We start from the raw sequence: 57,425 nt of genomic DNA, 5'->3' as shown, positions 1-57,425 counted from the left end.
GTGAATAGTTGAGCCATACGCAACATTGTCAGAAGTTGGCACATGATCTCGTGGAATAGCTGACCCATAACAAATATTGTCAGCAGTAGCAACGTTGCTTGAAGTGGCTACTTGGTCTGTTTTATTCTCATCTTGATAGACAATTGGATTTCTTGCTAGAATGCGTATATCTTCTCGATCAATGTAAGTATATTCAATGCTCTTCCTCATAGTTGATGGATGCATCTGTGTTGGGCATGTACGATAGATTCTTGAACATACTGTCCGTCGGTTGTCGTATAGAGTCGAGCTCAATAACTTCATAATCTACTATGTGTGTGCATGGGAGTAGGATATGACTGCATGGTTAAAATAAACGACTTCATACAATCACAAATTTCCCTATAATGGCTGTATATTGAGAGAATAAAGGTAAAAATATCTGCAAGCAAGCACACATCAAACACACACATGCACTCACCGGTCTCAGCGCTGTGGATACCATTACTGATCACCCCTCTCTGACTGCCCTCTGCAAAATGTCGTTCAGATACAATCTCAGGTTTCCATTTATTAGTGAATCTCCTCCTCGTAAGAATATACACAACCAAACCCACCACCAGTGCAACAATCAGCACCAACAGTAGCACACCAACCACCAGTGCAACAATCAGCACCAACAGTAGCACACCAACCACACCACCAACCAACGGACCAACTATCTCTGTACCTCTAGCCGTCGGTTGCCCAATATCTACTGCAGTAGTGTGTGTTGTGGACTGAGTAGTCGGCTCAGTAGTTGGGGCCTGTGTTGTCAGCTGATCAGTAGTTGGGGCCTGTGTTGTCAGCTGATCAGTAGTTGGGACCTGTGTTGTCAGCTGATCAGTAGTTGAGGCCTGTGTTGTCGGCTCAGTACTTGCCTGTGTTGTCAGCTGATCAGTAGTTGAGGCCTGTGTCGTTAGCTCAGTAGTTGGGGCCTGTGTTGTCAGCTCAGTAGTTGGGGCCTGTGTCGTCAGCTCAGTACTTGGGGCCTGTGTTGTGAACTGATCAGTACTTGGGGCCTGTGTTGTCAGCTGATCAGTAGTTGGGACCTGTGTCGTCAGCTCAGTAGTTGGGGCCTGTGTCGTCAGCTCAGTAGTTGGGGTGTGTGTCGTCAGCTCAGTAGTTGGGACCTGTGTTGTCAGCTGATCAGTAGTTGAGGCCAGTGTCGTCAGCTCAGTAGTTGGGACCTGTGTTGTCAGCTCAGTAGTTGAGGCCTGTGTCGTCAGCTCAGTAGTTGGGGCCTGTGTCGTGAGCTCAGTAGTTGGGGCCTGTGTCGTGAGCTCAGTAGTTGGGGCCTGTGTTGTCAGCTGATCAGTAGTTGGGGCCTGTGTTGTCAGCTGATCAGTAGTTGGGGCCTGTGTTGGTAGCTGATCAGTAGGTGGGGCCTGTGTTGTCGGCTCAGTAGTTGGGGCCTGTGTTGTCGGCTGATCAGTAGTTGGGGCGGCCTGTGTTGTCGGCTGATCAGTAGTTGGGGCCTGTGTTGTCGGCTGATCAGTAGTTGGGGCGGCCTGTGTTGTCGGCTGATCAGTAGTTGGGACCTGTGTTGTCGGCTGAGTAGTTGGGACCTGTGTCGTCAGCTCAGTAGTTGGGGCCTGTGTCGTCAGCTCAGTAGTTGGGACCTGTGTTGTCAGCTGATCAGTAGTTGGGGCCTGTGTTGTCAGCTCAGTAGTTGGGACCTGTGTTGTCGGCTCAGTAGTTGGGACCTGTGTTGTCAGCTCAGTAGTTGAGGCCTGTGTCGTCAGCTGATCAGTAGTTGGGGCCTGTGTCGTCAGCTCAGTAGTTGGGGTCTCAGTAACTGTATGCATGAACACCATAGGATCTTAATTTTAATGAATGTTGCAAGCTGCGCTGTGCTAATGCCTCTCAGTATATGTTTTACTTTGCTCAAGATTATGCTATAAAAGATTCTAAAGAGAAGTACTGCAACAGCCTTCACTGTGAGTCAAATTAGCCTAACTTGTGAAAGAAGCTCATTTTGCATATCCACGAATCAAAATCCATGAGAACGTGGCTAGAAGCCTCTTAGTTCGTGGCATTGCAATCATTGGGCCAGTGGCGTATCCAGCTATAGGCTCAAGCACCCCTAAAGCTAAACTATATAGCTATTCATAAACGGTGAGCAGCACTATATTCAGATAAAGCTTTTTGCACGTCTAATGATAGACTGCACCTTAAAAACGTTGTTATGCACAGGGGAAATGGGTGTGGCTTCTGGTGCACGGGTGTATTACTCATTTCCTAGAAACGCCACTGTTGGGCAGTTATACATGCAGCTGGAATAGACACACACATGCACACACACACACCGTATCCCTCGTGCGACTACAGTGCATCCATTACCACAAAGTTGTACGTAAATGTAAATATCTTATGATTGTATAAGAAATGTGCTGATACCAATGTGTAGGTGAATGAATAAGCTACTCCATGCCAACACAAAGTGGTGGGTTTGTGCATGTGATTAATAAAACAGCAAACAATTGTTATAGTGGGTTCGGTTAGGGAGATGGTTTCCATAAACTTTGTCACAACATCTAGATAGTTTGGCTATCTTATGAAAGGTTTGATAGCCTCGGTTCCAGGCCAATTTTTTTCTAATAGACAGGAAGGGGGAAAATACAGCCTGATATATATCTATTGCTTGTATTGATAGTGCGCCAGAACTTAGTCATGCATAGAGATAAAGTATTACGGAACATTATTATTCTTAGTAAACGGACTAGTTTATATAAGGTATAATTCACTAAGTTACGTTCGTAGTACGATTACCCATATTCTGGGTAATTATGAAGCGCATGCGCACTATCACCCCTGCAATAATATATATATACCAGGCCCTCTTTTTTCGACCTAGCGTTCAATTATAGAACGGGAATGCGATGTTGCTTACATATCTAGACATTCTTCGCAGTGCTAGTTTTAGTACCATTTCGGTTAGGGTGATTACACAGAGTAAGCTGTCTAACTTTTGAAGAAAAAACTTGTCCGGAAACACATTTACATTTTTTATGATGACCCCATTTTCACCTTAAAGAACTTGGGGAAATATATTTGAAGCTTTCATTCACCTACACAATGGTATCAACAAATAATAACAACTCATAATTTTGTGGTAATCTAGCACTGTACAACTCGAGGCATAATTTATATATACCTTGTTCCTGAATGTTCAGAGTAAGCACAGGTTGAGCACTGGCAGCAGTAGATCCAGGTACTGAAAATGTTGAGACTGATGTATTGCTTAGTATGTAGCTGGTAGAAGATGACGGGGACGTGAAGAACATCTCAAATGCTGCAGCGGTCCTTCTGTTACGAGGAAGATTGATTCCAATGATGTCTCCCACCTCAACATGAATTGATGGACTGATGACTGTACACCGCCAGACATTGTTAGGTAGCTGAAAGCATCCAATTGGGAATGTGTATTCACTGATTCTCTCATAGTCATTGGACGTGGGGCCAGTGGGTCTCCAGATCTGCAGAATATGATAATCTACTCCACTTCGAGTCTGTCCTGCTACAGACAATCCCACTAGCATCCCATTACAGGTAATCCTCATGGAAGGGAAGAGTCGTAGTTGCCGGGAGCTACTTATCCCCTGAAAGGGGCATGATGATGATGTACAGGTGTTGTCAGTGATTGAAGGAAACCCATCAAGGCAGCTCTGACCTGCAGACCACAAGGATTTGATGCATGCTAAAACAGAGCTATATATAGATAGTTTTACAAGAGTTCCTACTGAACTCTTGATATAGAACTAGTTGCATACCTTGCCCATTGGTAATACACAGCACAGACAGTGAGAGCAAAATGTAGACTTTAATGGTGGACATCTCTCTTTGTTAAACTTAGCCCAAGTCTTAGGTCTGCGACAGGAGGGAGGCACGACAAGGTCAGATGACCCAGTATGAATCTCATTAACTCAAGTTGTGCGTGAATATCGACCTCCTTGTAATTATTCTATGTACCGTATATAGTGGGTATAATTATTTCTAGGGTATAAATGTTCGTGGTTTTCACTGATCAAGCTGCAGAAAGGCTGCTATTCCGCGAAAATTAAATCCGCAAAAACCTTTCTAACGGTCAATCTGCGAAAGTTTATACCCTTGAAATGTACCTGCTATATATACGGTATATACAGGTACTAATTTAAGCGAGCCTAAATTAACACCCATGCATAATGCAAACTATACTTTAATCGTGATAATAATTATCCCCTATCTAAAATAAAGATACACTTATAGTCGAGTAAGCGTTAATAATCCAATTTCTACGGTATTGAAATACATGCAGCTAGTGGCTGTGCATGCATGATGAGCACAGGTACACAGTCCATGTTGTTATTGTTGTAACGGATTGGAATTATGCTCTCGCCGGATTTCGTTTTTTGGTGTTTCCCCCGGCCAATCCTGTAGCAACTTTTCACATTGCAAATGTTTTGTGGTGCTTGTGGTATATAAGAGTCTATATATACACTCATATAGTGGCAGGAATTAGGTTTACATCCTTCACCATCATGCTTTAATTTCAGCCGCCCACACAATTAATTTTGACAACATTGTATGACAACAACTACCTATATCTATAATTATAGCTATAGCTTATAACAAGACATTTAAACTTAATCATGCGTATAAAGTTGTTATGCATATAAAGTTGTCTGATATTGGCTAAAAAGAGTTTTTATTAGTGAGTAGTTAAGCTATATGCAACATTGTCTGCATCTTCACCAACACCAACAATTGGATTTCTTGCTAGAATGCGTATATCTTTTTGATCAATGTAAGTATATTCAGGCTCTCCCTCATACTTGATGGATGCATCTGTGTTGGGCATGTACAATGGATTGCTGGACATACTGTCCGTCGATTGTCTTCGAGAGCCGAGCTCAATAACTTCATGTGTGTGTGCGTGTGTGTGTGTGGGTGTGTGTGTGTGTGTGCGTGGAGTAGGAGAGTTTATATGAATGCATGGTTAAAATTAAACGACTTCATACAATCACAACTTTCACTATAATTATGCTATAGCAAAGGATTGTATATTGAGAGAATAAAGGTAAACAATATCTGCGAGCACACAAACACACACATGCACTCACCGGTCTCAGCGCTGTGGATACCATTACTGATCACCCCTCTCTGACTGCCCTCTGCAAGCTGATGTTCAGATACCACCTCAGGTTTCCATTTATTAGTGAATCTCCTCCTCGTAAGAATATATACAACCAAACCCACCACCAGTGCAACAATCAGCACCAACAGTAGCACACCAACCACACCACCAACCAACGGACCAACTATCTCTGTACCTCTAGCCGTCGGTTGCCCAATATCTTCTGCAGTAGTGTGATCTTCTAGCTGAGTAGTTGGGGCCTGTGTTGTCAGCTGAGTAGTTGGGGCCTGTGTTGTCCGCTGAGTAGTTGAGCCCTGTGTTGTTCACTGAGTATATATAGTTGGGGCCTGTGTTGTCGGCTGAGCCTGTGTTGTCTGCTGAGTAGTTGGGGTCTGTGTTGTCAGCTCAGTAGTAGGGGTCTGTGTTGTCAGCTCAGTAGTTGGGGTCTCAATGACTGTATGAACACCATAGAATCTGAATGTTGTTAGCCTCGGTCCCAGGCCAATTTCTTCGTATACGGCCTGGTACCTTATGCATGTGTGATAGTGCGCATGCACTAATTTACTCACCAGAATTTGGGAATCCCCTTTCTATATATGTTTCTATTTATGTAAAGCAGCTTAGTTCTCGGTTGCATTGGTTCAGAAGGCTTTCACACTAGTCTGAAGACAGAAGAGGCTCTCTATCATAATGATGGTTGTATGGTCGTGATGTATTAGCTTGGATCTGTACAGGCTGTGGCAAGTCTGTATATGGTGCTGCTACAGCTATACGACCATCGTAGACATAATTATATATAGACAATGAACTTAATAAGCGCACATCAACTAATAGGCGTATATACTGGTTATAGCAGACCAAGAGCCTTGATAGAAGGAGCGCATGGTTTTCTGCACAGTTCTCTGCCCAACAACTGGTCTCCACACTTCTTTATAGATGTTAAGTCTCTTTCACTATTACGCTGAACATTATTAATTGCGGAGATACTGAGCCTCTCCTGTCTTCTGCAGACTATATAGTGTTCAAGCCTTCTATACCAGCGCAATAGATGGCATAATTAAGCCACAGCTTCACGGAACTCAGTCATAGAGATAAAGTATTACGTAACATAGTAAACGGACTAATTTACGGCACTATCACCCATGCAATAGGTACCAGGCCCTCTTTTTGACTTAGCATTCAATTCTGGCCGGGAACGAGGCTATAGGTTCGATATTTTTTACACATGCAAGTCATCCTCCGCAGTGCTAGTTTTTAGTGCCATTTCAGTTAGGGAGAGATTTGAAGAAGATCTATCGGCTAAGGTCTCAAAATTACACTGAGTAGCTGTCTAACGTTTGATAAGAAAAACTTGTCCAGAAACATTTATTTCCAGAAATCAATCGACATTTTTACGATCACCCTGTTTTCACCTAAATGAATTTCCGACTATAATGACGTTTGGGAAAATATTTTATTCGTTCACTTACACAATCAATTTCTTAGAATCTTATGATAACTTAACTACTGTTAACTACTCATAGATTTGTATACCTCGAGGCATAGTTATAATTATCACCTTGTTCCTGAATATCCAGAGTAAGCAATGGCTGAGCACTGTCAGTTATAGCAGACACAGGCACTGAGAATGTTCTCTCTGTTGTACTGCTTAGTGTGTAGCTGGTAAACGATGGCGGGGACATGGAGTACATTCCAAATGCTGCAACAGTCTTAATGGCAAGAGGGAGATCAATTCCAATGATGTCCCTCTCCTCAACATCAATGGAATTGACTCTACACTGCCAGACATTGTTAGGTAGCTGAGTGCATCCAATTGGGAATGTGTATTCACTGATTCTCTCATAGTCATTGGGTGTGGGGCCAGTGGGTCTCCAGATCTGTAGAATAGGGTAATCTCCTCCACTTAGAGTCTCTCCTGCTACAGACAATCCCACTAGCATCCCATTACAGGTAATCCTCATGGAAGGGAAGAGTCGTAGTTGCCGGGAGCTACTTATCCCCTGGATCGGGCATGTTGACAATGTACAGGTGTTGTCAGTGACTGAAGGAAACCCATCAAGGCACCTCTGGCCCTGACCTGCAGACCACACAGATTTCAGTGATGCATGCTAAAACAGTTGATTTTTAGCTCTATACAGATCTAGCTAGAATATAGGTATCTATGTTGCATACCTTGCCCATTGGTAATACACAGCACAGACAGTGAGAGCAAAATGTAGACTTTAATGGCGGACATTTCTATCTATGCTCTAACTAGGTCTGCGACAGCTTGAGGGGGGGAGGCACAAAAAGGTCAGATGACCATGCAGCCAATGAATCTCATTAACTTGTGCGTGAATATCATTTTGCCATATACAGTGGAACCTCTGTTAATGCCTTTCACTATATGGTTGTGTTTTGTGGAGACTTGACAGTAAGAAAATTCGTGCTCTTGAAACCGCTTTTAACAATATTTTGAGGAAAATTTGGAGATTGCCTCGTCAATGTCACACAAGAATTCTCCATTGTGTTGCTGGAGTTCAGAGTTTGTTTAATAGAATACCAGATATTTATTCTAACTTCATTTCACGTGCTTAGCATCTAAATCCACCCTCATTATGCCTCGGTGTGCATGCGCAAGCGAGGTATACGGTAGTGTGTTTGTGTGTCTGTGTGTGTGTGTAGACCGCTACAGCTGCTCAAGGATGAATCAAGTGCAAGTAAGAGTTTCTATAGGCTTCTAGTCATGTTTACTTGGATTTTAATTAATTCGTGGATTTGCAAAATAATGCTTCGTTCTCGAGTTATGCCTAGTTTTGCTTACTTGGAATGCCAGCCTTTTCAGAAGAGTCCGTAGCAAAACTTGTTCACTGAGTGTTACTACTCTACTTAGTAGTTAGCTCTGCACTAGAACGCTAGCTATTGGTAACTGCAAGAGTGAGCAGAGAGCTGCAAGGCTCTGCTGACTTGCAGCCATTAATTAATTTTAGACTTGAACTTTTGGCATCGATCGTTTTTAACAACAATCATGGTTTGATGATTACCCACTATTTGCATGCAGCAAAATAAAAGATGTTCATCATGATAATAATAATCAATGTGTGTATAAAAGTAGTAGTTTTATGTTATGTAGCTTTGGCACCTCCACCGAGGCATCAGCACCTGCGGTGCTTTCATTAGATCAGTTTTCTCATGGGCGTCTAGCCATGCATTCACAGCAGTCGGGGCTAACAACCTGATCAAAAGGAATTTTATTAAAGTTTATAGCAGTGACGACATGGTTTGTGCGGACTTTGTTCGGGATGTCAGGCTTGGCCGCATTTCTTTCAACTCGCGTGAAGATACATCAATGATAATTAACTCTATCTGCTGCGATTGACTTTAAGTTGGACTAACTATCTTGCACTATAGTTCTATACTATTACTATATACATGTAATATAATATGTACACCTATTCCTGGTGTGTTCAATGATAATTATTATTATTATTATTAATACTATAGTCTATTAGCTACATGTACTAAGCTGTGGATAATCTACCGTTTCTAGATGCTTTTCTTGTGGCACAAGTATTTGTTGTGTTGTGCTTGAGCAGCTGTAGTCTACGCGTACGCAAGCCAGGACTTTTTGCGCGAAAAAGAGACTATAGACACGTGACGTGCAAAGATACGCCTCTCCCGCCTTAATTAACATGCGCAGTAGACAGTATACCGGTGTAGGCGTGATGGTCTACAATAGCTAGATTGCTGCAACCGTCCACCACTCTTCTTCCTACTCACTTGGACCTCAAAGCCTTCCTATACAGCCCTAGCATGTGAAAGAAACCGGCAGAGACTGTTCAAAGCTTCTGGCAAGGATCGTGCATGTGCGTGTACTTTATTAGGTTTTGCGATTTTATTGTTGCAAATTGATCAATCCTCGCAAATTTAGTTCGCACAGAGATACAAAAGAAAGGGGATTGGAAACGACCGCCCACGCCCTATGTAAAAGGACTGACATCCGGTGAAGCACTCCGTGTAATTATTGCGCTCGCAAATAATTACATGGAAAAGTTTTGTATCCCTGGTTTCTAGCTCTCCTATCCACTAGAGATCACTCAGGGCCTGGGAGATACTTGAGAGAAGTAAGCTTATACCACTGACAAGCTCTAAGTCCGTTGTCTTTACTCTGTTCCCAATTTTTTTGAGTTTAGCTTGAATTACTCTATGTCAACTTTTCTCTGTCCCTCCTGTGAAGTCAAAACAGCAAAGGACATTGCTTGACTTGGTTATTATGTATCTAAGTGCTACATAGAATGGCTTCATGCTATAAATAAGCTGTACTGTTCATAAACGTTTGCAGTATAGTCCTTCAAACTGCTTTAGTATACTTTTAGACACGCCACGGGCCTGTCCCTCCTACGACTTCATAGTAAAGGCTATTTCTTCTTGCATTGCATTTATTTGTCTAGTAATAGTGGCTGCATGGCTTAGTCGACTTTTTAGAGCTAAATTCTCTTTACTTTTTAGAAAAATCAACATTAAAAATGATCAATTTCACTGTTTCTATGTACAGCACATTGTAGAGCAGTCAAGACTGGTAATGAGCATGCTGACTATAAATATAATCCTTTGTAGTTTTAGCCACGCCCTATAACGCGGAATGCTTCACGCAAAAATTTCGTAAAAATTTCGTTTCCAATCCCCTTTCTTTTGTATCTCTGGTTCGCATAATTATAATTATGTTTGATGACCGCAAAACATTCTAGTTTTACGATAGCTGCTCTATACATGCATGCATGAGGCTATTATTACATCCCTCCTATAGAGCACCACCAGGATGAGAGTCAAGGTATGTTGTACATGTGTATACTGGGAGCATATTAGCTAGATTTTGTTTGGCATTGCTGTTATAGCAATTTTGTGTGGTGTATTCAATGAGTAACGCCCACCCCCTTGTCACAGGTGGTGATTCTTTTCTTGGTGGCCACCATAATCGCTTTGTACGGGAAGAGACGTGTGTGCATGGACCACTATCAAGTCTCAGAGGATCGTGTACTTTGACAATGCATGGTCGATAACATGTGCATGCATGTCTATACTTTCACATATTAATAATAATTAGTTAGCGTAGCCGGTATTATTAATTGTAATTATTGCATGTGGCACACTGCATGGAACCCGGACAGCTGCCTTGTACCACTGATCATTGCCTAAGGCTGCCACATTATAGCCTGGGTACGTAGTATATATAATAGGCCGCAGGGACATAATTATGCCATAATTATAATTATGTATTAGCAAGAGAAAAATGAAGGTTAACATTATACACATGCTCCAAAACGACAAGAAAGGGTGAAATGAATGAGTCAATAGTCTACATTAAGGCAGCTAAACTATGATGTATCTATAGCTATAGAAGTCTATAGCATTTAAAACTGCACAGCAGCTAGACTACACGGCCTGCATGGGAGTAAGTTGGTAACATTTTGTCTGCTTTGACACGCTCTAGCTCTTGAGAGATCTCTTCTGATTTTAGAAAATCCAGCTAGATATCTGTGGTAAGCATAGATTTACAAAACTCATATGGAGTCATACTTTGATAGCCATCCCCCCCCCCCCCAATCTACTGCGTGCATGCTCAAGGATGACAAAATTCACTGGGCGCATCAAACACGAGGGAGCTCACTCTCCGATATTGGTACTAAATCTAGTCTTGTGAAGTGATCATTGAAAATGGCTTTCTCAAGAAAAAGAGTATGTTTTCTTGCACGGATGAACGTTGTCAGTATAAGGCGGCTTGTTCCAAAGCCTTCTGGACAGGAGAAATTTGGTAAGGCTGATTAATTTTATGGCTAGACCTGCATGATGATGGCATCCAGGCGCTAATACTCTCCAAATCTGATTAGTGTCAAACTGTGTTGATGTCTCACAGTAATGTGCCTCATGGTAAATGTGCATGGATAGAAGAAAATGAGCAGCAGATTCTCTTTCTATAATTATATCCCAATTTTGACAAGCTGCACAAAACTCGCCCTAAAATGCGGCCCTTAATTCACTCGCTATTCCGTATATACTGGCTGCCCCAAACTATTATACGGTCGGATATGACGTTTTGGGTGTGAAGATAAAGTGGTTTGCAGGGGCGGATCCAGGGGTGATTTTGAGGGGCTGAAGCCCCCCCCCTTTTGAAAAAACTACCTATGTATTGCTAGTCTGAGGTTACAACAATTTTGCCACCAACCTTGTTACTTATGCATCTGCATGTAGACTCACTGACTTAAGAGATGCTAGACAACAGCCAAGTCTAGCTACTAAGAGTATAAAGGATGTAGGCTAGCTAGCTGGACGTACATACTAGCTAGCTAGTAGCTCTAATATAAAAGTGCATAGGTCAACTATTGCTGTTGCTGAGTCAGCTCCTTGTGCAATGTTTGTAGCCTCGATCATATCCCAGGCTAGCCTCGATTCCAGCCCGCTTGAACAAGGCGCTGGAATCTAGGCTAATCCCAGGCCTCTCTTCCTAGGCCTTGTGAAGGAGGCTATTGTGCATGCTGTTGAGCTGCAACATGGAGCAGATCTCAGACTTTTTCAGCTAGTTGCAAGGAACCAGCCTTACCTCCTCTCACTCTCAGTGCAGTCTGGGTAGGCATTGTGATTCTTTCATGTAGTACCAAGAGTGCATGAATGTAGTAGATGCAGTATACATCCTTTTGTTGATTAGAACGAGTTTTTTGATTAACTTTTTCATATTCAGTATTCACTTATTAATATGACAGTTCAAAGGTAAAAGTGTGAGCAAATTGTAAAAAAGCAAAAAATTTCGCCTCCGGCGAGGCGGGAGGGGGATGCTCCCCCTCCCACACCCACCCCCTGGGTGGCTCCGACACCCTCGTACGGGGCTTTGCCCCTCTCTACTAGCCCCCCTTTCATTTTTCCTGGATCCGCCCCTGGTTTGGAGGATACAATTGAAAAGATAATGGCATTTAGCTATTGTCATTATATATTATTCAGCTTTTTAGTTGCGCTATGAAATGCATGCAGCCACCTCACTATAAGCTGCACTGTCCTAGGGGTGACCTTGCATGGGTATATAATTGCTGATGCTGCACTGTCCTAGGGGTGACCTTGTATGGTATATAATTGCTGATGCTGCACTGTCCTAGGGGTGACCTTGCATGGTATATAATTGCTGATGTAGGATCAGTCTTAATTGAGTTAATGGGTGACTCAGTTGAGTGGTAGATACATTCAATTTGAGCACTTCTAGATAGACATTTCAAAAGAGGTACTTACTGTAAAGACATGACTGACATGCATGTATCGCTATATAACTGGAACCTTTTCGTATAGTTTAAAATGAGATGTACTCTTTCTATAGTACATGCAGGCCTCTTATCTGATGATCTTCATGACGAGATGGACCCAGTGGTGATTGAGGCAGTCCGTCAATTGCCGGAGAAAGAAGCATACATGAGACTATATCGAATCACACATGCCATAGATCTCAAAATGAAGGGCGGCGAGTTGCCGAGGGAAGAGTGGACTACACCCGAAGCCGTAAGTGCATATAACCGTAGTTATCTTCGAGGCTCTAATTTTTCGCAGATTGGCTATTTTGTGAATTTTCCTTCTACTAGTATATATACCGTATAGCTAGCAGGTAATTTTCGGGAGATAAAATATTCGTGGTTCAGCAGTATTGAGACATTTCGTGGATATATATATGTTCGTGGTCAGACCTTCAACTACGAAAACCACAAATATTTTGCCCGACAAAATTACCCTCTATACGGTACCGTAGTGCATGCATGTGACTCCATAATAATATTATTATGTGTTAGTACTGTTATCTGCAGGATGTGCAATACTTATTGCCAATGATTCATCAAATTGAGGCTGAGCTAGAAGAGAGGAGAGAATGCGACAGAAAGTAGAACAGGAAGTAGAACAGGAAGTAAAACAGGAAGTAGAACAGGAAGTAGGAGAGGAAGTAGAATTATAGGACATGTAATAATTATGTCATTGAGATAAACGTTTATAGGCATCATTGCTCAGTTTTAGTATATCTTATGTTCTAATGTATGACATCAAATGCCAAACATCTATCTAGTTTATGATTCACTTTATATGTATGTAGTAGCCCATGCATGTCAGCTTGAGCATATAACAGAACCACATATGCACACATCCCAACAAGATGATCACCTGATCTACAATTTGCGGGGGTGTTTTTATTACGAGGATATCGTAGTTTGTGGGGTCTCGATATCAAGCCGCGGTGTTTCACCCACGTGGAGCATAATAACAAACAAAAGCCTTTGTCTAGTGTGAAGTTGTCTAGTGTGAACAGATTGTGCAGCTACTGAAGATGCGAGTGTTTGTGTTCCTGTGCCTGGCAGCACTGTCTTATGCAGCCTCCAGTCAAGAGCCCAGTTATGAGCAGCAGTATTTGCAGGGAACTGACGCATACAAGCAGCAAGATTGGAAAAACACTATCAAACATATGAGGTACCAAGATGGTATTAACATACAGCAACTGGTGTGATCATAGCTACAGCCTCTACATAAATTATATCACTAGAGCTATTTTAAATGTCTGTTTGCAGACGATCGCTGGAAGAGTTCTCTAAATTAGAAGAGGCGAGACGTCACTGTTACTCTCTCTGCTCTCGAAAGAGGTCAAAGGTCACCACTCAGTGGGTGGACCTTGATTTCTTCCGCTCTGTATTGGAACGCTCTCATTGTGTCCGTCACTGTACAGAGGAGGAGGCGGGGCTACTACCAAGAGGGGGTGTATCACGGAAAATATTTAAGAAACTTGAAACGAGAGAAGGACTTCATTATCTGCAGATGGCTTTGCATAACGTGAGTGAGGTTGTGCCCAAGTGTGACTAGTTTCAATATCAAAATTCAACACATTGTCTGATGTAGGCCAGCTGTGGTTGTTTTTTGTCTATGGGTTGTTAGTACCAGAGGAGTACGACACCGTGCCTCAATCTAGCAAATACGTGTACCCTCTGAAATAGAGTTGAGATGGGTGTCTAATTATCCGCCCACGCTCAACTCATGTCGTATCTCTTCTGGGTTAGTACCAACCACCACTACCGACCAGTGTGGGCCCATCCCTCAGTACTGCCCCTACAATGCTATCACTATTGACCTCCCTAAAGAGACCACCTCTCTATTGAGACCACCTACAATGCTATCACTATTGACCTCACCATTGTTATAACCTCTTCCCCTACATACATACAGGAAGGCCTGAATAAAGAGGCAGCTCAAACTTTTGCTCAGTACCACTACCATAACCCGCACGACCATCACTCAAGAAGCAACTTTGAATACTATAAAGCACTGAAGGATGTGACAGAATCGGATCTTGTACCCAACACAACCTTTAAATACGTGAGCACTTCTTATCCTCCATTTATATATACTCTAGTTGCAGAATCTTTAAAAGCGTAGAGTATTACATGTTCCTTATATGGATTTTGTGTACTTAACATATTCGAGGCTATAAGCTGCTGTCATCAACTAAAACACACATTTGGCCATTATCCACCTCATTTTTTCACGTCTTTCTTTCATGGAATGCTAGCATTAACGATATTCACAGACATACTTCCCATCCCACAAACATCTCATGAGAACCTTGCCTATAAAAGGCATGACATACTGTAGATAAGTACATACATAATTATATAATGTAATAGTGTGTGATCTTTCTGGAAGGCCCTCCCCCTTGCTAGTAGCCTGGATACACTTGTGTCTAGGCTAAATTGGAGGCCTGATTGCAATAAACAAACAAAATCTGGAAATCTGTTGTCACCTCAGAGGAGGTGTGTGTGTGTCTCTGCAATGAGCTGCGTAATTATGCCTGATTATACCATAGATAGAAGAGAAAGGGATTGGCAACGGGGGCAGTTCACGTGATGTTTTTACATTGAATGTACACAGATGGGCCTGAAACCATCCGTGTTCGCCCTAAAACTCCCGCGAAAACCCGGGAAACTTATTGCCTACTTCTCAAAGACCCCTCCAACACTTAAACACATGCCCCCTGATGGTAGGTATCATTTAGAAATGATAATCTTGATTTTCGTGAAGTAGCTGGAGGTACACAGAGCCTCTGTCAGAGGCTCTTTCATGTTTGTGTATAGCAACTATGATATAGCTAAGGTTGTGTTACTAAGTAGTGTGCTCCAAATCGCCACACAAATGAGGTGAAGTTGATGTTTAGCAGTAGAACTGCTTGTAGACTTTTTTTACAGACGGCAAAAACAATTCTCATGAATTATTCATGTTTAGACTCCCACGTTGGAAGTAAGCCTCGAGGCGAAACACGGATGGTACCGGAAGTGCACTCCGTTGCCAATCCCTTTCTCTTCTATCTATGATTATACACTCAAGGTTATTACATAGGCAGTTAGCACTAATCGAGGCACGGTGTACCTCCTCTGTTCTCACCTGTCACCCTGCATCATGGCCACACCCACCGCCCAGTTGTTTGTGACTAGACAATTACATCATAATATCGACTTTGATTTGTAAATATTTAACACCACTATATCAAAGGACCATTCAAACCACATCAAAAGTAACCATGGCGATTAACTTAAGAGTTCGAAAGAGTGGTCTTACTGATCTAGCATTGGACACTTTGCCAGCTATCTAACTCTTGTGTTCTGGCTATTAAGGATTGTTATTTCGTACAGTATAAATTTTTTAGATTTTAGCAATCAACACTCGCAAAATTCGCATGATTATGTTTGGTGCTTGCTAGTAATGCAGTATAGGAGTTAATTCAACTAATTTTTTCTAGGGAGTATTTTATCAGTAACAATATATAATTAGTATATAGTTACATGTAGGAGCGTTCATTACGAGAACTTAAACATTACTTTTATCTATTTAGAGGGAGTATTTTATGAATGGTGATGATGCCTATTACGCGGAAAATTCGTCTGAAATGGTTGAGTGGATGGAGAAGGCATTGCTCGAGTTGTATCGTTCACTGGAGGACTGTCGGAGTGATTGCACCAGCCCCCTCAAGAAGACCACACCCACTCTCGGCCTATCCCAGGTAAGCCAGAGGGGGGGGGTCAATAACAAGTCTATATTATTATTGGAAGCTATCTTTGAGAGTTCGTAATTTGTGTTCAGATCGTTCAATTTCAAATCTAATCAAAAGTTCTTGGGATGACCTTACAAACGGTGTGCGTGTTTAAATAAAAAATATGTAATTGTAATAGTTTGCTACTAAGCAAGTAACTGTCCCAGTAATATTATGTTTCACTGAAGATTTAGAACGATGATTATTCGTTGTAATAGCACTAGAACAGTGAACTTGTTGCAGTTTAAAAATATACAAATATTCATTCTATGTAACCAGTATGTTCGTTTCTGTTATTGTAACTATAGCAACCCTCACACACAGATGCTGAGTCAGCTACATTTAATTGTGGTCAGTTGTCAGGCAAAATGTCCGCACACGCTCGGACAGTTCAGATTGCACGTCGCTGGTCACTTCTTTGCAAGCTTCTTCAACTATTTGCAGTACGGCTACTACAACAGTAAGCATTGTAGTAGGTGTGTGCTCGAATCTGTAATATTGTAGAATGTTCAACTTCAATACCAAATGATATTCATAGCAGGGTGTCATACAGGGGGGGAAGAGCCTGAGGGATATCCCCCCTGTATATGACCATAGATAGAGTAGAAGAGGGATTGGAAACGGAAGTACCCTCGAAGTACCATCTGTGTATCTCCGCGGTTTTAATCTAGGCTTACTTTTTAACACGAGGGTAATTCATGAGAATTGTTTTGCTCTCTGTAAAGAAGTCCACGAGCAGTTCTGCTGCTAAACATCAACTTTCTCTAATACTTGAGGCCATTTGGGACACAGGACACTATTTAGTTACAAAGCCTTAGCTATATCAAAGGTACTATAGGAACACAAGCATGAAAAAGCGCTCTTTGTACCTCTAGCTACTTTACGACAATCAAGATTATATTTTCTTTGTTTCCAATTGATACCTACTATCAGGGGGCATGTGATTCAGTAATGGGGGTAGCTCTGAGATGTATGCTTTGGACACAATAAGTTTCCCGGGCTTTTGCGGGAGTTATGAGGAGATACACGGATGGTCCCAAAGCCACTACGTAGACTTCATTGTAAAACATCACGTGAGTCACTTCCGTTTCCAATCCCTCTCTACTCTATCTATGATATGACTGAGTGTCCATATATAGCTGGCAATTTTACATACTAACAGAGTATTGAAATAACAGTTGACCTTTTTTTAGCAAAATATTAATGTTCTAGTTATTTCCCCCCTCTACTTCAAAATTCTGATACTATAATTATATATCTATATACGTTGGTATATTTATCTCTGTACTCTATACAGTATAATTATTTGTACAGTAGTATTATATAATTATGTTTATGCTAGCCTCGTTCGAGGGCCAATTTTTCTTAAAACAGAAGGGTTCGACTTTTTGACCTAGCATTCAATTAGAGAAAAAAACGGGCTAGAGGCTGGTTTATCGTATGTCGTTATTTCGAGGGTACTTGTATATAACACAACTCCTTCCCTCCAGTGAATGACACGGACAAGGCGGTACAAGCTGCCGCTGCGATGGTGCGTCTAGACCCGGGGTCAGAGGACACTCTCAGTGTGAGCAAGTTCTTTAGAGAGACGGAGGACGTGCGTTTGGAGGAGCAAGTGCTTGACGAGGTGGGCGGGGCTTGTTGCTAAGCAAGTGTTGTAATTAAGATAGAATGTTATAAGTGCTTCTGTGTGAGAAAATACGCATAATTAATTATAGCCTTCGTTTTAATGGATTTTGATTAATCCCTATAATTATAATGTTTGTTTGTTGTGCTAGTGTACTGGAGTTTGCAGAATCTTTGCAACACACCAGTAAAAGCGTAGAGCGTTCCTTATATGGATTTTGTGGTGGTCTGTTTTAATGTATGAGCATTTCCCATAATTATAAGGAACCACACAGTGCTCAACACACTTCTATTCATGTGTTGCAAAGTTCTGCAATCTCCAGTAACTGTATTACCTATCATTGCAATTAAGGCTAGTCTTTCCTTTTATGATCTAAGCAAGTCATGTGCTATATAGAGCTTTCTCTAAGCTACAGAATGCATTGCTTAGTTTTGACCATCCCAAGAGAAACAACCTAAAAAATTGTTTAGGGATATTTTTGATCCAGTGATATATTTCTCGTGCACAGGGTGTTCTACTGGAGGTGCTCAAGGTGGAGTCTGTTGAGAATTATCGTAGTTTCCTTGACAACCAGTCTGGTCATGTGATCCGAGATTCAAAGACAGGAGAGTGGATTGTGGAGAGTGAGGGGGTGGACCCTGCCTTGGTGTGTGTGTGTGTGTGTGTGTGTGTGTGTGTGTGTGTGTGTGCGCGCGCGCGGGGGGGTGTGTGGTGGGTGTGGGGTGTGTGTGTGTGTGTGTGTGTACAGTATTGAATGACTATCACCTTCCTCCATACTCATAGCTTGAGATGGACTATCAGAGATACCCTGTGCTGCTCATGGACACCTCCTCAACCATGTCTGACAAGGAGGAACAACCTGAGGTGGGTCCTCTATAAATAGCCGCCCTCAAATACGAGACGTTTTAACAGCTGGAGCATTTTAGCGACGCAATTACATCATACGCAATTACATCATTTTAATAGCTAGTCTTTCAGCCCTCGAAATGTCATGCAGTAAATTATTTAACATTGCTCCTAATTTTCACTGTTTACATAATTCTAGCACTATACATGTATACATGAGAGTGTCCTCTGTATTTGAAAATTGCTCTTTTAGAAAACAGTTTGAGCTGAATAAAATTTTATAAAATGTCTGACTAGAGCACTAAAGTGCAAACCCTCGGCTGGTGACATGATTATAGAAGAGTGATATAATGCAGTGCGTGTAGTGATGTATGACTGAGTTGTCTAGCACAGCAACTCAGGAGCAATAAAACTAAACCAGACTGGAGGCATGCTGAAACATTTGAGAACAAGTAGTGGTACTGTAGATATATGCACTGTGGATTAAAATCACAGCAAAGTCTTTGCTATGTCAAAGAAGCCTGGAGTCTCAGAGAAGTATGGCTCCAGGTTCTGCATGGAGTAGGATCCCAGAGTCAGCTAACATGGCTAAACAGCAGGAGCTATTATTCTAGCTTTCTACTTTAGTGGCCCTGTTCCATTGTTCCTGGTACAGGATCACTTCAGTTATAAATAACGCATGTATATACTGTGCAAGTTCTGTTCAAGCTAAATTTTGCTCGCTTTTATTAGACAACGAAGCTTTAACACCGAAAGCTGCCACTCTTAAAATAAGTACTGACTTGTTGTGTGGAGGCTATCCATGCTGTAAACGCAGTGCTAGAGCATCCAGGTAAGCAGACACAGTCACAAGCTTCTTAGCTTTTGCTCGTTTTATTTGACAACAAAGGTCTAACATCAAATCTATCGTCATTGTTAAAACTAATAACTTATTGTGTGAAGGCTATCCATGCTGTAAACGCAGTGCTGTGGCAGCCAGGTGAGCTAGTAGATTCACAAATTAACAGACAAACAAACCAAAGTACAACTACACCCGTGGCCGCCCACGTCCCTCGGGTAATAGTTTATGTGGTACGTAATTCTAACCCACCCACTCCACACCCTCACAGCCGGTGGTGGTGCAGACGTCTGATGATTACGATGGAATAGAGAGGATGATGGTGGATAAACTGCTGAGTCAGCAACAATGCGACCAACTCATTCAACTAGCATCAGTGAGTGGCAACAGTGTATCTATAGTATCCATGGTTACATACGCACACACATGTATTATAATTATGCCTCGGTGCGCATGCGCAAGCGAGGTATACGGTTGTGTGTGTGTGTGTCTGTCTGTGTGTAGACCGCTACAGCTGCTCAAGGAAGTGCAAGTAAGAGTTTCTATAGGTTTCTAGTCATTTTTTCATTCGTCAATTTGCAATGTTCTCGAGTTATGCCTACTTGGAATACCATTGCAGCCTTTTCAGAAGAGCACGTAGCCAAACTTTACTGAGTGTTACTACTCTACTTAGTAGTTAGCTCTACACTAGAACGCTAGCTATTAGTAGCTGCAAGAGTGAGGAAGAGAGCTGCAAGGCTCTGCTGATGGCAGCCATTAATTTTAGACTTGAACTCTTGGCATTGATCGTTTTTAACAACAATCATGGTCGATCATTACCCACTCTTTGAGTTTGCATGCAGCAAAATAAAAATTTCATCAGTATTAGTAGCTTTATGTTATGTAGTTTTTGGCATCTCCACTGAGGCATCAGCACCCGCGGTGCTTTCATTTATACAGTTACACACACACACACACACACACACACACACACACACACACACAGTACGGCAAGGAGGGTGATGGATACGAAAGAAAATCTCCGCATACAGAGAGCGAGAAATTTGAAGGCCTTCACCTTCTGGAGGCAGCAAAGGTCAGAGGTCACTACCACTTTGTGCATTACATCATGTACTGTGCTGTGCTGACTCGTTATTAAACGGGGCCAAGGGAGATCGTAGTTGAACATCTTTCAACAGCCATAACTTTAGTATCGTTGATCCAAAATTTTTATGATTTTCTGAAATCTTAGAAAGAGACCTTTCAAATGGTGTGTTTAAATGACCATAATTTGTCATTTTTCGGCCTTGGACCATGGGCTATTATTATCCATGGTACGTCCAAATTAACAAATAATTTTATCTCTCAAATATAAATTTTGATGACACCATTTGAAAGGTCTCTTTCTAAGCTTTCGGAAAATCATAAAAAATCGGATCCATGGAATATTCAATTTATGGCAGCTGAAAGAGTCCCCAAACCATTGAAAACATTTTTCAACAGCCATAACTTTGTCCCATGCAATTCAACAATGTACGATCTTCTGAAAGCTCAGAGAGAGAGAAGTGATGTGTTTTAATTTGGCTGGGCCATAATTTCGGCTACCCTTCCCTTGTTCCTATGTGGGTGTATATATAGTTGTATATATGCAAGCCACACCCCCTTATATAAGCCCCACCCACTTACAGAGATCATCGTATGGTGAGATAAAGCCGTCCCTCTCCTGGCTGTACGTCAATGCTAGTAGGTGGAGCAAAGACATGGTTGCCAAGGTGTTTAAGTTGGAGTCACCTCTCTACTTCTCTTATACTCATCTCGTGTGTCGTACATCAAAGGAAGGTGTGTGTGGGGGTGGGTTGCATTTTGAACCTTGGGTGTCCTTTGAACTTTGGATAAAGTGCGTGCCAAAAGAAGTATTTGAAAAAATTGTTTGTTTCTATTTGTATAATTATGAGGTTGTAATAAAATAGTGTACATTTATTATGTTAATCACATGTTTCCATGGCGACCCGCTAGGTAAGCAGGAAAGTCGCCGTGATCTAAGTCACCCGGTCCACTCTGACAACTGTATCCTTGACGACCTGACGGGAGAATGCAACAAAGTGGCCCCAGCCTACACTTGGAGGGATTATAGGTATTGACAGCCACACTCTAGTTGATGTTGCTTTTTATAGGCCAAAGTCTTCCATTTTTAAAGAGCATAACACTGCATGTGTATAATAACTAGTTGTGCAGATAGTTTTCAGGTGTGCATGATCCTTCCCTGCAGAGATATAACAGTATAAACGTAGGAGAAAATAATATTATGTGAAAAGTGCTAAAACGCTACAGAAGTATCTTTGACTGCCCATAACTATAGTTGGGGATTGTCCAATTTCACAGTTAAAAGATGCATTTAGTAGCTTTTGTTAGATCTACAAGATGGCGTGTTTAGATCAATGATTGGTTTCGTGCCCATATCTTCGAAATTATAATTGACCAGTCCCTTTGTGTTCCTTTGTGTAGTGCCTTGCTCTATTTGAATGGAGGGGAAGATTTTGAAGGAGGAGAATTCTTCTACGCTCACTCCACCAAAGACCTCAGCCCGGACGTGAGTTACTAGCGTGTGTGTGTGTGCGTGTGTGTGTGTGTGTGAGTTACTGAAGTCTATTTGTGTTGAGGTTGACCTTCATAATGTTGTCATAACTTTGTTATACTTTATTGAAATTCAAAGGTTCATATACGTACCATTGGATTCCTTGTTAAAAAGCGCTTCTATCTATAATTATACTGTAGAGCTGGGTAAGCTAAGCTCCAACCAGCTTAATTTGGTTTCTACTGTACTACTGCGGACATGTACACACTATAATGGCATAATCCCGGGGCCGATCTACACACCCACACACACACACAATACACAAATTAACACCTAAATTAACGCCCCCTCCCCCCCACACACACACACACTCCAGGTACTCGTTAAGCCCGAGTGTGGTCGCTTGGTGGGCTTCTCTGCTGGTAAGGAGAACATGCACGGTGTGCTACCAGTGACAGGTGGGAGGAGGTGTGCTGTGGCGCTGTGGTTCACCCTTGACCCCCAGCACAGCGAGGCTGCCTTCGATCAGGCAGAGGATCTACTAGTCTCACTATAGAAACTAATCACGTACCCTAGTAAATAAAAGAAAAAATCACCTAATAAACTCTGTGTGTGGTCGCTGGTGGTGTGGCTTATGGAATCACATCCAACTGTTATAATTTCAATAATTAATTTTTCATTCTTGTTGTTTATTACATGCACTTTCCATACACATGCACGTCTTATTATGCATTGGAATATAATAACAGGATCTAGGAGTGCATGGATAGTGATAATTATGATGTCATTGTGTGTTGCTTTATGTATATGTTATGTAGCTTTGCACCTCCAGTGACGACCACCGGCATCAGCACCCTCTTGTTTTGATATTGTAAAAATAATTATGACTTGCTAAATACCAATTTTTGAGTGTTAAAAATGTCTTTGTCAGCATTAGTGAATACAAACCAGAATGTCATAAGCAAACAGATCGAGTCTTGTTACCAATACCATAGTTACTATACAATTCCCATGCAGTAAGAAATGAACTACATGCATGTGTCAACGCCTATAATTGAAACAAAATTAATATCAGCCTGACATTTATCAGAAATTTACAGAAGACAGTACAGTCACAATTGAGAGTACACAATATACTACACATACACAGTCACTCTTGAAGTCTTAGCAAGTTTCTGATGTGTCCTGTTTTCAATGCTTTGCTTCAGTTCATTGTTTTTCATTGTTTGGTTGTACTAACATGTCAGCTGTCAGTGGAGCTCTGTTGAACAGGTCCGACAGCTAGATCACTGTAGGTGTGTGTGTGTGTGTGTGTGTGTGTGTGCGTGCGTGCGTGCGTGGGCGTGTGCGTGCGTGGGCGTGGGCGTGTGCGTGGGTGTGTGTGTGTGCGTGCGTGCGTGTGTGGTGTGTGCGTGTGCGTGTGCGTGCGCGTGCGCGTGCGGATGTGTGTGTGTGTGTCACGGTGTGTGTGTGTGTGTGTGTGCGTGAGAGAGGGCCTGGGGGGTGGTGAGTGAGGGTACGATTTAACTGTATTATAAACACTTCCTTTTCACAAGTGACTTTTGGCAGTGAACATGACTTATGTTGGCTATACTAGCACCATGCAACCACATGGCTATATTACACATTATATACAACACACACCTCAGTAAGTGCCTGATGATGGATGATCGGTCCATGACATAACCTGACATGGGGAGTGTAACTGGATCACTCATCAGTTCTTGTGTCAGTGGATCAATGAACTCCTCAGGGGCCTGGTGGGGGGGGGGGGGTATAATATATGAGTTAGAGTTTAATTTACTGTGCCAATCATTGCAAGGGTAATCGAATTCACTGATCTAGAAAGGAAGTACAAATGACCACAGTGAATGTGGCTGTAAAACCTAAATAGGTGATGCGTTGCTGGGAAAACAGCTGGCTGTATTTATAGAGGGTGACCATGCACAAACCACAGGTGTATATCACATGACTTACATCCTCGAGTGCTTGTTCCTGCTTCTCCAGTCTCTCCTGACAGATCCTCACCCTTTCAGCCAGTGCCTGAACTCAAGCATATCTTGTTGGACTTGTTCAGCAACCTTATATAGTATAAGGCATATATGTAATAAGACATACCTGGATAGCATAATACGTATAATTATATATATAGCCTCTTTCCTAGGCAGGCAAATTTTTATATCATTAATATGTGCCTCTAACCACAGAGCCCCAGCTTGGCTGCAGGGAAGGGGAGGAGCTGGGAAGCCAACAAATGCATTACGTAAGGGATATACAATCTGATTGGTGCTCAAGTGCATTACGTAAGCAGTCTGCAATCTGATTGGTGCTGCATGTTTTCTGCAGCAGAACGAATGCTAGAAACCCGTCCCCCCATTTTATGGCTGGGGACGGTCACGCCCATCTAACATGGTCATGTGAGAGCCACAAACGTATGAATGACAAACATATATGACAGGAAATTGGGGGTATCAATCATAATCCAGGGGTAGCATTTACAAATATAGAATTACCATAAAATGTACTCCCTTAAAACAGTCCATCAATAGAATCTGATAAGCGGTATACACCGCATTCACACATACTGTAATAGCACAGCTATGTGCGTGTACTACGGAATGCAGATGTGGTTCTCAATACATGAAACGCATTACTTCAATAACAATCTACCAAGAATTGCTCTAAATAGAAAATTGTAGCCAGGGTGGGAAACATCTACCATGATAAGGCACCGCTATATTTTATGTGCATACAAGTTTATATAAGGCCAGAGCTAATTTGAGACAGTGGTATCATTCAGGCACTGACTGACCTCAGTACTCTCTTGAGTGAAGAGGTCCATTGAGAACGAGCGGCCGTCTCTAGGCAACACGGCAAAGAAGATCTCCTCTCGACCCTCGACCCAGGTTCAGATAGATGTCAATGATTCCACTGACTATAACTCACGAGGCTCAAAATTGTATTCAGAAGAATCCTTCACCTAAAGAGAGAGGGAGAGGGGGTATGATGTTTGATAAAGAAAATCATTCATTAGTAATACTTATTACTATGGTTTGACCTACGTATAAGCAAGGTAAATAAGGTATAAAGTGACTTTGTTTTCATTGTACAATGATATGTAATTCCCTTATATTGTAGTAGGACGGGCATTACACATTTGATCTTCTAATAGTTAGTACATGGGCATGAGGTATCTATGTGTGTAACAAAGCCCCAGGGACACACTGTAACCATATAGATACCGAAACCTAGCAACATTACATCTGCAATCTATAGTTACCAGGAACATAATTATATAGTTCCTGCTAAACACACTCCAGTGGGAAAGTTATTCTACTATTCGGGCCTATAAACAAAAATGTATCAGCGCTATGGTTACCAAGGGAGATATTGACTTTGTATTCTAGGAAAGTGTTCAGTGTAATTCCTTTCTTCAAAGTGTATTCAATGGATGTTGTTGTGGGGAATGAGATGGCCAAGTTGATAACACATGTGACCGCTACTATATGGCAGCAGACAAAGTGGGGCCCACAACACACCGACACAGAGTTACTGTATTGTGCATAATAGCTTGATGCAATAATTATCATAACTAGTTGACCACCATACTATTTCACTAGACATGTACTTGTACAGGTAAAAAAATTGCACCATCTACAGCTGCATGTAGATTGATTGCATCATCATTCTAAGTGACAGCCCATCCTTCAGCTCTCTTGACTTTGGTCCCACTAGCTTGCTGAGTACATAGTTCAACATGGCTGCCATCCTTTCCACTATAGGACGGGGGATACAGATGCCTGACGAGTATCCTTGGTGATGAACTGGAGGGCGTGTACAGTGCGACTACCCAACAGATTCCTGTTCCGTGCCATCGCCTTCGCCTCGGTCAGCTGCTGCTCGTGGGGTGTGTGGGGTGTGTGGGGTGGGTGTGGATGTGTGGGTGTGGATGTGTGTGTGTGTGTGTGTGTGTGTGTGTGTGTGTGTGTGTGTGTGTGTGTGTGTGTGTGTGTGTGTGTGTGTGTGTGTGTGTGTGCGTGTGTGTGTGTGTGTTGATGCTAACAGATTGAAAGATAGGGACAAGATATCATAAGGCCTTTCATGCATAGACAAGCCAGCTAGGACATTCAGCAATGTTTCAATAATTTAATGTAACTAGAAAAACCAAGACACTTCCTGGCCCCACTCTATAAGCTCGATAGCATACCCCATAGGACAAAACTCTTAATTACATGAGATAGAGGAGGTGCATGTATATATATATATATATGTATGCAATGTTTACCTGTTTCTTCTCGTCTGCACTGAGTGTGTCATATTCCTCTGACTCGATCATATCCTCTCCTTTCTTGATCTTGGACAAATTCTATAAACGGAGGGGGGGCAATACTCAAGTATGCAAGTAAGTGCGACCATAGCAACCTAACCATACCTCTAGCTAGTCCCTCGTCCAGCTGCACTGTGACATCGTTGATGATCATGTTGAGGAACCCGGCTCAGAAAGATGGGTGTTGTGCCCAGTAGCTCGTGTGAGTGGGTGGGGAGTGGGTGGAATGTGAGGAGTGTGTGCATGTGGTGTGTGTTGGGGGGGAGTTGAATAGGAATTATGATGGTAAATCAATTTTTAACATGTGTACATATACGTAAGTTACAGTTTTACGTGTATAAGATGTATAGAATTAATGTAGAAACACTGCATGCATGCCTCACCCATGATAAGGCACCGCTATTATTTTATGTGCATACAAGTTTATAAGGCCAGAGCTAATTTGAGACAGTGGAATCATTCAGGCACTGACTGACCTCAGTACTCTCTTGAGTGAAGAGGTCCATTGAGAACGAGCGGCCTCTCTAGGCAACGCGGCAAAGAAGGTCTCCTCTCGACCCTCGACCTAGGTTCAGATAGATGCCAATGATTCCACTGATTATAACTCACGAGGCTCAAAATTGTATTCAGAAGAATCCTTCACCTAAAGAGAGAGGGAGAGGGGGTATGATGTTTGATAAAGAAAATCATTCATTAGTAATACTTATTACTACGGTTTGACCTACGTATAAGCAAGGTAAATAAGGGATAAAGTGACTTTGTTTTCATTGTACAATGATATGTAATTCCCTTATATTGTAGTAGGACAGGCGTTATACATTTGATCTTCTACTAGTTAGTACATGGCATGAGGTATCTATGTGTGTAACAAAGCCCCAGGGACACACTGTAACCATATAGATACCGAAACCTAGCAACATTACATCTGCAATCTATAGTTACCAGGAACATAATTATATAGTTCCTGCTAAACACACTCCAGTGGGAAAGTTATTCTACTATTCGGGCCTATAAACAAAAATGTATCAGCGCTATGGTTACCAAGGGAGATATTGACTTTGTATTCTAGGAAAGTGTTCAGTGTAATTCCTTTCTTCAAAGTGTATTCAATGGATGTTGTTGTGGGGAATGAGATGGCCAAGTTGATAACACATGTGACCGCTACTATATGGCAGCAGACAAAGTGGGGCCCACAACACACCGACACAGAGTTACTGTATTGCATAATAGCTTGATGCAATAATTATCATAACTAGTTGACCACCATACTATTTCACTAGACATGTACTTGTACAGGTAAAAAAATTGCACCGTCTACAGCTGCATGTAGATTGATTGCATCATCATTCTAAGTGACAGCCCATCCTTCAGCTCTCTTGACTTTGGTCCCACTAGCTTGCTGAGTACATAGTTCAACATGGCTGCCATCCTTTCCACTATAGGACGGGGGATACAGATGCCTGACGAGTATCCTTGGTGATGAACTGGAGGGCGTGTACAGTGCGACTACCCAACAGATTCCTGTTCCGTGCCATTGCCTTCGCCTCGGTCAGCTGCTGCTCGTGCTGTATGTGGGGTGTGGGTGTGGATGTGTGGGTGTGTGTATGTGTGTGTGTGTGTGTGTGTGTGTGTGTGTGTGTGTGTGTGTGTGTGTGTGTTGATGCTAACAGATTGAAAGATATAGGGACAAGATATCATAAGGCCTTTCATGCATAGACAAGCCAGCTAGGACATTCAGCAATGTTTCAATAATTAAATGTAACTAGAAAAACCAAGACACTTCCTGGCCCCACTCTATAAGCTCGATAGCATACCCCATAAGACAAAACTCTTAATTACATGAGATAGAGGAGGTGCATGTATATATATTATTATGTATGCATGCAATGTTTACCTGTTTCTTCTCTTCTGCACTGAGTGTGTCATATTCCTCTGACTCGATCATATCCTCTCCTTTCTTGATCTTGGACAAGTTCTATAAACGGAGGGGGGCAATACTCAAGTATGCAAGTAAGTGCGACCATAGCAACCTAACCACACCTCTAGCTAGTCCCTCGTCCAGCTGCACTGTGACATCGTTGATGATCATGTTGAGGAACCCGGCTCAGAAAGATGGGTGTTGTGCCCAGTAGCTCGTGTGAGTGGGTGGGGAGTGGGTGGAATGTGAGGAGTGTGTGCATGTGGTGTGTTGGGGGGGGGGGGTTGAAAAGGAATTATGATGGTAAGTCAATTTTTAACATGTGTACATATACGTAAGTTACAGTTTTACGTGTATAAGATGTATAGAATTAATGTATGAGATTAGAAACACTGCATGCTGCATGCCTCACCCATGATAGGACTTAATTGTAGAATTAGTGCATTAATGTGATATTGTGTGTAGGGCAGCGTATTAATATGATTGTGTGTGATAGCAATTAAGGTTACGGTCAACCGTTTGCTCATTAATTATTCATGAGCTAGATCTAGTGATCTTTTCCAGCTAGAATGAGCTGGAAGTCCAGCTGAAACGCAGTAGTTATTTTATGGCTCGAATAGACATTTTTACTATAAAGCTTAGGTACAGTCTACTGTAGCTTCACTATATGCAGGGCGTGAATATTGAATTGAATTGAATTCAAATAATTTTATCCATGCATGTATACGTACATACATGGAAAGGGTTACACAAAAGGTAGTCCTATTCTAGGTGCTTCCCATAACATATACACACACACAACGAACAAAACAAACGGAAATAATTAAGAGAAGTTTTAAGTACTGTAATTAAAAGAACCTATTGACAAATGACTTAATAAATTTTGTTTAAAGCTAGGTCCTTGTGATTGTACAACTGAAAATGGTAACTTATTCCATACATGGGTGGCATTAACAAAGTAGGAGTATCTGAAGGCATTGATACTTGATTGAGGAATAAAAAGATTGTGAGAGTTGGATCTGAGGTTACCCTTGTTCTGTTTGAAGTAGTCTTTAAAATTAATGCAGTCCAAGGGCGTGTAGAAGAGATATTTCGAAAAAAGGCTACTGAAAGCTCACAAGAGGCTGTTTTCCTTGGCTCTGGCCGCCATTTTAAGTGGAGTTAGTCTACATATTATTATTTTGTGAGAGTTTGTTGGCCTAGAAAGAAAAAAACGCTTCTACACGCCCTCCAGAATGGTAAGAAGCATCATATAAGACCAAGAACACAGAGCTAGAAGTGTTTTTGGAAGTTTAAAATGACTACTAGTTTTGTGTTGTTTCTAGTAACTTGATGATCGCTCAGAGCTTCCACTGGAAAATGTTTTGAAGACTGATACTTGTCATACAGGATGATACACCGATATATTTATCATGTGTGTGCTTCAAATTTTTATATATCATGGCATTTATAGTTTCACAAAAATCATTATAAGAAAATCATGAATTATTCATGAGCAAACTGTTTACCGCAACCTTAATGTATTCCTCTCTTGACACAGCTTGTCAGTGCTTGGTCTGTACGATGGTATAGTCCATAAGTACTCCAGCACATCACACATGGGCAGCCGGTATTCTGGACACACACACACAGGTAATATTTTGCACAATGTACACTGTATTATGCCAACACGGCAGACAACCAGACAACCACAAAATGACAACACTATCAACTGGGCATATATCAGGACCAGCTACAATAACAATTTGTAAATAAAAGCCTCAGTAAAAGTAATGTTGTGGAAGTGCACAATTTTCTCATGTTCTGGGTAAATGCTGATAGAGTAGTGCTTTCAATTTGGAAGATTAAATCTTCGTCAACAAACAGCCAGAAAATTTGTGTCACATATCAGCAGACGACACACACACACACACGTACACACAACACACATTTTTAACAACAATCATGGTCGATCATTACCTACTCTTTGAATTTCTCTGCATGCAAAATTAATGTTTGTTCATGATAATTATAACGTGTGTATAAAAGCTATTGCTAGCTTGACACCTCCACCGGGCATCAGCACCAGCGTTGCCTCATTGTATAAAGACCTTTAAAAAATGTGTTATAGTGAAAAGTCATAGCTAATTAAAGAGGGTAAAAAAAAAGAGCCATTGGTTTTACTGAGCATAATAATACGTGATATCCAAAGTTCCCAGTTTCTGGGGATCATGTGGCGCATGCGCAAACAGTTGATCTTCAATGCGGCCTGGGATCGAGGCTAGAACCCATTATCAATGCTGCTCAAGGATCAATGAAGTGCAAGTAAGAGTTTCTGTAGGCTTCTAGTCATGTTGGATGTACAGATTAATTTTGCTGCTGTGAGTGTGGGCGTATTCTGAGCTAATGGGCATGTGCAACTCAATAAACAATTTTTCAACCCCCTTCAGTAGTATGGCAGACAATCTTTAGTGCAGAGAATCCTGCAATCTGTGGTCTATTATGTTGATGAGAGTGTTTAACAAGCACCAGCGGTACAGCGTGTATCTTTGAGATTAGTTTAGCTTCACAACACAATTAGATAACAATGATAGTAACGAGGACAACTGACAGAACTGAACATGCATGCAGGGTATGGTACAGAGAGACGCGCAGGGCCTCTTCACAACAAAGAACTATTGTCTACAAAACAAAAGACTAAGGGAGGCTTTACTCCAGGAAACTGTACAGAGATAATTAACTAATAAACATTCCATAACACCAAACCATGGAAACTAACTCTACACTAATCTGATTAAGTCATAAGTGTACAGTATTATTCTAACACTCCTCCTCAATTATAGACTTAGTTCAGGGTGGTTCGACAATTCCTGCCATTTTTCTCAATTTGCAGAACAGTTCACGACTCAGTCCTTTTGTAAACATATCAGCCACCATTTCAGCTGTCGGACAATATGTAAGTTCGATATTTCCTTTGTTCACTTGCTCCCGAGTAAAGTGATATTTAATATCAATATGTTTAGTACGCCCGTGAAATTGTGGGTTTTTAGTCATTGCAATAGCGGACTGATTGTCTTCATAAATCGTAGTTGGGGTTGTTTGAGGACTCCCCAATTCGGCGATAATTTTTCTGAGCAACACTGACTCTTGCATGTGCGGCACTTGAGAGAGCTACATACTCGGCCTCGGCTGTTGAGAGCGCAACACAGCTTTGTTTGTTGCTTTTCCATGTAACTGCTCCTCCACTTACTTGAAACAGGTAACCAGATGTGGACTTTCTGTCATTGACATCTCCAGTCCAATCAGAATCAGAGTATCCAACACAAATAGTAGATTCGTTCCGACTGTATAGAATACCATAGTGTGTCGCACCTTTAAGATAACGCAGCACACGTTTCAGTGCTGTCCAGTGAGCTTTAGTTGGTTTGGAAGTGTATCGAGCCAGGTTGCCTACAGCGTACGTTATATCCGGCCTTGTACTCACAGATAGATACATTAGGCTTCCAACTACAGACTGGTACAATTGTTGATCAATACCTTCGTCTTCACTTGATGCTGCTAACAACTTTGAGCTGACATCTACTGGAGTGCCAACAGGGTTACAGTCCTGCATTCCAAACTTCTCTAAAAATTTTTCGGTATAGGTTGGCTGACCAATCCAGACAGAGTTTTTTGTCTCATTTTGTATAACAGTCATGCCCAGAAAATAGTGAAGTTGTCCCATGTCTTTGATTTCAAATTTCTTGGCGATTGCATCCTTTACATCTTTGATTCTTTCATCGGATCGTCCTGCCAAAACAATGTCGTCCACATAGACGCCAATGAAGAAAACATCTCCGCCTGCATCCATGTATATGCAGGGGTCACTCGTGGATTGGATAAAACCCATTTCTTTGAGGTGAGTATCCAAAGAGGTATTCCAGCACCTGGATGTGGAAAATTATGAAGTGTTGATGATTATTTTTATGTGTTGATTATTATTTTGGCTGTTGATGATTAGTGTTGATTATTATTTTGGCTGTAAAAGTGGAAAATTATGAAGTGTTGATGATTATTTTTATGTGTTGATTATTATTTTGGCTGTTGATGATTAGTGTTGATTATTATTTTGGCTGTAAAAGTGTTACTATTACCCTAGTCATGCGCATGCGCAAGTAAATCTATAATTATGCTCACTCAGCCGTAAAAGGGTTTTTTTGCCCTTGCCATGCACGGTTTTATACAGTTCTGATCGAGTTTTGATCGTTTGTATGAGGCCTGGTAGATCTTACTCTATCTTTGAGATTAGTTTAGCTTCACAACACAATTAGATAACAATGATAGTAACGAGGACAACTGACAGAACTGAATATGCATGCAGGGTATGGTACAGAGAGACGCGCAGGGCCTCTTCACAACAAAGAACTATTGTCTACAAAACAAAAGACTAAGGGAGGCTTTGCTCCAGGAAACTGTACAGAGATAATAATAAACATTCCATAACACCAAACCATGGAAACTAACTGACAGAACTGAATATGCATGCAGGGTATGGTACAGAGAGACACGCAGGGCCTCTTCACAACAAAGAACTATTGTCTACAAAACAAAAGACTAAGGGAGGCTTTGCTCCAGGAAACTGTACAGAGGCTAGAAAATTAACTAATAAACATTCCATAACACCAAACCATGAAAACTAACTAACACTAATTTGATTAAGTCATAAGTGTACAGTATTATTCTAACACTCCTCCTCAATTATAGACTTAGTTCAGGGTGGTTCGACAATTCCTGCCATTTTTCTCAATTTGCAGAACAGTTCACGACTCAGTCCTTTTGTAAACATATCAGCCACCATTTCAGCTGTCGGACAATATGTAAGTTCGATATTTTCTTTGTTCACTTGCTCCCCGAGTAAAGTGATATTTAATATCAATATGTTTAGTACACCCGTGAAATTGTGGGTTTTTAGTCATTGCAATAGCGAACTGATTGTCTTCATAAATCGTAGTTGGGGTTGTTTGAGGACTCCCCAATTCGGCGATAATTTTTCTGAGCAATTTTAATTTTTCTGACTCTTGCATGTGCGGCACTTGAGAGAGCTACATACTCAGCCTCGGCTGTTGAGAGCGCAACACAGCTTTGTTTGTTGCTTTTCCATGTAACTGCTCCTCCACTTACTTGAAACAGGTAACCAGATGTGGACTTTCTGTCATTGACATCTCCAGCCCAATCAGAATCAGAGTATCCAACACAAATAGTAGATTTGTTCCGACTGTATAGAATACCATAGTGTGTCGCACCTTTAAGATAACGCAGCACACGTTTCAGTGCTGTCCAGTGAGCTTTAGTTGGTTTGGAAGTGTATCGAGCCAGGTTGCCTATATACAGCATCAGTGGCGGATCCAGAGGTAGTTCGTTGGGTTCGTACGAACTACCCTTCCACTAAGTTGATACTTTATATTTAATACACCTGGCTAGCTTACTATACTGTCATGACAATAGGGTACAAAGTTCTCTCTGCATAATGTGAGGGTGGGGCTGGTACTCTCTGCATAATATGAGGGTGGGGCTGGCTATATTGACTCATCCAGCCACATGGTCACAGTGATAATTGAGCCTGGCCATGAATCCTAACAAAAGGCTAGATTGCAACCCTCCATTGACTCCTGGAGTAAAGTTTCAGGTAAGGGAGAGTTCATGGCACTGCATACTGAATGATAGACACTGTATAGATTAATTATAATTGCTATAATAATTATATTGACTAATATAATAATCTAGATGATGCGTCAAGTCTACAGCCAGTCTCCTCTTCAAGAGAACCACCAGCCACCATCGTCACTCCTCCAGTCATCAACGTCTCTCCTCCAGTCACAACCATCTTTCCTCCAGTCACAACTATCTCTCCACTGGAACCACCAGCCACCTCCATCACCCCTCCGTGTTCATCGAAGCAAGCAACGAGATCTTCCGCTGAGGATCAGCCAATGGACATTGGTGCTCTCCTGAAAGAGAAGAAAGTGCAATCACTATCCCAGAGCATGAGAATGGCTTTGCCTTGTGTTCTTTCAAGTTGAAGGGGAATTTGGTTAATTAATGGGCGTGGCATGTAAAAGGGGGCGTGGTCAACCCAAAAATTTCGCCGCTTCGCGCGGCCAAGAAGTAAGAACCCCCCTTCCCTAAATCCTGGATCCGCCCCTGAGCATACGTTATATCCGGCCTTGTACTCACAGATAGATACATTAGGCTTCCAACTACAGACTGGTACAATTGTTGATCAATACCTTCGTCTTCACTTGATGCTGCTAACAACTTTGAGCTGACATCTACTGGAGTGCCAACAGGGTTACAGTCCTGCATTCCAAACTTCTCTAAAAGTTTTTCGGTATAGGTTGGCTGACCAATCCAGACAGAGTTTTTTGTCTCATTTTGTATAACAGTCATGCCCAGAAAATAGTGAAGTTGTCCCATGCATGTCTTTGATTTCAAATTTCTTGGCGATTGCATCCTTTACATCTTTGATTCTTTCATCGGATCGTCCTGCCAAAACAATGTCGTCCACATAGACGCCAATGAAGAAAACATCTCCGCCTGCATCCATGTATATGCAGGGGTCACTCGTGGATTGGATAAAACCCATTTCTTTGAGGTGAGTATCCAAAGAGGTATTCCAGCACCTGGATGTGGAAAATTATGAAGTGTTGATGATTATATTTATGTGTTGATTATTATTTTGGCTGTTGATGATTAGTGTTGATTATTATTTTGGTGGAAAATTATGAAGTGTTGATGATTATTTTTATGTGTTGATTATTATTTTGGCTGTTGATGATTAGTGTTGATTATTATTTTGGCTGTAAAAGTGTTACTATTACCCTAGTCATGCGCATGCGCAAGTAAATCTATAATTATGCTCACTCAGCCGTAAAAGGGTTTTTTTTGCCCTTGCCATGCACGGTTTTATACAGTTCTGATCGAGTTTTGATCGTTTGTATGAGGCCTGGTAGATCTTACTCTATCTTTGAGATTAGTTTAGCTTCACAACACAATTAGATAACAATGATAGTAACGAGGACAACTGACAGAACTGAACATGCATGCAGGGTATGGTACAGAGAGACGCGCAGGGCCTCTTCACAACAAAGAACTATTGTCTACAAAACAAAAGACTAAGGGAGGCTTTGCTCCAGGAAATTGTACAGAGATAATAATAAACATTCCATAACACCAAACCATGGAAACTAACTGACAGAACTGAATATGCATGCAGGGTATGGTACAGAGAGACACGCAGGGCCTCTTCACAACAAAGAACTATTGTCTACAAAACAAAAGACTAAGGGAGGCTTTTCTCCAGGAAACTGTACAGAGGCTAGATAATTAACTAATAAACATTCCATAACACCAAACCATGAAAACTAACTAACACTAATCTGATTAAGTCATAAGTGTACAGTATTATTCTAACATATTAGCCCATGCATGATTAGGTAAAGATATTTGCACAAAGGAAAGTCCCAGGAACCCCCCCCCCCCCACATTCTTCCCTTTATAAACAGCTTCCTGATCCTAGCTAATCTATGATCTTGCTAGCTAATAGCTTAACAAAAGCAAGGCAAAAGTTATGGCTGCTAAATCTATTGCTCTAGTGGTTTATAACCGGGACAAAAATAGCAATGAAGAGATTGATATTACTGAATGTAATAGCATTGATACTCTTAAAGTTCTTGTTGAAAACACATTCGACAAAGGCAGCATCTCTCATCTGCAGATATGGAGTGAAAGGTTTAATGAATACAAAAAGCTGACAAGTTTCGAGGAGGTACAAGATGGATGCAAGATAAATGCAGTGCCAAAGGTGAGTATGAAATCAAATGCTATATCTATCAGGGTTTTGTATTACTATTGATACTTAGACACATATGTGTCATATGGGGTTATTGTACATGTAGATACTGCAGACTTTGATGCAAGTAGAGTATAGCAAGATATACACCCCCTTTGAGTTGTTTGCGAGAAAGTCTCGATCAGATTGTATGAATACCGTATATGTCCGACTGTATTTACTCAGCATCTCTACTAAAATGAAAGCATCGTGGGTGCTAGCTGATGCCTCGGGGATGTGTCAAAACTACCTAACATAAAGCTACTCGCATGCAACTAGAGCACTGAAGTGCAAACCCTCGGCGTTTTAGTGAGTCTACAGTCTCGAGTCAAAGCCGTGTGTAGGCCATACCAACGTGCAGATTCAAGCTTTTGCTCACTTTTATTTGACAATGAAGCATTGATATCAAAATCTGCCAAATTTACAACTACTACCTTGTTGTGTTGAGGCCAGGGATGTAGCCAGGATTTTATGGAGAAAGGGGTACTATATCATAGATGAAAGAGGGCGCAAAGCGTTTTATGCTCCATAAATGGCGATAATTATGATGGGTGTGTACAGTTTAGAATCACGGCTGAGCTAAAATTGCATATCTGAGAAGCTAAAAGAAAATGACCCATGCAGCTATAGCGCTCCTTTATATCCTTACCCCTAAACCACCATATGTATAGTTACTGTACTATATATGTAGTTACTGTATATACTGTAATTTAATTGCAGAGGACACAAGACCAGCCAACTCCAGTAGTTTCCCTGGGCACGACTGAAGAGCCCCTGGTTTCACCAACTTTTGTAAGCAAGCATTTGATTGGAAATGCCCATACTTTACTGTATGTATATATTTACAGACATACTGCACGGAATCGTTGGGTAAAAACAAAGCTAAAGCCTCAAGTGATGCTAACCAGGCAGGAGCTGGTGCCTACGCTCAAAATTCCAACATCTGGACTGGGAAGGACGTCCTGAATGTCCACTTTCTCAATCCCGAAATTCTTGATCAGGAAAACTGGAAGTGTGAGTATGGTGTACTCAACACCACTAATATCCTTAGTTGGGCTGCCGCTTGGAATACCAAGAAGTGTCCCAAGATTCCAATCTTTAAGAAGACGGGTAGGCCAGATTCAGCTGACATCAGAGTCATCTTTGAAGAAGGTATACTAACTATTTTAAGATTCTGAATCCAAGCAGTGTTTGGCCGCACAGGTGGTAGATGTTGTTCCGTGGTTGGAAGCCAAGCGACGAAAGTCGTAGATACGTCTAAGCCCACAATGGTTCTTTCACTAAATGGTCAAGGACCCGAAGTGCAGAAATATCTTGTCATACATGAGTTTGGCCATGCTCTTGGTCTGTTCCACGAGCACCAGCGTTCTGACTTCTGGAAGGTAGCGAACAGCTTGTTGGATGTGGAAAAAATGAAAAAGGATTCTCGTATGAAGAACGTGAATTTTGACATAGATATTTTGCAAATCCAGTCAGAAGGTCCCACAACAATATCGCCATCATACGATCCAGACAGCATCATGCACTACTGGTAAATTGTAACAATTCCGGAGTGATAGCGAAATCTTTGAGAGGTTTAATTTTCGCTCTTTTCGTTTCGTGGGTTAGCACCTACACGAATATGCACGAAATCTGCTAATTACGTGCAAAGATTAATGGCGTGGCTTTCAATATAAGCAGTTAAACTCACAAAATTTATTCACTAAAATGCTGTTATAAGGCTATTTCACGAAATTTCAGTGCCTCAAAAATTTTGCACTATATACGGCTATATACATAATTATTACTATTGTGTGCTATGTCTATAGGTTTGATGTGAACTGGCTTAAAAAGAAGGAGCACGAGACTCTATCAAAAGTTGAGGCTGATGGAAGTCTCAGTGAAGAAGCAAAGACAGTTTTGAGAGGGATTCACAAGAGACATCGGAGTTGTGCTGATGGGCCTTCAGAGAAAGATCTTGATTTTCTACAAAAGATTTACGGTGTGTCCATTCACTTATATGATTCATGCATTACATTTTGTGATTTTAGGAGGAGAGTCACCAGCCTCTTCGACCCCAAACAACAGTAAGTACTATATATACAGTAGTAAAAGCTTTACCTAAAGGCTATATATATAATTTATATCTGTCTATATATCTTTTACGCTCTCACTTGGATCAGGCTCAGTCCCACAGCGAGTTGTACCTTCCTACGGGCAAAGTGAGTGGATTCAATTAATTATAGTGCACAGGAATAACGTTATGTTTACCATCAAAACATATTCAGTCTTGGTAAAGATTGTTCTAGTCCCTAATGCTTAGGAACTGCATGCATGAGCCTATACAACTAATTTATGGTTTGCACAACATGTATACTTATAATTCGTCCAGAGCGAGGGCATCATAGTAAAACCACAAATACCCTTTTTAGGTATAGTTATAGCTATGATAATGAAAGCACCGCAGGTGCTGATGCCTCGGTGGAGATGCCAAAGCTACATAACATAAAGCTGCTACTAATAGCTTTTATGCACATGATAAAAACAATTTAATTTTGCTGCTTGCAAAAACTCAGAGAGTGGGTAATGATCGACCATGATTGTTGTTAAAACGATCGATGCCAAAAGTTCAAGTCTAAAATTAATGGCTGCCATCAGCAGAGCCTTGCAGCTCTCTTCTCACTCTTGCAGCTACCAATAGCTAGCGTTCTAGTGCAGAGCTAACTACTAAGTAGATTAGCAACACTCGGTAAACAAGTTTGGCTACATGCTCTTCTAAAAAGGCTGCAATGGCATTCCAAGTAAGCAAAACTAGGCATAACTCGAGAATGAAGCATTATTCACGAATTAAAATCCAAGTAAACATGACTAGAAGCCTATAGAAACTCTTACTTGCACTTGATTCATCCTTGAGCAGCTGTAGCAGTCTACACAGACACACACACACACACACACACACACACACAAACACACTACCGTACCTCGCTTGCGCCGTGCGCACCGAGGCATAATTATGCTACTGTTCCTGCATTGGAGGCTGACTTCTTTCATAAAAAGACATTGCACCCTGAGTCTGCATGTATACAGCTATTTAAGTTTATCATCTATCCTCACTTACATGGGTATAGATCTAATACCGTATAGCTGGTAATTTTCGTGGGGCAAAATATTCGTGGTTTTCGTGGTTGGAGGTCTGATCACGAATATTTTACCCACGAATGAAGCGGCCTTGCCTACCTTTACTTACAATCCAAGCACGGCAACCACGAAAATATTATCCACGAAATGTCTCAATATTGCTGAACCACGAATATTTTGTCCCCCGAAAATTACCTGCTATACGGTAGTATAGGAAGCTTGCAACAATGACATCAAACTTACACTTAATAAAGTACATGTACATATAATTATATACAAGCCTGTATTCATTTTTACAGTCCAACTCTCCCCCTCTGAAAAGCCGTACCTCAACGCTCTGTATGACGCTGCGTACAGGGGAAGGGGAAAGTGGTCAAACATTGGTAATAATCTGGGTTTGTCTGGGGACGATTTGAGTGCCATTAGGACAAACAATCCTTTGGATGTTGGAGATTGTTTCCGTGCAATGCTGCTGAAGTGGTTTCAAAGCGGTTCTAACTGCTACCTTGAAACTTTCCTGAGTGCTCTCGAATCAAAGGCTGTGGGTCTAGACAACCTGTGCTCAGACGTTGAGGGCGCCATCTTAAAAATTGCCAATGGACCACAAGGTATGCAAATGTATATAGAGTAGAGGCATGTGTGCATGGTATAATTATATCCTAATTGCAGTTGCCAAGAGAGCACGAAGGTGATGTCATACCCCCCCCCCCGAGCAGAACTGATACTTGTTGCTATATATAGCATAGTAGAATAATAACAGTAGATTATTACTTACCTTGATAATTATAGTAGAGACTATAATCATCTATATAGACTAATCAGTTTGATAACTTACGGAGTGAAGTGAGTCGCTTTATAATAATAGTGCACTATAGCCTCAAATCCAGGCCGAATAAAATACATATTTTAATGTTTGTGGGTGTTGGTCTACATCCAGAGGAGGTCCGACATGCGTGCACGATTGAATCACTACAAATTCAGTGCATTGATGTTATTGCGGTCACATAACGTTCAGGCCAAATACACTAGCACTTGTATAGGTATAGCGTATAATTTTTCAACCACTGTTTTATCAAGCAGTGCAGAGGAAGTTGAAACATAAAAACAAGCGATGATCATGTGCATTATGTATCTATGTGTTATGGTGTGACCGTCCCTAGCTCTACTGTACATGCAGCTGGTAATTTTTTCGCGGGGTAAAAAATTTAACAGCGGTCATTTTCGTGGGAAATTTTTACAACAAAAACCTAGGTATGGTTTACCGGAACGTATATCATACATTCTGGTAAACCACGCCTAGGTTTTCGTGGGTCGAATTTTCGTCAAGGCCATGCAGTTTGCTCACGAAAATAACGAATTTTTTACACCGCTATAATTATACGGAAATTATTACATTTAATATTCATGCTTGGTTACAGGATAGTTATGACGGTTGCCAACAGTTACACACCACACAGGTAAATAGGACAGGGCGATGGATACGAAAGAAAATCTTCTGTAGAAATTTAAAGACCTTATATCCCGTTGCTACGTTGTTGCCAAGTGCAATATGAAGCATATTGCACTGCTGAAAGTCATATTGCACTGACCGCAAAGTCATATTGCACTGACCGCAAAACGCCCCTCTGGCAATTAGACAGACAATTAAATTAAAATTAAATTAATACCCATGAGAAATAACAAGTATTAAAGTATGTCCAGCCATGCAGGAATGAATGTTCAGCACTGCTGGAGTTTCTTCTTGCAACCATGCAGGTTTTAAAGTTGTCCAAGATTCATTTTGTGGAAGATTCTGTGTTCCTAGATCGACCTAGTCCTCGACATCGTGATGCATGTCAATTCTGCTTCACCGTAGCACTAGAAGTGGCTCTTTTTGCTGGGGGTATGAGCTGTTTTGCAGCAGTGTAGAAGCGAGCTTTCTTGGCTTGGTTATGAGGCCGAGCGTAGACCAGCAGCTAATACCATGTATTCACTGAGTAGTGGGGTGGGGCTGTTTCTTTGCAGCAGTAAGTGGGGTGGGGCTGTTTTGCAGCACCAGAAGTGGGGTGGGGCTGTTTTGCAGATTTCAGTTGAAACTCCAACAATTTTGTGTCAAGCCATTTGTCGGTCATGCCAATCTTATACGCTGCAGATACTGGCGTCTAGAAGAGAGAAGAGATAGAGCTGTGTCTAGAGTTGTCTCTGTCTTTTTTTATGCTGTTTATATTGTGTTACTAGGACAGTGTTATGTTGCTATGCCCTCGGGATATAAACTAGTTATAACACGTGCACTCGGGCTGCATGGCATATATTGCACTCAGCCCTCGGGGCTGGCGCCCTCGTGCTTCAGTGCAATATATTCCATACATCCCTCGTGCCCGTGTTATAACTATAACTTAATTTGGTATACCCTTAATTCACCTTCTGGAGGCGGCCAAGGTCAGATATCAATGCCACTTTGTGGTTACCCACTTTGTACATTACATCACTTTGTTGGCCAAACTATTACATGCACTGTACGTGCTTACGCATCATTCTCGTTGCATACAATATACATGTACATTTACTATAATTATATAGATCATAATATTATAATGAAAGTACTGCGAGTGCTGATGCCTCGGTTGAGGTGTTAAAGCTACATAACATAAAACTACTTTATAGCTAGCTAGCAATAGCTTATATATACACATTATAATTTATTATATCATGATGAACATATTAATTTTGCTGCATGCAAGCAGAATCCAGGATCTCAGGGAAACTCAAAGAGTGGGTAATGATTGACCATGATTGTTAGAATGCCAAAAGTCCAAGCATAGATAGTATGGCCACACCAAATTAATCTTATGTTTCACGGATTTTCCGGGTCATACTGATTTTCAAAAAAAAACCGATTAGTGGTCCAGGTCAGAGGTCAAAATGGCCACATGATCTATTAAAACGTAGTAATGTTTTGTTAAAGTGACTTTTTGTGGTTTATTGTGACTCTGTTTGTGGTTTTATAATGATACATTGTGTATTCATCGAATTTTGCTGCAATTTTTGGGAAATATTGGGCGAGTGCATAACTCCAATTTTTTGCCTGCCACCCTGGTCTGTTTTGGGGGTTCATTGCATGACACCATGTACCATTTAAAAGTATATTTTTGAAATCACCAAATTGTTGCCCATAGAACTCAAGCATGGCGACTGAAAGAGTCCCCGAACCATTGATTAAACAGAGGAGGGTGGTGAATAGCCATAACGTTGTATCGTTGATCGAATGTCTGAAACTCCAGGTGCCTGTTAGAAGCCAGAGTGTGGTCGCTTGGTGGGCTTCTCTGCGGGTAAGGAGAACATGCACGGTGTGCTACCAGTGACGGGGTGGGAGGAGGTGTGCTGTGGTTAACCCTTGCAATTGACCTTGTCTTATTGTAAAACCTATGACCTTTGTACTCGACCGTTTCATTGAGCAAAAAAAAAGTTTTTTATAGCGAAAAGTCAATACAATAATTATTAATAGCTGAATTGCAAGTTAAAATTGAGGGAGGGTACAAAAAAAGAGAAAGAGTTACACGTTGGTTACTCGAGTGTCAGATTGGGCAAGTGTGAAATGAGGGGGCGGTACGTAGCTTTTCGTCAGGTGACTTGGGGGCGGGGTCAACTCTGTGTGTGTGTGTGCATGGGTAATCAGTATACAACTAGAAAGTCATTATTAGGATGCAAAACAACTGATGGTTATGATGTCTAGAAAATTGTTTCATGTACGTAAGTCATTACAGGCCGGAAGAGAAATATAAAAGTTGTTCTGACATGACACTAGCCTAGTTGTCAGAATAAACAGCAAACAATATATAACTTGTACACAGTAACATCAACGATTAATAATTATACTAATACATGCACACACACCTCTCACTTGGATGTAACTGATCTCTGTCCCATCTCCTGATAACAATTTCACTCTGCACCTGACGGCTGCCGCCACTCCGCGAAGCTCCACAAAGAACGTTGTGTGTGGAGGGTAGGCGGGGGTGTGGCTGTAGGAGTCCTTGTCAGTCTCTTGAGTTAGAGCCAGCTGGTTGTACGTGAACTATGCATGGAGGGAAGATAGAGGGAAATATTCAACCAGTTGCTAATTCAGATCCATGTGATAGAGCTCCCTTATAGAGCTACAAAATGCACCATTTAGCCAAACTTGACAGTAAAAGATAGTTGCTGAAGACTGGTTAATATCGATGGATTTTAACTGGTCCCATATCTTTGATCTAACCACATAGACCTCCCTTAGAGCTACAAAACGCATTTTTACCCGAGGCGCGCATGGGCAGCCACGGGTATAGTAGTCCGTTGGTTTGTTTTTGAGTTTGGAAATGGTCATTCTAGACTAAAGTTATCCGCAGTTAAAGTTCTACAACCATCCACAGCACACACTTACCTCTCCACTGTCACATGGTGTCATCACCCACTCATCTGATTGGTTGGTTAGGCCAGCGTCCACACGAACACTGTCCCCTAATAGTGTGAAGTGCTTCTCCTCAAACTTGCTCTTGTTTTCAGTCGTTTGGTTAGTCACAGCCTAAAAGATAAAGAATTTAACAGACAGTTTAGACAAGTACGTACAGGGTTTACTTAATGAAATGTGTTTACTATTAAACTCACAGTGTACACAGTCTTCAACTTCATGCCAACATAAGAGGTCACATAGAGTCCGGAGACACTGGCCGTCGGTTCCAACACGGGATAGCTGATATACAGAGAGCATCGTAGCGGCAAATGTGGTTCTAAACTAAAGTCCCTATCGTTAACGGCCACTGCATACAGAGATGGGTGGACTAGACTGGTTCTGAATTTAACACGATACGGATCAACTTCGAAAGAATCCATTTCTAGCTCCGTAAGCGTTCTATCGCTAGGCGACCAGACATCACGTAAGTTTGGATTAACTGTGGTTGTTGATAATATACGCAATCGTTTCTTGTCCTCGTCTTTGGTGTAAGCTACGGCATGTGGTAGGGTCAGTTCAACTTGACAAGGTTGCGGTGTTTTGCAGCTGATGAAGTAGACTGGACTGACAATTGTGTAGCCGGGAGGGAATTCGAAGGGCTGGTTCAAGTGCATGGCCGCACACACACACAGGTCGATTGAGGGGGGTTGGGCTGGAGGGGTTGGATCAAGTTTGGACGGGTTAGGGGGCAGAGTTTGAAGGGGCCAGTGTTCCGGGAATATTCTGATTTTGATGTCGTGGGATCCACTGAAGAATCGTGGGTTCTCGTGAGAGATGGTTGTCTTGTGGACCGGAGAAACGAATAGAATATCAGGAGGCGGTTCGTAGGCAGCTGTGTGTGTGTGTGACGTGGGCGGGTGTGTGCGGGAAGATATTATATTAAATACGTACATTACATAAAAATGAATTATTGTCTTTAAGGCATGACTGACTAACTTCATGTGAAAGTTCAAGCTAAGGGGCCAAGCCACTTATATACACTATGCATGCATGTACAGCAAATTCCTAAACTAAGAAGACTAGCTGGCGTATGCATGACCTGCGTCACTAGTAAGAGCTGCAACAACATCACTGCATGTATTGTACTTATACGTACAGACAGACAATGATATTATAAGCAAGCACACCATTATTATTATAGCTAGGCTTTCATAATACTTGATGATGATGAGTGCACTGAGCACTATAGTAACTTACTGCTGTTATAGAGGAGTTGTTGAGTTATGTCCCAGCTTTTGCTCATCTTATGCTTGAAGGAACTCCTTACCTGAAAGATTATAATCAAGTATTACAGTTATACTTCCAGGGATGTACACACACTGACTGGTCCATGTACTCCACATGCCACTTGGGGTCTGTATCATAGCAACTGGGCCGGGTCTAACTACCATAAACTTCGCATTCCTCATAAAATAGATCTAAATCACAGGAGATTGGGGAGTTGTTTCCCGTAATATCAGGTTTAGAATAATTATATGATTGCGTTTCTAACTATACTGCACATGGGAATATAGAATATGCTCCCTATTTGCGGTTTTTTTGATCGCAAAGTATGCAAAAATTCGTATTTTGCAATCGAAGTAACGTCGCATTCAAAACCTGATATACGATATTTATTATACAATTCTACTCCAGCCAGACGACTTACCTGTAGAGCGGTTGTCTTGGTTACGTACATGCTTGCATCATCAACAGATGTGAGTGACAATCCCTTGCTCATCAGAGAACCTCTTCTGATAATGGAGAGATTTCGTGGTCTTTGTGCACCAGTGATGGAGGGTTGCCTCTGCTGTGAGGGGGGGGGGGGAAACATCATAAGCATAGTTATGTTTCTCGGATATGCCCTAGGAGACGTAGTTTACTATAAATTACATGTATGTCACGGCTACTCACTGTGTGTGGCTCGGGTACTAAACAACAGCTACTGGAGCTACTCAAGGACACAGACATCATCAACCAAAAAATCAAGGTCAGAAAAAATTCCATCTCAAGACAATGCAATTTAAAAGTTGCTATGTTTTTTCTTCCTAGGGTACCACACCTATAAATTAATTATAGACAACTTTGTGTGTTGATTTAGGATTGAAAATAGCCACAACTTCATAAAAAACAGACTAGCTAATGAGACGCTTGGTTGATTAAACAAGTATGCCCACTCACTAGCAGTGGAGGTGTGTGTGTGTGTGTGTGTGGGTGTGCGCCCACTCACTAGCAGTGGAGGTGTGTGTGTGTGTGCGCGCCCACTCACTAGCAGTGGAGGTGTGTGTGTGTGTGTGTGCGCGCCCACTCACTAGCAGTGGAGGTGTGTGTGTGTGTGTGCGCCCACTCACTAGCAGTGGAGGTGTGTGTGTGTGTGTGCGCCCACTCACTAGCAGTGGAGGTGTGTGTGTATGTGTGCGCCCACTCACTAGCAGTGGAGGTGTGTGTGTGTGTGTGCGCCCAATCACTAGCAGTGGAGGTGTGTGTATGTGTGCGCCCACTCACTAGCAGTTGAGGTGTGTGTATGTGCACCTACTCACTAGCAGTGGAGGTGGGTGGGTGTGTGTGTGTGTGTGTGTGTGTGTGTGTGCGTGTGTACAGTATTGAATGACCATCACCTTCCTCCATACACATAGCTTGAGATGGACTATCAGAGATACCCTGTGCTGCTCATGGACACCTCCTCAACTATGTCTGACAAGGAGGAACAACCTGAGGTGGGTCCTCTATAAATAGCCGCCCTCAAATATGAGACATTTTAACAGCTGGAGCCTTTTAGCGACTTACATCATTTTAATAGCTAGTCTTTCAGCCCTCGAAATGTCATGCAGTAAATTATTTAACATTGCTCCTAATTTTCACTGTTTGCATAATTCTAGCACTATACATGTATACATGAGAGTGTCCTCTGTATGAAAACAGTTTGAGCTGAATAAAATTTTATAAAATGTCTGACTAGAGCACTAGTGCAAACCCTCGGCTGGTGACATGATTATAGAAGAGTGATATAATGCAGTGCATCTAGTGATGTATGACTGAGCTGTCTAGCACAGCAACTCAGGAGCAATAAAACTAAACCAGACTGGAGGCATGCTGAAACATTTGAGAACAAGTAGTGGTACTGTAGATATATGCACTGTGGATTAGGATCACAGCAAAGTCTTTGCTGTGCCAAAGAAGCCTGGAGTCTCAGAGAAGTATGGTTCCAGGTTCTGCATGGAGTAGGATCCCAGAGTCAGCTAACATGGCTAAACAGCAGGAGCTATTATTCTAGCTTTCTACTTTAGTGACCCTGTTCCATTGTTCTTGGTACAAGATCACTTCAGTTATAAATAACGCATGTATGTACTGTGCCAAGTTCTGTTTAAGCTATATTTTGCTCGCTTTTATTAGACAACGAAGCTTTAACACCGAAAGCTGCCACTCTTAAAATAAGTACTGACTTGTTGTGTGGAGGCTATCCATGCTGTAAACGCAGTGCTAGAGCATCCAGGTAAGCAGACACAGACACAAGCTTCATAGCTTTTGCTCGTTTTTATTTGACAACAAAGGTCTAACATCAAAATCTATCGTCATTGTTAAAACTAATAACTTATTGTGTGAAGGCTATCCATGCTGTAAGCAGTGCTGTGGCAGCCAGGTAAGCTAGCTAGTAGATTCACAAATTACAGACAAACAAACCAAAGTACTATATACTACACCCGTGGCCGCCCACACGCCTCGGGTAATAGTTTATGTGGTACGTAATTCTAACCCGCCTACTCCACACCCTCACAGCCGGTGGTGGTGTAGACGTCTGATGATTACGATGGAATAGAGAGGATGATGGTGGATAAACTGCTGACTCAGCAACAATGCGACCAACTCATTCAACTAGCATCAGTGAGTGGCAACAGTGTATCTATAGTATCCATGGTTACATACGCACACACATGTATTATAATTATGCCTTGGTGCGCATGCGCAAGCGAGGTATACGGTTGTGTGTGTGTCTGTGTCTGTGTGTGTCTGTGGACTACTTGTGTGTGTCTGTGTGTAGACTACTACAGCTGCTGAAGGAAGTGCAAGTAAGAGTTTCTATAGGCTTCTAGTCATGTTTTCTTGGATTTTAATTCGTCAATTTGCAAAATAATGCTTCGTTCTCGAGTTATGCCTAGTTTTACTTACTTCGAATGCCATTGCAGCCTTTTCAGAAGAGCACGTAGCCAAATTAAATTGTTCACCGAGTGTTGGCTACTCTACTTAGTAGTTAGCTCTGCACTAGAACGCTAGCTATTGGTAGCTGCAAGAGTGAGAAAAGAGCTGCAAGGCTCTGCTGATGGCAGCCATTAATTTAGACTTGAACTTTTGGCATCGATCGTTTTTAACAACAATCATGGTCGATCATTACCCACTCGTTGAGTTTGCATGCAGCAAAATTAATTAATGCAAAAATGTTCATCATTAATATTTTGTATAAAGCTATTAGTAGCTTTATGTTATGTAGCTTTGGCATCTCCACCGAGGCATCAGCACCCACGGTGCTTTCAGTTACACCACACACACACACACATACACACACAGTACGGCAAGGAGGGTGATGGATACGAAAGAAAATCTCCGCATACAGAGAACGAGAAATTTGAAGGCCTTCACCTTCTGGAGGCAGCAAAGGTCAGAGGTCACTACCATTTTGTACATTACATCATGTACTGTGCTGTGCTTACTCATTATTAAGCGGGGCCGGGGGGGGTTGTAGTTGAACATCTTTCAACAGCCATAACTTTAGTATCGTTGATCCAATGTCAAAATTTTCTGAAAGCTTAGAAAGAGACCTTTTAAATGGTGTGTTTAAATCCAACATTTTGTTGGGACCATAATTTGTCATTTTTCGGCCTTGGACCATGGTACGGCCAAATTATTATCAAATAATTTTATCTCTCAAATATAAACTTTGATGACACCATTTGAAAGGTTTCTTTCTAAGCTTTTGGAAAATCATGGATTCAATTTATGACAGCTGAAAGAGTCCCCAAACCATTGAAACATTTTTCAACAGCCATAACTTTGTCCCATGCAATTCAACAATAATTATAAGCTCAGAGAGAAGTGATGTGTTTTAATTTGGCTGGGCCATAATTTCGGCTACCCTTCCCTTGTTCCCATGTGGGTGTATATATAGTTGTATATATGCAAGCCACACCCCCTTATATAAGCCCCACCCACTTACAGAGATCATCGTACGGTGAGATAGAGCCGTCCCTCTCCTGGCTGTATGTCAATGCTAGTAGGTGGAGCAAAGACATGGTTGCCAAAGTGTTTAAGTTGGAGTCACCTCTCTACTTCTCTTATACATATCTCGTGTGTCGTACATCAAAGGAAGGTGTGTGTGGGGGTGGGCTATACTTTGAACCTTGGAGTGTCCTTTGAACTTTGGATTAAATGCGTGCCAAAAGAAATTTTTGTTTGTTTCTATGTTTATAATTATTATGAGGTTATGATACGTGATGAATTTATTGATCGCCTCTGTTGTGTTGTTAATCACCTGTTTCCATGGCGACCCGCTAGGTAAGCAGGAAAGTCATCGTGATCTAAGTCACCCCGTCCACTCTGACAACTGTATCCTTGACGACCTAACGGGAGAATGTAACAAAGTGGCCCCTGCCTACACTTGGAGGGATTACAGGTATAATTATACTTATAATTATGCGAGCATAAAATAATTATTGCGTTTTGGCCAATTATAAAGGCTACGAAAATGTTGTGCAATTTATTAATTTATTTCCTCTATTAAACAACACCGCGATGGTAATGCAGATTTGTACAGGCCGAGAATAATGGCTATATGCAATACAGATGCGACACTCGTATTAGTTGTATCACGAATACATTTTTAGCACTACGGTAACTGCTAACACTAACCTGTTCTGATAGCTATCTATAACTTTGCTGCTAAAATGTGCATTTATTAGCTCTTTGATAGAGCTATTGTGTTTGCATTTGTGCCCAAATCTTCCATTTTGAAGAAAGCATATGGTGTTATTTGACCAGTCCCTCTGTGTCCCTTTGTGTAGTGCCTTGTTGTATTTGAATGGAGTGGAAGATTTTGAAGGAGGAGAATTCTTTTACGCTCACTCTACCAAAGACCTCAGCCCAGATGTGAGTTACTAGAACTATATAGCATGTGTGTGTGGGTGGGTGCGTGTGGGTATGAGTGTGTGTGTGTGTGCTTGGGTGTGTGTGTGTGTGGGTGTGTGTGGGTGGGTGGGTGCGTGTGGGTATGAGTGTGTGTGTGTGTGCGAGTGTGTCATGATTATCAGAGTACATTCTAATATAAGCACGTATAGTACATGTGCAATGTGTGCTTAGCTTCTACTACGTCCTGTGCAACTATTACGTATAATACATAACAACAGCTGCTTCTACTTCATACAATAAACACATGCACATAATTATTTGTACTCTACATGTATACCTAAATCAACGCCCCCCCCCCCTCTCCCCACACACACACTCTAGGTACTCGTTAAGCCCGAGTGTGGTCGTTTGGTGGGCTTCTCTGCTGGTAAGGAGAACATGCACGGTGTGCTACCAGTGACGGGTGGGAGGAGGTGTGCTGTGGCGCTGTGGTTCACCCTTGACCCCCAGCACAGCGAGGTAGCCTTCGATCAGGCAGAGGATCTACTCATCTCACTATAAACTTATCACCCTAATAAAAGTAAAAATAATGAATGTGTGTGTGCGGTGTGGCTTATGCAATCAATCAAACTGTTATAATTTCAATAATTATATTACATGCACGTTGTCTACATTTAAAAAATGTTAAGGCGAAAAGAAAATTAGCTAAATTGAGGAAGGTAAAAAAAAGAGATACATGGTAGTTTTGTTAGACTGCAAGCGCAACCTGGGTGGTGAGATAAATATTGCATGGGCTGGGGCTGGCCAGTGTATGGGGTGGGTGGGTGTACATGTTGTAATCAGTACTAAGAATATTAGGCATGCATATACAGTAATAATTAGGTTTTGGTTTACACGAAGCAGCAAACAAACGCTTGAAAGCACCGCAGGTGCTGATGCCTCAGTGGATTCAAAGCTACATAACATAAAGCTACTAGCTATTAGCAATAGCTTTATCATGATGAACATTTTTGCATTATTTAGCATACAGGCAGAATCCAAAATCACAAAGAGTAGGTAATGATCCACAATGATTACTGCCGTGTGCGTGAGTGTGGGCATGTTCTGAGCTACTGCGCATGTGCAACTCAATAAACAACTTTTTCTACAGGGATTTGAGGAGTTCTGCAACTGTAATGTCAGCAGAAGTACCAGTCACGTGACAGTTACGTAATTCTGGCTCATTCCAAACCAATTTTTCTCTAATAAAGCATTTAGGCCTTATCGACCTAGCTAGCTAGCTAAAGCTATCCTTGAGCATTTCCAATCTTTTTGTGAGCTACTACTATTAGTAGTATTAGTCTGTCACACAGCCTGTGTCACAGAACTGTGTATCCAGCTGGAGCAAGCCTAAGACAGTAAGAGAGATTTTATGAGACTTAGTGTCACTAGTCTTAGTAAAGTCACTAGTAGTGATACACTTTTCAACAGCTTACGGGGGCAGGCTGGGGCAAGTAGTAGCTCACAAAAGGATTAGAATCTCAAGGATAGCTTCAGCATGGCAAAGCCTTTGCCAAAGCTTATGTAAGTCGATGTTTTCCCAGTTTAACAAAATAAATAAGCTCAATTGGAGAAAAATTGGATTGGAATAAGCCAAAATTTAATCTTGTTACGTAACGGTTCACGTGACAGGTACTTCCGCTCTCGACATCACAGTTGCAAGAATTCCTCAAATCCCTGTACCACCGCATACTGTACCTCCCCCAGTATGCCGCTCAATGAATATCATTAAACAACTTTTTCTACGCCCCTAGGAAACCACCAGTACTGTACCTCCTCCCTTCAGTATGGCGCGTGAATGCAGTCCAATAGAATCCTGCAATCTGATTGGTCTATTAGTAGCCACGATTAGGTAAAGATCTTTGCACAAAGGAAAGTCCCAGAAAAATCCTTTGCCCTATAAACAGCTTTGCTGATCTATGATCTTAGCTAATCGCTTAGCAAAAGCAGGGCGAATTTAAGTTATGGCTGCTCTAGTGGTTTTTAACCGGGATGAAGATAGCAATGAAGAGATTGATATTACTAAATCTAATAGCATTGATACTCTTAAAGTTCTTGTTGAAGAAACACTCAACAAAGGCAGCATCTCTCATCTGCAGATATGGAGTGAAAGGTTTAATAAATACAAAAAGCTGACAAGATTCGAGGAGGTACAAGATGGATGCCAGATAAATGCAGTGCCAACGGTGAGTGTGAATTATACTATATATAGTAATAGATCTACCAGGGTTTTGTAAAACTACATGCAGATGCTTAGTTATCGTACATGTATAGATACTATAGACTTTGATATAAACTGCTTTGCAAGAGTAGTATATATATTGTAGCAAGATAATTATACATCCCCTTAATTTTGAAAGTCCCAGCCAGATTGTATAAATACCGTGTATGCATGTCCGACTGTATTTACTCTGCATCTAAAGCACCGTGGGTGCTGATGCCTCAGTGGATGTGTTAAAGCTACCTAACATAAAGCTATATATATACTATGTAGCTATTGCTAATACATAAATAAGAGAAGGAGCGGCTGACTACGTGGATCACGTTTCATAAGTGGTTATGACCGCATTTCAATATATGCAGAGCCACGAATCCCTATATACGTGTTATATGCAATACAGGGCTGCGGTTTGCAAGCACTTATAGTTACTTCCATACAAGGAAGTGCAATTTCACTGGCAATTACGAAACGTGATCCCCGAGTACACGTTGAAGTCAGCTGCTCTTGTTTATGAGCTCCTGCTATAATACACACAATGACATAATTATCATGACAAAGGGAAATGATCGACTAGCCATGCATGATTGTATATGTTCTAAAAGGATGCCAAAAGTCCGAAGTCTGAAATATTATTTAATGGTTGCATGCATCAATTTAGTCTTGCAGCTCTCTTCTCACTCTTTTAGCTACCAATAGCTATAGCGTTCTAGTGCAGAGCTAACTACTAAAACACTCCATGGACAAGTTTTGCTACGCACTCTTCTGAAAAGGTTGCAATGGCCTTCCCATGAGCAAACCTATAGCTATAACTCGAATATTTTGGCTAATTGCAATCCAAAAAAACATGACTATAAAAGCTCTTACTTGCACTTCATTGATACACACACAGACATACAAACACACTACCGTACACCTCGCGCGCATGCATGCGTACACCGAGGTATATTAATGGCATTCTAATTTGTTTTATGCTCTATAAATAGTTTAAGATTGGTCACGTCAGTGATTATGATGGGTATGTGCACTCCCGGCTGTGCCAATGCATCGATCTCTGAGAGGCTAAAAGAAGCATACCCATGCAGCTCCCTTATATCCTTACCTCCAAACCACCATAATTTATGTAGTTACTGCATGTATACTGCATGTATTTAATTGCAGAGGACACAAGACCAGCCAACTCCAGTTTCCCCTGGTATGACTGAAGAGCCCCTGGTTTCACCAACTTTGGTTAGCAAGTATATTTGATAGGAAATGCCCATGCATATACTTTACTTGATACGTATTTACAGACATACTGCACGGAATCGTTGATTGCAGACGAAGCTGCAGCCTCGAGTGATGCTAACCAGGCAGGAGCTGGTGCCTACGCTCAAAATTCCAACATCTGGACTGAGAAGGACGTCCTGAATGTCCACTTTCTCAATCCCGAAATTCTTGATCAGGAAAACTGGAAGTGTGAGTATGGTGTACTCAACACCACTAATATCCTTAGTTGGGCTGCCGCTTGGAATACCAAGAAGTGTCCCAATATTCCAATCTTTAAGAAGACGGGTAGGCCAGAATCAGCTGACATCAGAGTCAAGTTTGAAGAAGGTACTAACTATTTTAAGATTCTGAATCCAAGCAGTGTTTGGCCGCACAGGTGATAGATCTCATTCCGAGGTTGGTAGCCAAGCGACGAAAGTTGTAGATAAGTCTAAGCCCACAATGGTCCTTTCACTAAATGGTAAAGTACCCAACGAGCAGAAATTTCTTGTCATGCATGAGTTTGGCCATGCTCTTGGTCTGTTCCACGAGCACCAGCGTTCTGACTTCTGGAAGGTAGCGAACAGCTTGTTGGATGTGGAAAAAATGAAAAAGGATTCTCGAATGAAGAACGTGAATTTTGGCATAGATATTTTGCAAATGGAGTCAGAAGGTCCCACAACAATATCGCCATACGATCCAGACAGCATCATGCACTACTGGTAAATTGTAACAATTCCAGAGTGATAGCGAAATCTTTGAGAGGTTTAATTTCCGCTCTTTTCGTTTCGTGGGTTAGCACCTACACGAATATGCACGAAATCTGCTAATAACGTGCAAAGATTAATGGCGTGGCTTTCAATATAAGCAGTTAAACTCACAAAATTTATTCACCAAAATGCTGTTAGAGGCTATTCCACGAAATTTCAGTGCCTCAAAAATTTCGCACTATATACGGCTATATATATAATTATTACTGTTGTGTGCTATGTCTATAGGTTTGATGTGAACTGGCTTAAAAAGAAGGACCACAAGACTCTATTAAAATTTGAGGCTGATAGATGTCTCAGTGAAGAAGCAAAGACAGTTTTGAGAGGGATTCACAAGAGACATCGGAGTTGTGCTGATGGGCCTTCAGAGAAAGATCTTGATTTTCTACAAAAGATTTACGGTGTGTCCATTCACTTATATATATTCATGCATTACATTTTGTGATTTTAGGAGGAGAGTCACCAGCCTCTCCGACCCCAAACAACAGTAAGTACTATATATATACAGTAGTAAAAGCTTTACCTAAAGGCTATATATATAATTTATATCTGTCTATATATCTTTTACACTCTCACTTGGATCAGGCTCAGTCCCACAGCGAGCTGTACCTTCCTACGGGCAAAGTGAGTGGATTCAATTAATTATAGTGCACAGGAATAACGTTATGTTTACCATCAAAACATATTCAGTCTTGGTAAAGATTGTTCTAGTCCCTAATTCTTGGGAACTGCATGCATGAGCCTATACAACTAATTTATGGTTTGCACAACATGTACTTATACATTCGTCCAGAGCAAGGGCATCATAGTAAAACCACAAATACCCTTTTTAGGTATAGTTATAGCTATGATAATGAAAGCACCGCAGGTGCTGATGCCTCGGTGGAGATGCCAAAGCTACATAACATAAAGCTGCTACTAATAGCTTTTATGCACATGATAAAAACAATTTAATTTTGCTGCTGGCAAAAACTCAGAGAGTGGGTAATGATCGACCATGATTGTTGTTAAAACGATCGATGCCAAAAGTTCAAGTCTAAAATTAATGGCTGCCATCAGCAGAGCCTTGCAGCTCTCTTCTCACTCTTGCAGCTACCAATAGCTAGCGTTCTAGTGCAGAGCTAACTACTAAGTAGATTAGCAACACTCGGTAAACAAGTTTGGCTACATGCTCTTCTAAAAAGGCTGCAATGGCATTCCAAGTAAGCAAAACTAGGCATAACTCGAGAATGAAGCATTATTCACGAATTAAAATCCAAGTAAACATGACTAGAAGCCTATAGAAACTCATCCTTGAGCAGCTGTAGCAGTCTACACAGACACACACACACACACACAAACACACTACCGTATACCTCGCTTGCGCCGTGCGCACCGAGGCATAATTATGCTACTGTTCCTGCATTGGAGGCTGACTTCTTTCATAAAAAGACATTGCACCCTGAGTCTGCATGTATACAGCTATTTAAGTTTATCATCTATCCTCACTTACATGGGTATAGATCTAATATCGTATAGCTGGTAATTTTCGTGGGGCAAAATATTCGTGGTTTTCGTGGTTGGAGGTCTGATCACGAATATTTTACCCACGAATGAAGCGGCCTTGCCTACCTTTACCTACAATCCAAGCACGGCAACCACGAAAATATTATCCACGAAATGTCTCAATATTGCTGAACCACGAATATTTTGTCCCCCGAAAATTACCTGCTATACGGTAGTATAGGAAGCTTGCAACAATGACATCAAACTTACACTTAATAAAGTACATGTACATATAATTATATACAAGCCTGTATTCATTTTTACAGTCCAACTCTCCCCCTCTGAAAAGCCGTACCTCAACGCTCTGTATGACGCTGCGTACAGGGGAAGGGGAAAGTGGTCAAACATTGGTAATAATCTGGGTTTGTCTGGGGACGATTTGAGTGCCATTAGGACAAACAATCCTTTGGATGTTGGAGAGTGTTTCCGTGCAATGCTGCTGAAGTGGTTTCAAAGCGGTTCTAACTGCTACCTTGAAACTTTCCTGAGTGCTCTCGAATCAAAGGCTGTGGGTCTAGACAACCTGTGCTCAGACGTTGAGGGCGCCATCTTAAAAATTGCCAATGGACCACAAGGTATGCAAATGTATATAGAGTAGAGGCATGTGTGCATGGTATAATTATATCCTAATTGCAGTTGCCAAGAGAGCACGAAGGTGATGTCATACCCCCCCTGAGCAGAACTGATACTTGTTGCTATATATAGCATAGTAGAATAATAACAGTAGATTATTACTTACCTTGATAATTATAGTAGAGACTATAATCATCTATATAGTTTGATAACTTACGGAGTGAAGTGAGTCGCTTTATAATAATAGTGCACTATAGCCTCAAATCCAGGCCGAATAAAATACATATTTTAATCCGCCTGGATTCGAGGCTAATGTCCACAGAAATACTATGTTATCATCACACTCACTTAATTAATGCTTATAGGAACTGCATGTTCCTATTATTATCTTAAACTAATTTATGTGGGTGCATATGTAATGTTTGTGGGTGTTGGTCTACATCCAGAGGAGGTGGTCCGACATGTGTGCACGATTGAATCACTACAAATTCAGTGCATTGATGTTATTGCGGTCACATAACGTTCAGGCCAAATACACTAGCACTTGTATAGGTATAGCGTATAATTTTTCAACCACTGTTTTATCAAGCAGTACAGAGGAAGTTGAAACATAAAAACAAGCGATGATCATGTGCATTATGTATCTATGTGTTATGGTGTGACCGTCCCTAGCTTTACTGTACATGCCGCTGGTAATTTTTTCGCGAGGTAAAAAATTTAACAGCGGTCATTTTCGTGGGAAATTTTTACAACAAAAACCTAGGTATGGTTTACCGGAACGTATCATACATTCCGGTAAACCACGCCTAGGTTTTCGTGGGTTGAATTTTCGTCAAGGCCATGCAGTTTGCTCACGAAAATAACGAATTTTTTACACCGCTATAATTATACGGAAATTATTACATTTAATATTCATGCTTGGTTACAGGATAGTTATGACGGTTGCCAACAGTTACACACCCACACAGGTAAATAGGACAGGGCGATGGATACGAAAGAAAATCTTCTGTAGAAATTTAAAGGCCTTAATTTGGTATACCCTTAATTCACCTTCTGGAGGCGGCCAAGGTCAGATATCAATGCCACTTTGTGGTTACCCACTTTGTACATTACATCACTTTGTTGGCCAAACTATTACATGCACTGTACGTGCTTACGCATCATTCTCGTTGCATACAATATACATG

At 41.4% G+C, this 57,425-nt stretch overlaps 8 protein-coding genes and 3 long non-coding RNA genes across 19 annotated transcripts; 5 read left to right on the top strand and 6 right to left on the bottom strand.

The window, feature by feature from the left end:
* Positions 1–6: 6 nt before the first annotated feature.
* Positions 7–3,917, bottom strand: LOC135337966 (mucin-2-like). Of its 2 annotated transcripts, none has more exons than XM_064533986.1 (4): positions 3,792–3,917; positions 3,176–3,691; positions 461–1,816; positions 7–309 (listed from the first exon to the last, which is right to left on the bottom strand). In XM_064533986.1, exons 1-4 carry the CDS (start codon positions 3,853–3,855, stop codon positions 194–196), a joined length of 2,052 nt encoding a protein of 683 aa, XP_064390056.1. In that variant the 5' UTR covers positions 3,856–3,917; the 3' UTR covers positions 7–193. The 2 variants fall into 2 exon arrangements, with proteins under 2 accessions (XP_064390056.1, XP_064390057.1); XM_064533987.1 differs by having other exon boundaries at positions 7–306.
* A 648-nt stretch (positions 3,918–4,565) lies between these two features.
* LOC135337965 (uncharacterized) lies at positions 4,566–7,750 on the bottom strand. 2 transcript variants are annotated; one of them, XM_064533985.1, is made up of 4 exons: positions 7,307–7,750; positions 6,693–7,211; positions 5,121–5,662; positions 4,566–4,917 (listed from the first exon to the last, which is right to left on the bottom strand). In XM_064533985.1, the coding sequence occupies exons 1-3, from the start codon at positions 7,368–7,370 to the stop codon at positions 5,619–5,621; spliced, it is 627 nt and encodes a 208-aa protein (XP_064390055.1). In that variant the 5' UTR covers positions 7,371–7,750; the 3' UTR covers positions 4,566–4,917; positions 5,121–5,618. The 2 variants fall into 2 exon arrangements, with proteins under 2 accessions (XP_064390055.1, XP_064390054.1); XM_064533984.1 differs by having other exon boundaries at positions 5,121–5,588; positions 7,307–7,749.
* Positions 7,751–13,370: 5,620 nt separating this feature from the next.
* LOC135337120 (prolyl 3-hydroxylase 2-like) lies at positions 13,371–22,805 on the top strand. The gene is made up of 14 exons (XM_064533029.1): positions 13,371–13,603; positions 13,702–13,960; positions 14,351–14,500; positions 16,011–16,178; positions 16,533–16,668; positions 17,699–17,835; positions 18,344–18,481; positions 18,619–18,699; positions 19,791–19,895; positions 20,505–20,594; positions 21,187–21,337; positions 21,515–21,632; positions 22,004–22,088; positions 22,450–22,805. Exons 1-14 carry the CDS (start codon positions 13,464–13,466, stop codon positions 22,627–22,629), a joined length of 1,938 nt encoding a protein of 645 aa, XP_064389099.1. The 5' UTR covers positions 13,371–13,463; the 3' UTR covers positions 22,630–22,805.
* A 333-nt stretch (positions 22,806–23,138) lies between these two features.
* LOC135337121 (uncharacterized) lies at positions 23,139–25,043 on the bottom strand. 2 transcript variants are annotated; one of them, XR_010395025.1, is made up of 4 exons: positions 24,886–25,043; positions 24,051–24,154; positions 23,718–23,830; positions 23,139–23,362 (listed from the first exon to the last, which is right to left on the bottom strand). It is a non-coding gene; the product is annotated as an uncharacterized LOC135337121 (long non-coding RNA). The 2 variants fall into 2 exon arrangements; XR_010395024.1 differs by lacking the exon at positions 24,886–25,043 and having other exon boundaries at positions 24,051–24,256.
* Positions 25,044–25,830: 787 nt separating this feature from the next.
* LOC135337123 (uncharacterized) lies at positions 25,831–26,644 on the bottom strand. Its single transcript, XR_010395027.1, has 3 exons — positions 26,506–26,644; positions 26,359–26,439; positions 25,831–25,969 (listed from the first exon to the last, which is right to left on the bottom strand). It is a non-coding gene; the product is annotated as an uncharacterized LOC135337123 (long non-coding RNA).
* On the top strand, positions 25,931–31,256 carry LOC135337122 (uncharacterized). The gene is made up of 4 exons (XR_010395026.1): positions 25,931–26,475; positions 26,528–28,537; positions 29,859–29,950; positions 31,191–31,256. It is a non-coding gene; the product is annotated as an uncharacterized LOC135337122 (long non-coding RNA).
* Positions 31,257–31,373: 117 nt separating this feature from the next.
* Positions 31,374–32,147, bottom strand: LOC135337188 (uncharacterized). The gene has a single exon (XM_064533087.1). It carries the CDS (start codon positions 32,145–32,147, stop codon positions 31,374–31,376), a length of 774 nt encoding a protein of 257 aa, XP_064389157.1.
* A 3,717-nt stretch (positions 32,148–35,864) lies between these two features.
* On the top strand, positions 35,865–40,195 carry LOC135337119 (uncharacterized). The gene is made up of 9 exons (XM_064533028.1): positions 35,865–36,137; positions 36,885–36,956; positions 37,013–37,316; positions 37,368–37,695; positions 37,973–38,145; positions 38,195–38,230; positions 38,327–38,365; positions 39,581–39,889; positions 39,951–40,195. The coding sequence occupies exons 1-9, from the start codon at positions 35,904–35,906 to the stop codon at positions 39,971–39,973; spliced, it is 1,518 nt and encodes a 505-aa protein (XP_064389098.1). The 5' UTR covers positions 35,865–35,903; the 3' UTR covers positions 39,974–40,195.
* Positions 40,196–42,710: 2,515 nt separating this feature from the next.
* Positions 42,711–46,474, bottom strand: LOC135337116 (uncharacterized). 3 transcript variants are annotated; one of them, XM_064533020.1, is made up of 7 exons: positions 46,347–46,474; positions 45,398–45,538; positions 44,947–45,016; positions 43,905–44,581; positions 43,681–43,821; positions 43,155–43,335; positions 42,711–42,908 (listed from the first exon to the last, which is right to left on the bottom strand). In XM_064533020.1, exons 2-7 carry the CDS (start codon positions 45,467–45,469, stop codon positions 42,814–42,816), a joined length of 1,236 nt encoding a protein of 411 aa, XP_064389090.1. In that variant the 5' UTR covers positions 45,470–45,538; positions 46,347–46,474; the 3' UTR covers positions 42,711–42,813. The 3 variants fall into 3 exon arrangements, with proteins under 3 accessions (XP_064389090.1, XP_064389091.1, XP_064389092.1); XM_064533021.1 differs by having other exon boundaries at positions 45,398–45,535; positions 46,347–46,448; XM_064533022.1 differs by having other exon boundaries at positions 42,767–42,908; positions 43,162–43,335.
* Positions 46,364–50,555, top strand: LOC135337117 (prolyl 3-hydroxylase 2-like). 4 transcript variants are annotated; one of them, XM_064533024.1, is made up of 8 exons: positions 47,047–47,221; positions 47,334–47,368; positions 47,506–47,610; positions 48,292–48,381; positions 48,940–49,090; positions 49,276–49,393; positions 49,782–49,866; positions 50,227–50,555. In XM_064533024.1, exons 3-8 carry the CDS (start codon positions 47,551–47,553, stop codon positions 50,404–50,406), a joined length of 684 nt encoding a protein of 227 aa, XP_064389094.1. In that variant the 5' UTR covers positions 47,047–47,221; positions 47,334–47,368; positions 47,506–47,550; the 3' UTR covers positions 50,407–50,555. The 4 variants fall into 4 exon arrangements, with proteins under 4 accessions (XP_064389097.1, XP_064389094.1, XP_064389093.1 ...); XM_064533023.1 differs by having other exon boundaries at positions 47,280–47,368; XM_064533027.1 differs by lacking the exons at positions 47,047–47,221; positions 47,334–47,368 and adding an exon at positions 46,364–46,445.
* Positions 50,556–51,731: 1,176 nt separating this feature from the next.
* Positions 51,732–56,494, top strand: LOC135337114 (uncharacterized). The gene is made up of 9 exons (XM_064533018.1): positions 51,732–52,070; positions 53,264–53,332; positions 53,395–53,698; positions 53,748–54,072; positions 54,349–54,521; positions 54,572–54,607; positions 54,706–54,744; positions 55,932–56,240; positions 56,302–56,494. Exons 1-9 carry the CDS (start codon positions 51,849–51,851, stop codon positions 56,322–56,324), a joined length of 1,500 nt encoding a protein of 499 aa, XP_064389088.1. The 5' UTR covers positions 51,732–51,848; the 3' UTR covers positions 56,325–56,494.
* The last annotated feature ends 931 nt before the right edge of the window (positions 56,495–57,425 follow it).

This window comes from Halichondria panicea, chromosome 6, assembly GCF_963675165.1.
Source record: "Halichondria panicea chromosome 6, odHalPani1.1, whole genome shotgun sequence".
NCBI lineage: Eukaryota > Metazoa > Porifera > Demospongiae > Suberitida > Halichondriidae > Halichondria > Halichondria panicea.
Note: the sequence above shows the minus strand (reverse complement) of the source record. Positions and strands in the feature narration are given on the sequence as shown.

What these genes read in the sequence shown, in the direction of transcription:
- LOC135337966 (XM_064533986.1), bottom strand. Translation starts at nt 3,855, where the DNA reads ATGTCCACCATTAAAGTCTACATTTTGCTCTCACTGTCTGTGCTGTGT. An exon ending in GTGTATTACCAATGGGCAAG is followed by an intron (nt 3,692 to 3,791) that starts GTATGCAACTAG and finishes TGTGGTCTGCAG; the next exon opens with GTCAGAGCTGCCTTGATGGG. An exon ending in TCTGAACATTCAGGAACAAG is followed by an intron (nt 1,817 to 3,175) that starts GTATATATAAAT and finishes TCATGCATACAG; the next exon opens with TTACTGAGACCCCAACTACT.
- LOC135337965 (XM_064533984.1), bottom strand. Translation starts at nt 7,370, where the DNA reads ATGTCCGCCATTAAAGTCTACATTTTGCTCTCACTGTCTGTGCTGTGT. An exon ending in GTGTATTACCAATGGGCAAG is followed by an intron (nt 7,212 to 7,306) that starts GTATGCAACATA and finishes TGTGGTCTGCAG; the next exon opens with GTCAGGGCCAGAGGTGCCTT. An exon ending in TCTGGATATTCAGGAACAAG is followed by an intron (nt 5,589 to 6,692) that starts GTGATAATTATA and finishes GTGTTCATACAG; the next exon opens with TCATTGAGACCCCAACTACT.
- LOC135337120 (XM_064533029.1), top strand. Translation starts at nt 13,464, where the DNA reads ATGCGAGTGTTTGTGTTCCTGTGCCTGGCAGCACTGTCTTATGCAGCC. An exon ending in CCAACACAACCTTTAAATAC is followed by an intron (nt 14,501 to 16,010) that starts GTGAGCACTTCT and finishes TTATCTATTTAG; the next exon opens with AGGGAGTATTTTATGAATGG. An exon ending in AGGAGCAAGTGCTTGACGAG is followed by an intron (nt 17,836 to 18,343) that starts GTGGGCGGGGCT and finishes TCTCGTGCACAG; the next exon opens with GGTGTTCTACTGGAGGTGCT.
- LOC135337188 (XM_064533087.1), bottom strand. Translation starts at nt 32,147, where the DNA reads ATGGATGCAGGCGGAGATGTTTTCTTCATTGGCGTCTATGTGGACGAC.
- LOC135337119 (XM_064533028.1), top strand. Translation starts at nt 35,904, where the DNA reads ATGGCTGCTAAATCTATTGCTCTAGTGGTTTATAACCGGGACAAAAAT. An exon ending in AGATAAATGCAGTGCCAAAG is followed by an intron (nt 36,138 to 36,884) that starts GTGAGTATGAAA and finishes ATTTAATTGCAG; the next exon opens with AGGACACAAGACCAGCCAAC. An exon ending in TTTTCTACAAAAGATTTACG is followed by an intron (nt 38,146 to 38,194) that starts GTGTGTCCATTC and finishes TTGTGATTTTAG; the next exon opens with GAGGAGAGTCACCAGCCTCT.
- LOC135337116 (XM_064533020.1), bottom strand. Translation starts at nt 45,469, where the DNA reads ATGAGCAAGGGATTGTCACTCACATCTGTTGATGATGCAAGCATGTAC. An exon ending in CCAAGACAACCGCTCTACAG is followed by an intron (nt 45,017 to 45,397) that starts GTAAGTCGTCTG and finishes ATAATCTTTCAG; the next exon opens with GTAAGGAGTTCCTTCAAGCA. An exon ending in AGTTGAAGACTGTGTACACT is followed by an intron (nt 43,822 to 43,904) that starts GTGAGTTTAATA and finishes TTTATCTTTTAG; the next exon opens with GCTGTGACTAACCAAACGAC.
- LOC135337117 (XM_064533027.1), top strand. Translation starts at nt 47,551, where the DNA reads ATGATGGTGGATAAACTGCTGACTCAGCAACAATGCGACCAACTCATT. An exon ending in ACCTTCTGGAGGCAGCAAAG is followed by an intron (nt 48,382 to 48,939) that starts GTCAGAGGTCAC and finishes ACCCACTTACAG; the next exon opens with AGATCATCGTACGGTGAGAT. An exon ending in GTGTCGTACATCAAAGGAAG is followed by an intron (nt 49,091 to 49,275) that starts GTGTGTGTGGGG and finishes GCGACCCGCTAG; the next exon opens with GTAAGCAGGAAAGTCATCGT.
- LOC135337114 (XM_064533018.1), top strand. Translation starts at nt 51,849, where the DNA reads ATGGCTGCTCTAGTGGTTTTTAACCGGGATGAAGATAGCAATGAAGAG. An exon ending in CAGAGTCAAGTTTGAAGAAG is followed by an intron (nt 53,699 to 53,747) that starts GTACTAACTATT and finishes TTGGCCGCACAG; the next exon opens with GTGATAGATCTCATTCCGAG. An exon ending in AATTGCCAATGGACCACAAG is followed by an intron (nt 56,241 to 56,301) that starts GTATGCAAATGT and finishes TCCTAATTGCAG; the next exon opens with TTGCCAAGAGAGCACGAAGG.